Source organism: Miscanthus floridulus, chromosome 19 (genome assembly GCF_019320115.1).
Source record: "Miscanthus floridulus cultivar M001 chromosome 19, ASM1932011v1, whole genome shotgun sequence".
Taxonomy (NCBI): Eukaryota; Viridiplantae; Streptophyta; class Magnoliopsida; order Poales; family Poaceae; genus Miscanthus; species Miscanthus floridulus.
Window position 1 is genome coordinate 25590263 of NC_089598.1, and position 71674 is coordinate 25661936.

A 71674-nucleotide genomic window follows, 5' to 3' on the forward strand; every position below is an offset into this window, starting at 1 on the left:
TCCGTGTCCAACCAACGTCAGCATAACAGACTCCACAGTATATGATCTTCAGCGCAACATCGCTGTTTTGCACTGCTCTGGAAATTATTATACATATAGTAGCTCTCATAAGAAGACGTTATGAAAATGAAACCAATAAGCTAGCTGAACAGAAATACAAGCACTTAAATTTCCGCAATCGCATCAGACCTAAAATGCTCACCCAACGCCCCATAGTAAGCATCAATTTCATAATTTAGTTTGACAGACCACGAGCAGAAGTAGCTGCGCTACTTGCTCCACACTAGACATGCTCAGTTGAAAACAGCTATGAAACACACTGAAAACCAAACATAATAATGTACATAAAAAGGCATGGAAACAATACGGTCCATAAATATCCCAAAGAAATAGGTTAGGCGTCGTTAAAAAATGATGCAACTTTTCACCAAATCGGGAGGGGGAAGCCACCTGCGGTTAAACTTGTATGGTGAGAGAACTCCAGAAGGATCTCTCGCTGCCCAAGCATCGCAGTTGCCGTTCTCTGATTCAGCAGCCATCAGAACTGAACTGCAGAATGAATTCGTGCCAAGTCAGTAAATCGAAAGAATCGGCTCTAACAGAAGCAGGGGAATTTTTTTTTCGGCAACATGCTTAGCACGTGTTTCGTTAAGAGAAGCAGAGGAAAAATTCAGATAGCCTATGCTAAATAAACTTATCGCAGTGAAATCGTCGCGGGCAGTACAGGGGAGGGGAGGAAAAAAGACTCACCTCCTGTCGATTCCTTCCGCACCGGCCGGTCCCCGAACTCTCCTCGATGCAAGCGCGGCAAGCAGGCTGTCGGGTATCGCCGGGATGCAATGATTTATAATGGGTTAGCGACTTAGCGGCCGACGGAGAGGTTGGCGACAGCAGTGACGTCGTAGACCTGGCTAAAACTGAGTTAATTACGGGGCTTATCGTGAGCCATGAGTTCATCGCTGATTAAACGGGTTGGCCTGGCCGAGCGGCGCATCAGCGCATGCGTCAATTCCCTTTCGCTTTCTTTGACGCCTTCAGCTAACGGGAATGGGAATATGGGATCAGGATCATATGAGTACCGTCGGGATATTCAGAATTTTAAAGGTAACATAAAACTAGTAATTATACCGGTGCCTTGTAACAGGAGAGATAAAAATACTTGTACATAAACATGCCAAAAAAAAAACCTCAACTAAACGCTCATGAGCGCTTCTATCTTTTTCACAATATATAGATAGATCATTATACTCTTATATTAGATTTTATATCATTTGCTTTATTTACTAGTATGTCTTTATTCTTTTTCTAAAAAATCTCAGGAATGTTTGTATTTTATCATAGAGGAGTATCATATATTATTTGGATTTCCAACTGAAATTTAGTATGCGTCATGTTATTATTTCTTTTCTATTGGTTTTATTTTTTTTATTAATGATAATGATGGCACATTAGGTAATAGCAGAATAGGCAAGAGGGTATTTTGGACAAATTTTAGCTAATGATAGTAGTGGGCAATTTATTAGATGTCTATTGAAATTTTGATTTTATTTTCTTCAATTAATGTGGTAATTTCTAGACCTTGAGATTTAATATGGACCCTCTTTTTATTGACCAAATACTAAGATAATAGATTTTCCCTTTTTTACAACATAAAGCCTAGTGTTTCATATAGTACTCATTTTATCCGTATAATAAATAGAAAATTTAACATATAATTGAACATTATATCTAGATTTATAGATCAGATCATAACTCGAAAGTGTTCAACATATATAATATAATTACTAATTGTTTGATAAAAATAATGTAGTTATTTAATTGAATACCCTTGACTCAAAGCAGGCCTGCCATTGTAGCCTGGTAGTTAGGGATGAATTTGGATGTCTAAATATCTAAACGTGTGATATTAATATATGTATTTTGGTATTTGCATCCAATTTTAATAAGGACGCTAAATAGATATATTCGAATTTGTTTTCTATGTTTCTTTTCTTTCCGATTCTAGATTTGTATTTAAAAAATGTGGAATATTCGACATTCTGAACGGTCAACGGTGGGAAAGCATGTTGTTTGGGTACAGAAGTACGTACAATGGGACCATTCTTTGGGTAAGGTTTCTAACAGGGGTGAAGCCAAGTATTCCTTGCCAAGTGCACTGGCACCGGAGCGAACCGGTGTCTGGGTGGTTTTTTCTATGGGGCGTTATTTTAATTGATGTAATCCATACAAATGGTTCAAAAGTCTTTATCTGACATATTTCTCTCCTACATCGCTACCTATTTTCCTAACACGGCACTGGGGCAGGGCGTTTGTGGCGGGTGGCACCGTACTCGCCTTTCTCCTTCGCCACTGACCGCCTTCTATCACTACCTCTTCTTCCCTATGTGCCCCTGTCTGCCTGTGCCCGCCAGCAGCAGCAACGTAGGCGCGCAGGCTCCAGCTGCCGCGTGTGGCCAAGCGGCCAAGAGAGGTGGTCATCACTGGTCGGGCCCAGGGCAGCTGGGCGCTGCCAGGCCACGCCACCATCCTCGCCCGTCGACTTGCTGGAATCGACCATTCCCTCGCTCAGTGTTGTCGTACTCATACGGAAGAAGGGTGAAAACCGCATGTTGCAAGACTATGTTTCAAGTGTTTCAGATATTTCAGAGGTATGTTGCAAGTGTTGTATATCGATGTTGTAAAAGTAGATCGGGATATTGCATATGTTGTAAGGGCTATTTAAGTATGTTTCAAGTTTATATTCTAAATGTTTCATCGTTCCAGACGTATGTTGCCAAGTTTATATTCTAAATGTTTCATCGCTCCAGACGTATGTTGCAAGTGTTTTATCTGGATATTAAAAAAGTAGATCTAGATGTTGCATATACATACATATTGCAAACATACGTTTCAAGTGTTTTTCAGGTGTTTCATATGTATATTTTGCAAATATTTCATCTAGATGTTACATATGTTTGCAATGGTCTTCAAATATTTTTCGAGTGTTTCTGCAAATGTTTCAAACGCTTGTTTTAAGTGTTCCATTTGTCTTCTATGTATGTTACAACTGTTGCATCTGGATGCTTCAAAAGTAGATCGGATGTTGTACATGAGATGCACGTGGGAAGTGGCTGATGACACAGCCGACATCCAGAGTGGCGCGAGCGACGTATGAGGCGGCACAGTCCTACTGCTAGTGCGCTCGCTCACTCCCTGTGCGGGCACCACGGACGCTAGCACCTAGATTGGACGTACGCTAGCAAGTCCGGTTATTACAAAATAATCTTCCATAGTACTCCCTCCATCCCAAATTGTAAGTCATTCCAAGAATCTTGGAGAGTCAAAACATCTCAAGTTTGACTAAGTTTATATAATAAGATAATAACATTTATGATACCAACTAAGTACCAATAAATTCTTTGTTAATTATATTTTTATAGTATATCTATTTGATGTCATAAATCTTTGTAATTTTTTTTATAATTTTGATCAAACTTGAAAAGCTTTGACTCTCCAAGATTCTTGGAATGATTTACAATTTGGGATGGAGGGAGTAGATCCTTATTCCTATATACCAAAACTTAACCGCAGCTGCCCACGTCGTCCCTATTTCCTTGCCGTCGATTTGTTCCAGTCCGTTTCCCAGCCACCGTTCGCTCTCTGCATCCACCGAGCCCACCAGCACCAGCAGTTCCTCCAACCTTCGTTTTGCCTCCAGCGGATAAACGTCCCGGCTGGCCGCCCCAAAAAAAAAGGTGCTCGCCTCGGCCACGTTAGCCCTCCCAACGCTTCTACTCCGGCCCTCCCGCCTCCGCCGCTCCCACCCCGCCGAGCGCCGCCGACATCCAAGCCGCGCTGCCAGCCGCAGTCCCAGCTCCCCTCCCCCTCCCCAATCTCGCGACGCCACCTCTGGCCGTAGCGACACCGCCGCCACAACGATGCCGCGGGTTCGCCCTCTCCGCCTCGGCTTGCCTACGCGCTCTGCCTCTTCCAGCAACGGCGCTCCACCCCCTCCTCTTCCTGGCTCTGGCTGCCCGACGTTGCGCCGCGTCAGCACGGGAGCCCCCGCGCAGCCAAACCCTAGCGGCGCAGCCCGGCGCCATCACGGCCGTGCCGCTCTCCCCTGCCGCGTTCGGCCAACACAAGCTTCGCTGTGGCCTCGCTGGGCCACCACGCCGTTCTCGGATTCACGGCTGTCGCCGACGCCCACGCCCGACGCGCCAGTGTAAGGACGTCCTCGATGTCGGCATGCCCTGCCCCTGCTTACGTTCATTCTATTTCCGAAGTCTTTTGCAGACGAAACGTCGTGCTCCGGTCTTCTCGCTGCTGCAGAACAAGGCCGTTTGATTCCTTGACATATGGCGACGAGGTACTACAGATATTAGTTTCCTTCCTGAGAATGACAACAGCATAGTGCTGGTATGTTCACTCGGTTCCTGTATCACTATAGTATAATCATTTTCAGTCGGTTCCTGTATCACTATAGTATAATCATTCCCATGGTAATTATGAAGGAACCACTAATGACACCAGTTCATTCTATCGATTTAACATTCTCCAAGGAAGGTCTCATGTTTCACATGTATAGTTAGATTTTGTAACATAGATTCATGTCAGAAAATGATTCTCCTTTGTGTGCAATGCAGGAAGCTTTACAGAACAATTTCAAATCTGATTCAGCGCCAACCGTGGGCTTCATTGTCAGAGATTCAAAAGCTTTCATGTGCTCAGAGGGATCGATTCGCGCCATCGAGATAGTTAAGTCTCATTCTTCAGTTCTTTAAGTTTCAGATGTACTCGCCCAGTGGAATATAAACTGTTGTAATTTCCTCCCAGACCATGCCTCAGCCACTAATTGTTTCGATGGTGGTGCCGATCATCTATTCCTCTTCTAGGACAACAACTAATTGGTTTGGCTACGAACCTTTCTTTCCTTTCACGTTCATATGTGTAGATTCATAATTCACTTCCTGCAAAAAAAATTGTATGCCTGTGTAGTTAAGGTTCCCATTTGAATTCATTTGGTGCATTATTGCTCATGTGACCTAGCAATTGTCCATTCGGTTTATTTACGGACGTACTCAACTTCGACTGAAATTACAAAGCCCGGTTGTTTTTTTTCCCCATGCAGCCACGTCATCCCTGACCACGCCCTCAGTCAGGCATCCCCAACCAGGTACATAATGTCCCCTCCCTACAAATTTACGGACTATGGGTAAACCATCTCTGAATGACTTGCAGGAATTTATCTTATAGGGTCAATTCATGTCCTCTCTGATTATCAGAACTTGCATGCCTACAATATAAGTTGTCCTGTGGTTCATTGCACTACAATCCATGCTTCTCTAAACTCCTGTACTACATCCAAACAAATTGAGATACCAAAGCTGCATGTAATTTCAGGATTTGTCGCAAAATGCAATGCACTAGGCTATTCATGAATACTCGGTGCATATTTTGGGTTTGCATAGCACAATAATTTGACTCATTGCATCGGTGCTGCTTATACAGATTTAAGGATTACATGCTACTTAAACAAAAAATTCAAGCCTATGTTTCAAGCATTGCATTGAACCCAAACAAGCTACCCCTAGTTATTAGGACCGGACCGGACCGGCGGTTCGACCGCTAAAAGACCGAACCAGAGCCTAGACCGGTCCGGTTCACTTAAAAGACCGTCTGTGCAATCGAACCGCTAAAAACCGGTTGAACCGGCTGGTTTTTTACGGAACCGGTGAGTTTTTGCGTTTTTCCAAAATTACCCCTCTGTGCACTCAGGACGACCTTATCTAGTTAGGGGTATTATTGGAAATTGGCTCCAAATGCCTCTTTAGGGTAGTTTTGCCGCTGGGAGTGGCCGAGTGGGAGGGAAAAATTGCCTTTTCGTGTTCTGGGCGGCGGCACGACGCTTCTGCTCCGTGCGGCATCTAGCAGGCGACGGCAAGAGCATCAGCAAGCAGCTACGGGCGGGTCGGCGTGCGGCTGGCGGCAGGCAACAGCGCGGTCGCAGTGGCCGCGGCGGGCGGCTACGACGGGCAACGGGAGGCCGCGGCGGGTCGAGCTCGCGTCGTCCGCAACCGACAGCGGCGTGCGGCATGCGGCGTGTGGCTGCAGCCTTGCTGTCTGCTACTTTGCTCTAGGCTCCACCGCGCCAGGCCTCCCGACGCTTCCCAGCTGTTCTCCAGTTCTAGACGACCATGCCAGAACTTCGCGACATGGCTAATGGTGAGCCTGGGTTAAGATTAAATTAGGCATCTATGATCTGTCAATGTGAAGATTCATAAATATATGAAACTCGTGTTCTTGTTAGAGTATATTAGTTATTAGGCATCTCTTTTCTCCAGATTTGATTAATTTAGGATTGATTTCTAAGTTTTCCACGACATGGCTAAAGTAGTAACAGATGAGCTGCATTTCTTATCAGTTATCATGCACTTTTGTTTTGAATCTAAAAACTTGTGCAATTAAATTTGTGTTGTTTATTTATCATCTGTCAATAATTAATTATAGCACATATATATATATATATATATATATATATATATATATATATATATATATATATATATATATATATATATACCGGTTCAAAGTAACTGTGGCCGGTTCAATTTGTCCGGTCCAAAACAATTGAACCGGCGGTTCAACCGGTTGTAAACGGTTGGACCAGTGAACCGATGGCCTCGCCGGTTCAATCTCCGGTCCGGTCCTAATAACTTTGAAGCTACCTGACCTGACTATCTTCAATCTACATTTACTAGATATAATAACAATTGCTGCCTATTTAGGCAGCAAGACAAAGTACTCTCAACATTTCAATTAACATTGACAACGAACAGTAAGCTATTCATGAATACTCGGTGCATATTTTGGGTTTGCATAGCACAATAGTTTGAGTCATTTCATCGGTGCTACTTATACAGATTTAAGGATTACATGCTACTTAACCAAAAAATTCAAGCCTATATTTCAACCATTGCATTGCACCCAAACAAGCTAGCTGAGCTGACTATATTCAATCTACATTTACTAGATATTTGCTGCCTATTTAGGCAGCAAGACAAAGTACTCTCAACATTTCATTTAACATTTACAACGAACAGTAGGCAACGACCTGCACCTCAGCTGAGATCTCTATAAATAGTTCAATTTGATTTCTTATGTCAAACCTGAAAATTGTTTTTTCCTGTAACTGAAGTTATTTAGTTTTGTAGGCCGCAATTGTATGGCATTGCCAGTTGGTTCTGTCAATGATCTCCTACTTCTATACTCAATGGTGAGCCTCAACCTCTGGCCTTACCTAGAGTTTCTTTTCCTGATGGTGAATGGAAGACTAACCTCTGCATAAATAAGTTTATGCGCACACTTGTCAAAAAAGTAAAACATCTGCTCCTAGAGTGCTAACACTACTGCTATCCCTACTGTCTTTGTGTTTTTAACTACTACTAAGTATGGATGTCTTCAGCTCTATATTATTCTATTTCGGAGATCATTGCTCCTTTTAGTCCCATGACCATGCATATGCGTCTGCTTTCTTATCGACATCTTTGCGGTCTGTCATTCAGGTTTAGCCAGTTGATCTATCTTGCTGCTGGTCCTGCGACTCTGAGCATATGAAATGGCAATGTTACTACGATGCTTCAAAATCATTCCAACTGTTATGCTGATGTAGCCTGCCCTTCAATTGATCTTTGATTTTTGTGCACATATTTTATTACTACGGCATTTTGAATTGTTGCCTTCTTAGGTTTGAAGTTGCACGGTGCTACTCCCTACCTTCACCTCTAGGTTGTGTACTGAAAACTCTCTGCACATACTCTTGGTTCCTCTGTAAACTTTTTTACATGCGCTGATGCACAAACAAGTGAATGAAACACTGCCCCGCGGCAACGCGCGGGATAATCATTTGTGCACTCCGTTGGCCTAACTCTCTCTCTCTCTCTCTCTCTCTCTCTCTCTCTCTCTCTCTTTTTGAGGGAACTGGCCTAACTGCCTAAGTACATGCACCACCATGTCAGCGGCGGTCATCTGCACATGACACATACGGCCCACCCAAGAGGCAGGAGTCACGTGCTCACGTTTGACGGGCCCAAGCCCAACCAAACAGGCGGACGGCACGGGCAGGTAGCACCGTGGGTGCATCGTGCGTCTCTGGATCCGCGCTTGCCAGTTGCCAGTTGCGATTCTCCGGTTCTACCTCCTGCTCTTCTGCGAGCAAACGAAACACCGCCCAGGCGCCCCTGCCGCCCTCCTCTCGCGTTCAGAAAGCAAGAACGGAAAGGGAAAGTCCTTCGCGACGGTGCCGGCCATTGAAATGAAATCGCACGCCGCCTCGTCGGAATCGACATCGGAAGCCTGCGACAGTGCAACATTCTCATTCCTCACAGGCTCCTCTCTCGTACTCTAGCTGCACATCACAATGGTACACACATTTGATGTCTTCACAAAAACATTGTACAATTTGTCTCTTTGTACAATTTGCCTATGTGCGTGTGGTCTTTCCTACGTGCCGATTGTAATTTGTTTGTGACTAGCTAATAAAATTCCCTCTTTGCTCGTAAAAAAAAACATTGTACAATGAAAATAAATTAGAACAATGTCTCCTATTTAGAAATGAAATTCTAACATGTTCTGTTCTGCTGTGTTTTTTCCCGTAGAGCCATGTGTCTAAGTTTGCTAGCCCACGCAAGGCGTGAGGTTTCATGATGGCAGCTGCGGCAACCGTTTGGGTACTATAGGGTTCTTCAATATCCAACAAAACATTGTGCCCATGAGCCGTGTACACCAAAAATCCGCCTTGGCGTGTGGGCCAGAAATTTGGAGTTCCTGATACACGACCACTTTTTTGCACTCGAAAACAGATGGGTAATGGCTAATTTGGAGTTCCTGGTACACATCCACTTTTAGCCCATGCTCCATGCTCCTTTGTAAAACAATTATTATTGGTAATAAATGGGTAGAACTCGTAATATGTATTGAATAATAGGTATATATTGTTGTGCCATCCTAGACCATATGCATGCATCAAGAAACTGACTTCTCCAAAAAGAAATATTGATTGTTATTCATCCATTATGAAGAAATTTGATCGTTATTCATCTATTTCGATGGAATGCTTTTCCATAGGCGTGCTACGCGCACTTGCATGCCCACAAAAGCCTATTCACATTGCAGCGAAGGATGAACTAGACTAATAGCAAACCAAGCACATAGTACACACATATTGGCTACAAACTCGCAATGTTCAAAGCCATTTGAAGTTAAGGCAGGAAGATAAAAATTGCAGACACATAGTTGTTGTCACGGATACATAGTCAAACTAAAAATAAGGTACATGTCCAGCGCCAATGTGTACTTAAGAAACTGACTGAACATCTAAGCATATACTAATACCACAGCTACTGCACGCCTGCAGGCACGCCACACAGGCGTTTCTTCATCTCCAGAACATTATTCCTGAAACACAGGGAGAGAAGAAAGAATTAAAGGAATGGAAATTGCAAGTATCAGAAAGAGCCAATCTCTATTACTACACAAGCTTACCCTTTGTTCCTATGTACAAGCACCTGTCGCTGGGCCTCATACATCAGTAGAAACCAGCAGACATGGGCATGTCATCAAAGCTCCAAAGGTCCATGTTGCTAACCACATCCTGGGATCCATCACAGCTCAAAAGGGTGTTGATTGAGTCCTCTGAACCACTGTCCATCAGGAAATTCATATATGGGTCCAACTCTGTGAGATCAACACTAGCATTCCCCATCATAGGAGGCACCACAGCAGGATCGGCGTTCTGGACGAATGCAGACTCACCAACAACTACCGACGTTATGTCAGGGGTCCTGGTGTCATTCTCGAGGCTGAAGTCTGAGCAACTGAAGGAGTTGCTACCTTGGTCTGAGGACAGGTTCACGAAAGGTTCCTGAACGGGGGTGGCAGAATTCACCAAAGGAGCAAATGACATGTTTTGAGTATGCATAAATGGCTCAGGCATGTTGTGGCAGACAACAGGGTAGTGATATGCATTTGAGTTGCTCATGTTGTTGACTGCCGTCTTGATAATCGGCTTCTCTTCAACGTCCATCTCAGGCACTTTCAGAGAGGTAGGCCCAGCTCGGTGCTTCTGAGAAATCGTCGAAACATCATCTGGGAAGTTGACTTTAGCCTTATTGCCACGGATCCTGCGTGCCTCAGCATCATAAGCTCTAGCAGCTTCTTCGGGAGAGTTGAAAGTACCAAGCCAGACACGAATGCCTTTGCGAGGATCTCTAATCTCAGCAGCCCATTTACCCCATGGGCGCCGGCGGATACCCCTAAACTGGTTCTTCCTCTTCCTTTTAACTGAATTTGCAGCAGAGCCATCAACACCAGCTGCACTAGTGTTTAATAATCCATCTAAAGCAAGGAAGGAGATCAACATAAGACATCAGTTGTGCCCATGAAAGATTGAAAGTGTGCTACTATACCATAGTATAGACTTAGAATTGAAGTGTTAATGATGCACAAAAGCATACAAATTCTACTAGACTGGCCAACAAATGAATATTCAGAATTAAAAATTGATAGATATAGATAAATAAATAAACAGAACAATACTCCCAATCTTCATTCAGAAATATCAAGCTGCTGTATAGCCAGATTGGTACACACGATTATCCTTCTTTTTCCTCAGCCACAAGGTAAATTCGAACATAAAGGCCAAATTCAATGTCAACATGAAGAAAGAACCATAGATCCGAAGCAATCCGGACAGATTCCTTTTTTTTTAAGGAACATCTGGAAAGATTCGTTGAAGTACACCAACACATGCGTGACTAAGGGGAAAATATTGGGGGACTAAGCTAAAAATTCACGAGACCCATGATTAGCAACAGGTACGTTACAGGAAATGATTAGGTACGTTGTGCTAATCTAATGATCTAATAGCAGCAATCATTCATGGCAACAACGTCTCACTGCATTAATCAAGAACCGGATGTTTTTTTTTTTGCAGAAATGAAATTCCTATAGAAAAAATAGTAAAGTACAGCAGCTACTACAGCTTTTCGCAGAAATCGGAGTAAAGTACAGCAGCTACGACAGCTATGCGAATTTAGTCCTGGTTTAGTTTCTAAAATTTTTCGACCCAAACTATCACATCGAATCTTACGGCACATGCATTAAGTATTAAATATAGACAAAAAAAAAAAACTAATTGCATAGTTTAGTTAAAAATCGCGAGACGAATGTTTTAAGACTAATTAGTCCATAATTAGCCATAAATGCTACAGTAACTAACATGCGTCAATGGAGAATTAATTAGGCTTAATAAATTCGTTTCGCAGTTTCCGGGAGAGCTATGTACTTAGTTTTTTTATTAGTGTCAAAAACTCCTCGACGTTCCAAAACACCCGATGTAACGTCAAAAAATTTTATTTGGTGAACTAAACGCAGCCTTAGCTCCTCACCTCTCCCAGATCCAAGCAACAACCCACCTACGACTACGAACCCAAATCTACCTCCGAAATCACAACCAAACCCCCAAACCAGTGGCCCAAAATTCCCATCTACCTACCGATGTATACAGTGCATAGTTAAGAAATCGGCGACGAGCCCAGTCGTATACCTCTGGGGAGCCCGCTCCTGGGGGCGGCGAAGGGCTTGGCCTCATCCTCGGACTCGAGCTCCGACTCGCCGGACTCCACCTCGAACACCTCGAAGTCGGCCTCGAAGTCCTCCTCCTCCTCCACGGGGGCCCCGGCCCTCCTCCTGCCGGCTCCGGCGGCCCTCCTCGGCTTCTTGCTCTCCGGCCAGAGGTGGCCCGCCGTGACCCGCCGCGGCGGCGGGATGATGTCCGACAGGATGGCGCCGCCGCACATGGCTGGCTGCTGCTGGCAGGCACTCGCTGGGCTGTGGGGCCGAACGGGACGGTGCGCGAGGCGAGGGGAATCTGAGCTCGCGGGCGGTGGGTTGGTCGCTAGCTAGCTTTGCTTGTCTGCGTGATGCGGAAGCGGAATTGCGGAGTGCGTGGGAGGAGTGAGCCGCGGGGCTCGGCCGCGGGTTAAATAGACGCGTGACGAGATCGGCGCGGCGACAAGTGTGCGTGGATGAGTGGGTGGGGCGACGGAGCATGCCGGCGGCCGTCTGATGCAGGGCCAACGGCTGCGATCGATTGATCTTGGCACAAGCGCTGGCTGGATGACAGGTTTCTCAGCCGGGTTTATCAGTCCAGAAATCACCTAACGGACAAACAAACTGATTGCCGGCTCCTCGTTGGACCACGATTGCGATTTGCAACTGTGTTGCGTTGTGTTTCTGGTGACGAGTGTTCGTGAACGTTGTTTTTAAGGCGTGTTCAGTTTCTGAGCAAGCTTTGCCACATTTCGTTTGCGCGAGCGAGCCTTGCCTTGCTATTTCAGGCGACTCGAAGCTCATCTCCTGTGAAACCAAGCAAAATGCTCGCTAACTCATACCTCGAGGGGCACTCGCTGGAAATCAAATATGGATCTATTCGGATTTATTAGCACTAAAAATTAGCAGCTAATATTAGTACTAGGAGATCCAAACAAATATGCTAATAATATGCTAATTGTTAGTTAAAGGGCTAATAATAATTAGTTTCATTAGCATGTTTGGAATTACTAATATGTACTAATAGTTATATACACCTTCATCTTACTATTCAACCACCTATTAGCAGGTGGATTAAAAATACATCCTGCTATAAATTAGCAACTACTCCCTCCATCTCAAATTGTAAGTCATTCCAAGAATCTTGGAGAGTCAAAGCTTCTCAAGTTTGACCAAAATTATAAAAAAAATTACAAAGATTTATGACATCAAATATGTATACTATAAAAATATAATTAACAAAGAATATATTGGTACTTAGTTGGTATCATAAATGTTATTATCTTATTATATAAACTTGGTCAAACTTGAGATGCTTTGATTCTCCAAGATTCTTGTAATGACTTACAATTTGGGATGGAGGGAGTATTAGCTATTAGCTAGCTTTTGTTTTGAACCTAGGCCTGGTTTAGATTGCAAATTTTTGTAATCTGGACACTGTAGCACGTTTCGTTTGTATTTGACAAACTTTGTCTGATCATGGACTAACTAGGCTCAAAAGATTCGTCTCGTGATTTACAACCAAACTGTGCAATTAGTTATTTTTTTACCTACATTTAATGCTCTATACATACGTCCAAAAATTGATGTGACGAAGAGAGAGTGAAAAAACTTGGAATTTGGAGGTGATCTAAACAAGGCCCTAGCTAGCTAACTTTTTGTTCTCATGGATCTAAACAGGCCCATAGATGTCTTCATGTTTATTTCCTAGCTAACACAGCGTAGCCATCCGTATGTGTGGGCTTATGCTATTTTTTTTCTCCTTTTTTTAAAACGAGACTTAAGATACTTTGAAAGAATATAGAAAACATAAAGATAAGGAGAGAACTGTCCAAACTCGGGTGGTACATCAAGGAAAAAAATCCATGCGGTTATACCTTACACTACGCCTGCCCTGTGACACCGTTCGGTTTGGAGTTGTAATTTCCATGAGGTGCAACGAGTTTGTCCCCTTGATTTTGGATAATGGAATTGTCCCACATCTAGAGAGAACACAGCCCTCCTTAGGGTGACTTTGTCCAAAGTGTCTCTGAACCGTACAGAAAATATACCCATATGAGAATGTTTTCTAAGCAAATACTAAAATATTGTTCCACCCCAAAAGCAAATGCTACCTTTATTGAAAGAATGTGGTGCCACTTGCTGGTTGCATTCACTAGCGGAGGGACCAAGGGATACGCGTTAGGTATCTAGGTGGTGTCACACCACTGACATGGTGCGACACTGATGTCAGATTTTTTTGAAACACCTAGTTTTATGTATATATTATAGGAATACTATTGTTTTATATATTTGTGCCACGATTGATTCGCAGGAAGGTGACATTCTAGAAACCAGGACATGGAAGTTTTTTTTCGTTTAGGGTGAAGTAAGACCAAGCTCATGAGTTTGCTTATCAAGTAGTACCACCTGAGTAAGAAAGGAATAGATTTCCGCATATGTATATATTATAGGAATACTATTGTTTCATATATTTGTGTATTAATGTGTTTATTTTATTTTATTTTAGATTTCTTATTGTTGTCTTGTCCATCTAGTTTCCTGTAACAAGCTCGTTGCATGATGTTGCAATTGTCATCTTCCACGTGCCATTGCTTGGAAATTGTGCCTCCACACTGATAGTCATCTTTGAGTAGGTACATAAAGTGTTCCAAGACATGTAGGGGGCAGCATAAATCCAAGCATACTACTAAAACTATCAATTCGAGCATCCTCTCTATTAACTCCATGGAGCTTCGGTGAGTAGAGGGGGCTTGAGCCCCCACGCTGGATCTGCCTCTGCTCATGGAACCACACGGATGTAGTAGGTGGTACAATAAGACAACCGTGCTAGGCTTACTGACGTTGTTTGTCTTCAGCTACGCCATTGCATTGCTTCTCTTCTCTCCCGTCTTTTTGGCATGTGTCAATCTCATGGCCACGCCCAAGGCTAGATAGGTAAGTTAGAGGAAAATTTTCCTTTCATTCCAAATTTTATGCCATTATTTTTTTCTATATACATGATTTTTACTATATATTAGACACGGCGTATATCTAGGTATAGACTACCAAGGAATGAAAAAAATTATGTCAGCTTTATGTATTCTTGATGGTTATATGCATCGATCATGCATCCTTCTAGTAGTATGCTATTAAAAAAATCGACCATAGGAGGACCCCTAGGCATTGGAAGAAGAAGTTGTACCAGCAAGGGGCGATCCCTGAGCACACTGCTCTAAGCGGTATAACTCGTGAGAAGCTGGTTCTAGTAGTATGCTATTGTTTATTTGATTTAAAATAATGCACACGTGTCAATGTTTTTCTCTGTTGACTGCAATGCAACAAACTGTTGCGATGAGGCATACTACATTTCGAACATATCTAGATCATGTTTTGAAGCCTAGCTCCAAAGCTCTTGGTTCCAAGCCCTGAAACTCTCCAAAATCTTGCTCTTTTGGTGAAATTCTCGAGGGTCTTTGAGAGGTTTTTGGGTTGATTTCTTATGCTGAGGTTTTGGAAACATGCTTATGATTTGTCTCGACCAGATTTCCCATGAGCACCCCCCCCATCTCCTCCATTTCAAGGGCATTGCAAAAACCCCAACTTGAGAGCTTGTTTTTCAATCTGCCATTCAAGATTTGACCTTTTTGAAGCATAATTTTTGTGCACACCTTTAAAACATCCTAACGAAGCTGTGCGCAAAATTTTAGGTCATTTGGATTTCATTTGATTTGGTTTTGACTTTTTTCTTCTTTGATTTAGCCTGCTAGAATCTGCTTGCGCAGAAAAACGCAGAACTTCCACGGAGCAGAAGTTCCGCATAAAAACATAGACTAAATGGCAACCGTCGGTAAGCAAATCTACCATAAGGACAGGTAAATGTTGTCTTATCCTGGTCCGACGGGTGTATCGGAATCTGCAAGAAGCCTAAGTACCATGCTTAGGTCAGCATTTTCTACGTCATATCATCGTCATTGCTGCTAAGACTAAGAGTGTAGTGTAGTCACACATGCAGTAAGGTGATCTTAGTGTGTGCTTAGCGACATCCCTTGATAGTAAGGTGATCGTGGTGACTTTAAAGGATTTTCCGACTTTGTCGGTTAGTCTTAAAGATGCTGATAAGAGTGAGATGCACGTGTATATATTTGTAGTGGTGTGCGCACATATAAGTGTATTTAAGTCTCTGCCATGATGTGTATTGCCAAAAAAGTATTGAAATAAAAAAAAAATCTTGGTGCATGACCGATCGACGTGATCGCTGCTTAATTACGACATCATATCCGGCCATTAACTTTTGGGCTCAACGCTTCAGATTGCACTTAATTAAGATCCTATCTTGGAAAAGGTTAGTCAAAGATGTGACCACATTTTTCTTCAAACGCGATGGTCTCCGACGACCATCGATGGAAGGAGGGATCATGCTATGGTGCGGCATGTGTTCAACACAAGCAATGCATCTTTGCGTGGCAAGGGATCTCGCTCGGAAGTGGATTACATGCACTTCTCCAACCCCAAGGGTATCGTTGAAATTATAAAGACTTCCCGAATTTGTCCATTGATGACTAATAAAAAAAATAAATAGACATGTGTGAAGAAGAAACGTAGAGTCTGCACGGGCAAAAAAATAAAAATAAAAATAAAAATAAATGGAGCATCTTTCTGAGTTTTGACCAAATAAGGGTGTGTTTAGTTCGCGAAATGAAAATTTTTGGATGTCACATCGAATGTTTCGGGGATATCGGAAGGGGTTTTCGGATACTAATAAAAAAAACTAATTACATAGCTCGCCTGGAAACTACGAGACGAATTTATTAAGCCCAATTAATCCATCATTAGCGCATGTTAGTTACTGTAGCACTTATGGCTAATCATGGACTAATTAGTCTTAAAACATTCGTCTCGTGATTTCCAACCAAACTGTGCAATTAGTTTTTTTCGTCTATATTTAATACTCCATGTATGTGCCGTAAGATTCGATGTGATAGTTTTGGGTGAAAATTTTTAGGAACTAAACCAGGCCTAACTTGTGCAATGCAACTGGACAGGGGCCCGTCGTCCCTTGTACTCATAAAAAAAAACTAGTGCTAGGATACATTGATTCTGGACAAAATGCTTGGCAATGGTTCGACGGACTAAATTTTAGTTCCTGTCATATCGAATGTTTGACACTAAGTAGGAGTATTAAAAATAGATTAATTACAAAACTAATTGCATAGACAGAGACTAATTTACGAGATGAATATATTAAATCTAATTAGTTCATGATTTGATAATGTGATGCTACAGTAAAATATACTAATGATGGATTACTTAGACTTAATAAATTTGTCTTGCCAATTAATCTCTATGTAATTAGTTTTATAATTAGATCATGCTTAGTCTTTCTAATTAACATCCGATGTGACAGGGGATCCAAACACCCCCACCCGGTGAGCCAAATAGGCCTGCATTCAGCTTAATTTCTCCCTCGTCTTTCATCAATTCCTATCTAGACCCATGTTCAGAATGTTTGGCATAAAAAAGAGTCTCATTGCAAATTCTAGCTTCCAAAATCGTATCTTTGTGATGCATGAACCGTGGCCCTTTCCAAGCTACTCCTATAAGAGCAACTCCAGCAGGGCTCCAATTTCAACTCCCATAGCTAAATATAGGTGCTCAGGCAAAAAATGTAGCTTCAACAGGGCCCCTACTCGAGTCCCCAATTTGGGGTGAGCACCTATAATCATCCTCTAGACCCCATTCTTGTGGGAGAACGGGGGCTTAGCCCTTCGCCCCCATCCTGCCGTTGCTACGGTTTTTCTCCGCACGAGCGCAGCCGCCGACCTCCACCTCCACCTCCACCGCGCCGCCCCCCCCCCCTCCGGGCTCCGGCGAGCGCCAATCCTCCCCTCTCGGCGAGCACGCGGCCCCTCCCCTGCCCGGCGCGAGCGTTCCGACGCGGCCACCTGCTGGTGGGAGCTCCTCCCGGCACAGCCCCACGCCCCAACGGCGCGGCCTCCTCCCGGCGCGCCCCTCACCGGCGCTTCCCCGATGTTCCTGCTCCACCTCGTGCGCTTCCCGATAGCCTTCCTCCTCGATGCGGCGCGCCCCTCGTCGGTTTCCCCGACGTTCCTGCTCTGCCATCTCCTGCACTTCCTGATAGCCCGACGAGCGGAGCTCCACCTCCTGCGCTCCCCGACGCCTCCATGACCTCTGCCGTAATGTCGCGGATGTGGTGCTGCTTGCCATTTCCCTCTGTATCCGTGTGTATGTGTATAGCTCAGTAGATAGAGCGTGAGAATGACGAGCAGGTCCCTTTCGTCAGTGTCTACCTAAAGGGATTTGAGGGCCTAAATTTGGGTGCTGCTGCTGGAATGGAAGTAAAAAATTGGGCCAACAAAAATAGGAGAAATCATCCAAATTAAAAGTAAAAGTCCTGATTTGGGTGTCCCTAGTGGAGTTGCTCTGAGTAGCCAGCATTTTCCAAAAGATGTCAAACGGACCACGTGCGTGCTAGCAAAAGTAGCAAACAATCCAACATCCTCACCAGTTTTCTCTTGTGTTAGGCGAGGGTGGTTTATTAGGGTACCATAGGCTGTTGTGCCACCCGTACCCGTACCACCCAAAAATTCTCAGCCGTGCCTCAGCTCCGTGCACTCTACTAGAGACTAGAGAGGTGTAGGCTCTGAAAATTGCTTGACGAGTCCACTCCATCTTGCGAATCTGAAGACTCACCGGACCAGGTGCTGAGCCTGAGCATGGGCGACCGATCCGTCGGTTGAAATGTTGGCTACCCGATTGACACCCTGAGTCCATCGATGGAGTGGCATCGTACGCGGTGACGACATCGGAAGATAATAACCCAATGCTTGGAGTCTATCATGTATTAGTTGCAACAGTGGGTTGATTAGCGGAGGCGACCAACTTTACTGTAGAGGCTTGTTCAAAATATATCAAGGAAAGGGACTCGTGTGATCTCCGATCTGCCAAAAAGCAGGGATTGGCAAGCCGCGCCATCAACCATTGTAGCGGCCGACGTGACATTTCTGCTAGCAGACAGTTCGTAGTGCGAACCAGCACCCTTGAAAGTGCAACAGACAATTAAGGTAGCTCCAGCGCTATAACGTAGTACAGTGCTAACCATCATTTATAGCAACTTGATTGGTGCAATAAGCTAGTAGGAAGAGTATATATACTATCAACAGAGCGTAGTAGTTGCTTCTAGAGTTGTACTCCAGCGAGTCTTGGGCTGACTGCACGGCAAGCGCGAGAACATTACCTGCTGTATCCGACGGGCAACGCAAAGCAAATCATGCGATGCCGCGCGCAAGCGCAGCTCACCGCGGACCGGGCGGTGGTGGGTGTTGGAGCTCAATTTCCCTCCTCATCGGCAGCTGCGCTGGACGCCTGCCTGGACCTGGACGGAAGTGCGATGAACCTGGAGGATGCTTCTTGCCTTCTCGCCCCGGGTAGCGACTAGCGAGTGGCGAGGCGACAAAACATGAGGTTACACAATGAGACACCCTTTTTCAGCTTTTTTTTCCGGGGGGACAAACTCGCGCTAGGACGCATCGGTATCTATCCATCCATCGGACTTGCATTGTACTCCTATCTGAAAAACTCTGGCCTCTGACGACGCTGTGACCAAGGGGACAAACGGCAGGTTCCGCAGGCGGCAGGCACGCGTGAGAGCTCCGGTCGGTCAGAAGAGGGCGAAGGAGAGGAGACATGCGGTGCATGCACCGGGGGGACGGGGGTCCGCCTCATCACGTACCGGTGCGCCCGAAGAGCGACGAGGTCGGCAAAGGCAAGGTGACGCCACGCCAGGCGGCGCGTAGCAGTACGAATTAACCAGCAGTGCGTCAAAAAGCTACTAGCCCGTCCCCGTCCGTGCACTGAAAACGACACAAGACTAAGAGCGCGGCTGCAGGTGTCGCAACTCGTCGACTTCTCATTGGGCAGGCGCGTGCAATCCTCTTTGCCGGCATGTTTGTTTGGTTGCGGCGACGACGCGGATGCAGATCGTGGTGTTGTGGTGCCGTGCTAGCAATTTTCGTGGACGGTCACACTACGGGTATGTATAGCATTTTCTAGGAGTAATACCCTCCGCACGGCCTGTCCTATGAAAATGGCAGAGGCCAGAGGACACAGTAATAGCTTTGGCGAAAAAGCTGATGGATACACTGAATGGGGGACGACCTTGAGCTGGGGCCAGTTTGGTTGCCAAATTTTTTGGCAAAACGTTTCGTTGTTATTTGATAATTAGTGTCAAATCATAGTCTAATTAGGTTTAAAAGATTCGTCTCGTGGATTTCGTCTAAACTGTGTAATTAGTTTTATTTTTTATTTATATTTAATACTTCATGCATGCGTCCAAAGATTTGATGTGACGGAGAATCTTGAAAAATTTGGCATTTTAGGAGGGAACTAAACAGAACCCTGATGACGGCCGGGAATATAATGCCCACATCTCAAGGCACAAGATAGGAAACATTATCCATGTAACTACAATGCAGATGTGCATGACTTGATTCAGTTCATTGCAGGTCCGTGTGTGCTCCATCGTTTACGTGTAGGCATTGTTTAAATGCACGGATTAAAGTTTAGGATGTCATATTAGATATCTCTATTGAGATGTTACGTGGGAGTGTTCAGATATAAATAATAAAATAAATTATAGAAGTCCTCATTATTCCGGAAGACGAATTTAATAAGCCTAATTAATGCGTCAGCAATACATGTTTACTGTAGCATCATATTGTCAAATCATGTACTAGTTAGGCTTAAAAAATTCGTCTTACAAAGTAGTCGCAACCTGAGCAATTAGTTATTTTTTAGTCTATCTTTAATACTCTGTGCATGTGTCCAAACATCCGATGGGATAGAGACTAAACTTTAGAGGGAGGAACTAAACATGACCTTAGTTAATTAATTCAGGAATCCTGAAAAAGCATGCATGTATTAGAATGGTTATACTTGAGTCACATGAATTGGTCGGCGTCACACCCTATTCGTTTATGCTGAAATTTGGTTTATATTGATGTTTATGCTAAAATATTGTGAGAAAAAAAACACCGCTATATGACTGAAAAGTAGTGCCGGATAAGTGCCGGCGAACAGGTCGCCCATCCGGCTCAGAGTGCATGCATGTATTGGCTTCACCTTTTCCACCACCCGCAAGGCCGCAACGGACGTGTACGAGCTCGTCGGTACTCGGTAGATGCTCGCGCTCGGACTCAGCAACGTACGAAAGCTGTCGCGTGGCGAACAGCACGGGCCACGGGATTCCTTCTGCCGGAGGTACGAAAGCGACCGCGGACCGAGGTGACCGGGCCGGCAGAGCCTCGCGCTCGCGACGTGGTCGGCGCGGTGGCGCGTCGCGTGGCCACCAGCATACCCACAGATTCCGTCCATGGAGGCCCGGGCAGTGGTTGGAAGAACGTCGTCGCTCGAACCGCCGTCCCGGGCCTCCGTGAACAACTGTTGCGCGTGAACTATACAGTGCATAGTACAGCGCGAGAGCAAACTCGCCCGTGCAACGAGAAACGGCGCCGTGACACCCGGCACGCGCCCAGACCCCAGATCGATTCGATGGCCGAGCCACCTGTCGACTGCGTCGCTGGGCCGGCCTTGGAGGCTTTGGTCGCTTTCGCCCGTGGACGCCGCCAGGGCTGGGAGACGGCGACTGGCGATCGGTACGCCCCGGCACAGGTTTTTACTAGCGACAGTGTGCGTCGTGACGTGTACACGTCTGGTTAGTAATACTGTACGCTGTACCGTTCCGGATGAAAAGTACGGTTCGCTAATTTATGGTGAGTGAAAAACACTATACCATAACCGATAAGGCATGCCGATAAGTTCAAGCGAACAGAGTGTTTATTACTGTCATTATGACGGACAGGCCGGCCGGGGGACCTGTCAGGCTGTCACGTGGATATGCTTTATTTGTTGGCTGATAAGTCATAGCTAAAAGTATTGTTGATCAATTTATTATAAGAGAAAAATATTATTCATTAACTTAAAAAAAATATAACTTATAAGCCCAGTGAACCGTGCGATACTCCTAGTGGCTCTGCCGAAAGCATATCCACTCATTGATTTGCAGGGACAGGTGCGTTGGGACGTCGTCAGACAATGATGGGCTGGGCCAGGTACAGGTGCATCGATGTCGACATCGCAGGAGCTAGCGCTAGCGGACACAGACACGTCAGCTTCGGCCAGATACTACCGATACATCATCATCACCTCGGTTCATTGGATTGCTTCTGCTCCGTCCTTGGATCGATTGATTCAAAGACTGAGTGAGTGATTAGTCCAGCAGCGCAGGGAAGGAGGAGTTAGCAAGCAAAGACATACTTATGCATCAATAATGGACACAAGTTGGTTGTTATAGTTGAGTGTGTGTTATGCAACTATGCCTATGCACGCATCACACGATCGATGCAAAAAAATCTGTACTGCCCAACTAATGATGTTCAAATGCAGCCGATTTTCGGTACACCCAACCCAACCCAACAGCACGAGATGGACACACGAATAGGGTATCGCAGTACTACTTAGCATAGTGTGTGTATATATATATATCAGCATGTTCGCTTGTTGGTTTCAGTCAACCTAAACCAGCCAGCCAACAGTGTTTTCCTCTCACAACAAATCAGCACCAGCCAGTTCAAACCAGCCCAAAAACCAACCAGCGAACAGGCCGCGTATATATATATATATATATATATATATATATATATATATATATATATATATATATATATATATATATATGCAGTGGCACATGTGCAATACTACGTACGGCGGCATTGACCCAAGGTCCACACGTACGACGTTACCTTCCAACGGCTGAATAATACTCTGCATCATGGTACGGAACGGAGGTCACTGTCGTCGTCGCAGCTGGTAGTAGTTTCACCACCGTCACGTCGGGCGGTATGCCAACAATTGCCCGCTTCCATCTAGACTCCCATTGCCGTGACGCAGCTGCGTGCGTGCAATTTGGGTCCGGCAGTGGTAGCTCTTACCAACACGCTAGCCTAAATGGCGGCTAATCGAAACGCCTAAACCTGCCGTGTCGTGCAGAACCGCACACGACCCCGACTTGTTGTCTAGTATACAGAGACTCTCAAGGTAGCTCGACATTATCGAACGGAGCACCGCCGGTTACGTTTTGCTCACACCGCTTGACACTCGTTTTCTGTACTTCAACCATTTCTGTAACTGACGAGGCATCTTCTCATCATCACGATTATTATCATACTGTTATTATTGTAAACCATAGGCTCAGCCAAATCGATGGCCACTTGACCTAGTAGTACACACACACAAAAAAAAAAAACTAATGCGTCATCCACGAAACTGGTTTGGAGAAGAAATATGCATTCTGGACTCGTCAATGGGCCACGCCCACTCTAGTTACAATGGGCAGGCTGATTTGATGACGGATTTAAAAGAGGAGTCCTATCGGAACCGTGGATTGCAAAACTTATTGTTAGGTCAGCTCGGAGCTTTTATCTAAGGGGCCGTTTAGCCGGGCTCTTGCTTGCTTCGGCTCTCAAAATGTAGGAGCACTGTAGCGTGTAGAGGAGCCGGAGCCGGGAAGCCAAAAATACTGACTCCGGCAGCTCCTTCGTTGTCAGTGAGAGAGAAGAGGATGAGAGAGAAAAACAGCTTCTATACACAGTGCGATGAGCAGTGCTGCTACAGTAAATGTCAGATGGAGCCGGAGCTGTTAGGAGCCCGGCCAAAGAGGCCCTAAGTTTTATTTACATTTAATATCATAACACATTAACAGATTTGATGCGATAGAGAGAGTTTTCATCCGGATGAAACCCGTTATCATAGTTACCAACACAAAATCTGACATGACAGCCTTGGTAACAACTGTGCCACCAAATTTTTTTTACTGAGACTGGACTTATAAGCTATAGAGTAGGTTGTGAAGAGATGGGGTTGAGTTGTCACACACACATGTGACGGTTGAACTCTACAGGCTGTTAGAGCAAGTAATCCATCCATCCTGAAAATAAATTAACTTTTAAAATTGTCATAAGTTAAAATTTTTAGATCTGACCAAATTTATTAAAAAAAACAACACCGATGCTTATGACACAAGATTTGTTATTGGATACACAATAAAAATATTTTTTCATAATATACTTGTTTTGATGTCACATATGTTAGTGTGACTTAGGACAATTGTAGAAATTGATTATTTTGAAATAAAGGGAGTATAATAAGATAATGTAAGTAGATTGTAGAAACTGCCACATTAGATTTGTGTTACGACTTAGGAGAGAAGAAGAAGGAAGAGAAGAAAGTGGGTTGTAAAATTATAGCCAGCTTATGCACGGCTTCAAAGAACTATGTAAACAATAATATACACTCAACAGTTACTTGTGCTATTAGCTACTCCCTTCCTAAAAAAATACAATTCCCATTTTCTAAAGAATCAAGCAATTTTTAATTCTAAAAAAAGAATCAAGCAATTTTAAATGTGACTAAATTTATATAAAAATTACTAATATCTATGATACCGGATAAGTATGATTGCATTGATTATGGAATATATTTTTATCATAAAATTAATAGGAGATATAAATGTTGATATTTTTCCTATTAATTTGGTCAAACTTAGAAAAGCTTGACTTATCTAAAACCTAGCATTGCATTGTTTTAGGGATGAAGGGAGTACGTGAGGTGAGGCGGTTCGTGGGGTTTGACAATTCTAGATTGGCGTACTATTAAAACGTGAACTAACCAAAATCTAAGGTGTCTCTGTAGAGATTGCAGCAACTAATCGTTTTGCTAATGCTACTATAAAATTTTTACTATATACTGCTATCAAAAGTTATAGCAGCATTTAATGGTTGCACTTTAGAAATAGAAGAATTAAAAAAATACTAGTGCTAGCCTGCTAGTGGTCCATGATCTAAAATTAATAATTTTAAATGCTAGAAGTGTATTTACTCCTATTTTGGAATGGAATATGTCAAAAACAAAAAAGCTCCCAAACACGCGGAAACCGTCTGCCGACCAGTCGGACCCAATCCTCGCGCCGACCCTGTGCTCCCTCCGCATCTTAATTTATTTCGGCCCAGTCGACTGAATGTGCAGCGGCCCAGGCTATCCCGAGCGACGCGCGAGCCACCTCGCTTCCGCGCCGCTTTTTGTTTCCGTCGACGCCCGAGCGAGTACGGTTTCGTAGGTGAGTTTTTCTTTTTCTTTTCTTTTCTATTTATTTTTCTATTTCCTTTTTATATTTATTTTTTCTTTTCTTTTCTATTTATTTTTCCTCTTTCTTTTTATTTCCTTTCTACTATTTCTTTTCCTTTTTATTTTTCTCTTTTATTTTTTGTTGTGTTCTATTATTCTTGTCATCTTTTATTCCTTTTTATTTTTCTTTCTTTTCATCTTTTATTCTTTTTCTTTTTTATTTTCTTTTATTCTATTTATTTTTTAGTTCCTTTCATTTTTTCATTTTTGGTTGTCTTTATATTATTCTTTTTGTTTCCTTTTTCTATTTTCATTTTTATTTTATGTTTCCCTTTTCTTTTTTGCTTTCCTTTCATTCATTTATTTTCCTTTTCTTTTTTTATTTTCCTTTCTTTTTCTTCTATATTTACAATTTTATGTTTCGCTTTTTTTATTTATAGTTACATGTAATGTTCACGTAGTATACATGTGATACTCTATGGTGTATTTTTGTGATGTCCGTAAGGAGAAATGTGACGTTCTACGATGTATTTTGTGATGTTCATTATGCATACGTCGATGTTCTAGATATATTTTGTGATGTTCGGTAGATTTTTTCTTCTTTTATTTGACTCTAATTAATTACTTCACTAATTTTATTATTTTATTTTACATTTTATGATATTTTTGTGATGTTCACGTAGTATATATATAATGTTCTATGTCATATTTAGTGATGTTCGTGTAGTGTTAATGTGATGTTCTAGGATTTTTTTGTGATGTTCGGCAGCATTTTTTTTCTTTTTATTTGACTCTAATTAATTTTACTCCACTAATTTTATTATTTTATTTTATATTTTCACGATATTTGTGATGTTCACGTAGTATGCATATGCTGTTTTAGCTCTATTTAGCGATGTTTGTGTAGTCTTAATGTGATGTTCTTCGATGTATTTGTGATGTTCGCGTAGTATACGTATGATGTTCTATGCTATTTTCTACAATGTTTTGTGTAGTGTTAATGTGATGTTCGATGATTATCTTTAAATACGGGTTTATTGTGAGATAAAATGTTTGTTAAAATTTTTTATCGAAATATATCCATGTGGAATCTTGTTTTGAAGAGTTTATTGCAAAGAATACGATGGTGCAATCGGATTTTAATCAAGATACTTGGTTTTGGAGATGTATCTTTTTTTTTACCTCAAAAAGTATAAGGTACGTGCTGATGTCAGCAATTTCGGCTTTACTTGCATGCTGCTACTTGCTTGGCTGCGGGATGCTGAAAACAAGGCCCAAAACAATTAAATTCGGCCCATCTTTTTACAGCGAATTATTTTACCGGGGTCGGCGGGACGCCGCAAACACCCATGGTCGGCAGCGGAAGGAGGATGTGTTTGGGCTTAACATGCGGTGGTCGCCTAAGACCGACGGGGGTCCAAATGTCCACCAACCCAATGGTTTTCTGTGAAAAGTGGATGGAAATACGGGCCCGTCAAAAAATGCAACGGAACGTGGAAGATCCAAACGAGCGTTTGAAAAGGGAAGAGGAGGCCTTTACGGCAGGTTAGACTAAGATTAGGAAAGACCCAGTAGGCCCATATAGCAAAGCTAGGAAAATTGGGGCCCAAGTCTGCCTGTCTAACGTGGCAGCAGGTCAGGTGGGCTCTCCGTCCACATCAACAGAGAAGCGCAGGGCAGGGGCAACTGTAAACTGCTCTCGACTCAGGCTGGCTGCAGGCGGCCAAAGCCAAACCCCACCGGCACCCCGTGCTGATTTGATTTGCTTGGGGGCAGCGACGCAATGTGCCAGGCCATCAATCATGCAAATCATGCCCCCCGTGTACCTGTGTGTTTCTGAACGATCGCGAGTGGATCAGCCAACCAAACACACTCATCAGTCATCACTGCCCAATGCAAAATCTGGTGTGTTGGTTGGGTGGATGCTAGGCTAGGTGATGCTTTGCTTGCAAGCGCTGCATGCGATCGCAATTCCCGCGTGATTAGCTGACCCGGAACCACCTGGATAATCAATCGCCCAACGAACCATCCGCTCCTGCCGCCACTTGCCGCATGACCCGCCCTCGTCGCTAAGCTAATCCGCCCGCCGAGCCAAGTCAAAAGAGCGACTCCGCCGCCTCGCCCATGCACGGCCGGTCCGGACGACTCGCGCCCGCCCGCCGAAACCGGGCACCGGCACCGCACCGGCACCAGGTAAAACTGGATTCGCCGCGAGTTTTTCTCCACGCTCCGATCCTGCGCAGGCGGCCGTTGCAGCCAAACTAGAAACTACCGCTTCAAAGCCGCGTGGATTACGCACAGGTAACCGGCGCGGGTCAGTCAAACCAACGCTCGCACGTCGCCGTTTTTGCCGCCCCTACACGTGCGGGGACGACGAGGGCCACGGCAGGCCTAATCAACCCACCGACTCGTGCTAACTCTCCCGGGTCCAGCGGATTATATGTATATATATATCAATTAATTAACGGAAAAAAGACTGCGTACCAGGAGGAGGAGGAGGGGATTAGGGACTGATGGCGACGGCGGCGACGATGATGGGACGTCCGGCGCGAGGCTTTTGTCTGCTGTTTTCTGGTAGGGGGACTAGTAGGTAGGTTAGTCGCGAGCAACCGGAGCAGGCGAGCAGCACACACGCGCCCAGGCCCGTAGGTGCTGCCAAATGCGGGCCCGCCCGCGTGGGCCGGAGCCCGGAGGGGGTGGGATGCTGGCGCACGAGGGGCCCACCCGCACAGCGACGGGGTGACGGACGGGGGAACCTGGTCAGAGCAGCCGAGGCGGGCGAGCGCGGCTCAACTCGCGCCGTGACAGGGGAGGAGGATTAGCATATGGTCCGGGCGGCCGGCTGTGTGGCCTCTCTCGGTTTCGGACCGGGAGTACAAATCAATCTCTCCGTGGAATCGAATTGAAAGGACGTTAGTGTTTGCACAGAGATGGTAAAAGCATACGGTCGCAAACGATGAGAAAATGCATGATGTGAAAGACAAAACAGAAGAGATGTGCGTGGACCATTTCAGGTCCCGTTCGGCTTACCCCATATTCGGCTTATTTTTTCAGCCGAAACAGTATTTTTCTCTCACAACAATTCAGTCAGAATAGTATTTTTCAATCAGTTTTGGTCAAGATTCAGACCAGCGAACGGGGCCTATTCCAATCAACCTTAATTTCTTTTCATTCTGAAACTATTTATGGTAATATTACTGAAACTGGATTTTCTATATATGTTTGCTAGTTTTACCTAAAACAAATATTTGTGCTTACTAGATTGATAAGCCGAAGAGGTAGTACTAGTCGAGAAATTTGTAGTAAGAGTAAAAAAAAAGGTCATATGCTCTTGTAAAAGGTTATGACAAAGACAAGAAGCAAAACCCTTATTCATTAGGTTTTGGAATAAAAGGTGACGAATTTGAGGAATAGGAGTAGAGCCCAACCTATGTTCTTGTGGTGAGATAAAATCCTTCAAAGGTGTCTAGTAAAATAAATAGCTATATGCCCCGTTTGGCTTACCCCATATCTGGTTTGTTCGGCTTTTTTTTTCAGCCGAAATAGTATTTTTCTCTCACAATATTTCAGTCGGAACAGTATTTTTCAGTCAATTTCAGTTAACATTCAGCCACCAAACGGAGCCTATAGTTCATAGCTATCTACCCACCGTCTCGTATACGTACGTCCTACTAACCATCCTCTATAATATAACCACACAATAAAGCGGCCTATAACTTATAATTGACTTCAATAGGACACGGACCGGTACGTGTACAACATGTTCATATCGATACGAGTTGCTAGCTTGTACATAACGTGACATAACTTTCGACAAATATTGTTATACAAAATACACACGTCTCGCTGTACATGAAAAAACAAAATCAGCGGTGACATACAGCCTGTTCGTTTGGCTGTGGCTTGTCGTAAACGATCGTAAATTTTCAGCCGGAATAGTATTTTTCTCTCATACAAACCAGTCAGCAGTACTTCTTTACGAACCAGCAACGATACGAACCAGCCAACTGAACAGGCTGATAGTCCAAAATATTATGAGCTGTCCTCCACAAAAACCCTGGCCATCTCAGCAAAAACAACATAATACTACTTATACATAAAGGTATATACTCAAACCATCTTTGTAAACACATGCTTCAATTAACCATCCCAAACAAATTTACCATAATTGCATGATAGATACCACAGGAACACAATATTCGTCCACAAGGAATCGGCGTCGACACGACGACATAACGGAAAAGGTTGCATCGATCCCAAATCTTTTTGTTTGCCATCCATTTCCAGCCCAAAAGGCATAAAAAGGATAAAGGATGCGTGCAGAAATAAACAAAAAAGAGGGGGTGCTACTGAACAAAAAGAGAGGGCGCAGCGCCAGCGGCACCAATTCACCAACTGCTGTCTCTCTTTCCTGGTAGCGCTGAGCGAGCATCAGAAATTCAGCAGTCCAACGCGTCTTTCCGGTCTTCGGCCCCGGCAAGCAAGACCGCAAAGGCCACTCCTTTTCCTTCTCCGCCCAAACCGCCGCCTCCTCTCCTCTCCTCTCCACTTCTCAGGGTCTCACCTCAGTCACCTCCACAGACACACACGCGCGCGCGCGCTCTCTCCTCCTCCTTCTCTTCCAGTCCCGGCAACGGAAGCTTCACTGCTGCGCTCGTCTCACTGGTAAGTGTCCAGTCTGGTTCTCCCCCCTTCAACGGGGTCAGCTTTTAGTACAACCGTGATCTTTCGAGAGCGATTCACTGCATGTGTATCACCCTGCTACGTGCTTTGTGTACTTGTTGCCTTGGGCCTTGACTTTGTTCTTGATGTGGTTTTGGTCGCCCGTGCCTCGTGATTGGCGTTTCTTGGTGGGGTTTGTTTGTCGTGTTGCGATTCGCAAAGGGGGCAAGAACAATGCCAGGGATGGTCCAAATGGAGATGGACGATCGCGTGGGATTGATTGATTGATGCAGGCGTAATGTTTCGATTGTGGTTTCTTTTATTTGTTCCGACAATTTGGTAGACGGATACGGTTAGTGAAATTTTTATCTTATTGATCACAGCTGTTCTTGTCTGTCTGAATTTCTATCAGCTCAATCCTCGAGGGAGAAATGAAAAAAGGGGAAAGAAGGGTGTTGTGATGGATTTTGGTGTAGAGAAATGAGAGGAATGGCAATTTAGTTGTAGAGCGAGTGGCCGCTTTTGTTTGTATGTCTCTGTTTTTTTTTGGCTGACAATATCTCTGTTTCGCACTAGCCAGAAGGCATAAATGCAGTCGGTTGTTGATGACCTCTAGTTATGAGTCGTATGGTGGACATTCAGGGGCTTTTAAGTGCCCCTGTAGTGTCCGAGATAAATGATAGCTGGCGTTTTTACAATTATTATATCAGTTCAGCGTTTCTGATTTCTGATTAGGCGAGAACTGAACTAGTATGACGTATGAGTACGGGAGCAATTGATGGTAGCATTGTTGAGAGGAAAAATATTCAGTGGGTTTAACTATAGGGTCGTATATATTCTGCCGTCAAAATGGATGATAGTGTTCATTTACCGTTTCTTAACTGGAATATCTGAATCAGTTGCTGTTTTGTTCTAAGAAAATTAGGTCGAATGGCTGTAGAGTAAAGAAGGGAAGTTGTGTTCACCTGGCAATGTGATAAAAAAAATTATTTAACATGACTGCCGAAACTTCAATTACACTTTTTTTAGAAAGACCTTCAATTACGCTTTTACTTGTCGTGTATTTGTTTATAAAAATACAAAATGCGGATGGAAGCCTGTGTTGTGTCTAAAGCTGTTATATTTGGTTGCTATCAGTAGTTGTACACCTCTTTTCTAATAGTTCTGCCACCGGTGAGTAATGGAGTATGTGCTTGATTCTATTGCCCATCCCAACTTTCATTTTCTCAGGAAAAATCCAGACTATTGAAAAATTCAATCCCCCATGACCCCATCAGTAGAAGATTTCTATGCTTAACTGCCATGAACATGACAGTGATGTGTGCCGAGGGCCTGAGGGTCACCTGTCAACCGTATGCAGTAAACATGGGAGTGTTCAAATTAGTTGGGCATATTTTAATGTTGCTTATTCAAGTGATTAACGTGTGTTCCAAAAATATATTTCTTCAAGATCTTTATGCTCGCAAGGATCATTTGATTATATACTTTTGCATTATTGGCCCATACATGCAATCTATGAAGAATTGACAGCTGTTCTTTTGTTAGATAATCTACTGCTTCCTTGTGTGAACACATAGCAAGGGAATGCGGTGCCGAAAAGACTCCCTGCTGTGGTATTGTAGCCGCTATAGAGGCAGGCGCCGAACGGCTCGCCTGCCGCACTGTAGCCACATGCAGGGACAGCCGCAGAAGTCAGTCCTGCTGTGTTATCTAGTTACTGTTGCAACATGTGCGCTGTACTAGGACTAGATGGATAGAGTTGTATATATAGTTTGCCACTGCAACTCAGCAAAGAGAGTTTAGTTTTGCCATCTCCTATACAGGGCTCCAGCCAACACTGGTGCCTGTACTGTGTGTGTATACTCTGTTCTCCCTCTTCCACCTCTAGGCATAGTGTGTGTGGTCGGACAGCCTCGGTCGTGCTCGGCCGTGGTCGGCAAGACTGGTGAGTGGTCGACTCACTTGAGCCGGTGATTCTGTGGGCTAACAAGTGGTATCAGAGCCGTACGAACGCCGTTGCCGGACTAACCGCTGGCAATGATGAACGGTTTGGAGATGGGCGACAACAGTGGCACTGCTGTGGCTGCCCAGCCACGACTGGAGGTCGTTGTTCGCACGGTGCGGGAGGTCAGCGGCACCAGTTGGCCGACGCTGACTCGCACCAACTATGGAGAGTGGTCGGTGACCATGAAAGTCAAGCTCAGAGCCCGACGGCTCTAGAATGCTGTTGACAAGGGCATCGACAATGAGAAGGATGACATGTCAGCGTTGGAGGCTATCCTCGCTGCTGTACCGGCGGAGTACAGGGAGCCGTTGGGGGCAAAGAGCTCGGCTAAGGAGGCGTGGGAGGCTATTGCGGCGGTTCCGACCGCGCAAAGAAGGCGACGACCCAACTTCTGAAGCAGGAGTACGCCAACCTCAAGTTCAAGAATGGTGAAACAGTGGAGGACTTCTCCCTCCACCTGCAGACGCTCATCAACAAGCTGAAGAGCCATGACATCACCATCGACAAAGAGGAGGCGGTCTTCAAGTATTTCCACTCCGTGCCGGCAAAGTACATCCAGATCGCTCTCTCTATAGAGACGATGCTGGACTTGTCCACCCTCACCATTGAGTATGTGACAGGCCGTCTACGGGCGGTGGATGACTATCTGGAGCAGGCGACAGCAACGAAGGATAACGGCAAACTGCTGCTGACAGAGGAGGAGTGGGCTGCTCGGAGGAACTCTGGGAAGGCAGCTTCCTCCAGTCGCGGTGGCGATGGCAAACGCCGCGGCAAGGCTTCTTCGGAGATGAAGAAGCAGGTCGACCCCAACGCCTGCCGGCGCTGTGGAAAGATGGGCCATTGGGCACGGAAGTGCCCAAATCGCAAGCAGGAGAAGAAGGCTGAGGCTCATCTGGCGCAAGCTGATGATGATGATGAGGCCACTATCCTGATGGCGACGTTCTGTGCATTGCACGACGTCGAGGCCGAGGAGAAAGAAGAGGCGACGACTGTAGAAGGACTTGGGAAAGCCTTGAAGGCTGTCAACCTCGACGAACCACGCGTCCAAGTCCGCCTCGGACGTGTGGGCGCCGACCAGGAGCAGCGGTGGTATCTAGACTCTGGTGCCAGCAACCATATGACCGGCTCCAAGGCATCCTTCTTCGAGCTCGACGATGATGTTACCGGTACGGTGAAGTTTGGTGACGGCTCAAGGGTGGCTATCCAAGGGCGCGGCACCATCATCTCCAGGTGCCAGAACGGGGAGCACCATGCGCTAACGGATGTATATTACATCCCGCAGCTGCGTTCCAGCATCATCAGCATTGGTCAGCTGGATGAGGGCGGTTGCGAGGTACTGATCAAGGACGGAGTCCTTAGGATTAGGGACCGGGAGCAGCGACTTCTCACCAAGGTGAAGAGGTCCCAGAACCGGTTGTACCTGCTCGACCTGAAGGTAGAGCAGCCGGTGTGCCTGGCGGCAAGGCACATCGAGGAACCGTGGATGTGGCATGCCTGGTTCGGACATCTCAGCTTCGACGCGCTTGGTCGGCTGGAGAAGATGGTCCGATGGCTGCCCCACATCAAGCACGGAGGCGAGCTGTGTGACAGCCGCCTGACCAGGAAGCAGAGGAGGCTACCATTCCCAAAGGCGGCTAAGTATCGCGCGAAGGACGCTCTCCAGCTCATCCACGGCGACCTCTGCGGGCCAATCACGCCAGCTACAAACGGTGGTCGGCGGTACTTCCTCCTGCTCGTGGATGATTGCAGTCGCTACATGTGGCTGCAACTCCTGACGAGCAAGGACGAAGCGGCGGCGGCGATCAAGAAGTTCAAGATGCACGCGAAGGCCGAGAGCGGCAAGAAGCTCCGTGTGCTGAGGACTGATCGCTGCGGCGAATTCACTTCGGTGGAGTTCGTTGCGTACTGCGCGAATCAGGGTGTGGTGCGACACCACACCGCGCCGTACTCGCCACAACAGAATGGCGTGGTGGAGAGGCGGAACCAGACGGTGGTCGGCATGGCTTGATCCATGATGAAGGCCAAAGGCATGCCGGCAAGGTTCTGGGGTGAGGCAGTGACCACGGCGGTGTTCATCCTCAACCGCGCTCCGACCAAAGTCCTGATGGGCAAGACGCCGTTCGAAGCTTGGTATGGGCACAAGCCGAGCGTGTCCTTCCTCCGGACATTCGGTTGCATCAGCCACGTCAGGAAGACGAAGCCGATCCTCACCATGCTGGAGGACAGGAGCACACCGATGGTGTTCTTGGGCTATGCGGAAGGTACCAAGGCGTATTGGCTCTACGACCCACGCGGAGACAAGGTGCTTGTCTCGCGCGACGTTGTGTTCGACGAGAAGGCGGCTTGGGACTGGAGCAGTCCGAGCACTGGGGAAGCTGGCGGCTTCACCAGCACCTTCGTCGTCGAGCACCTGGTCATCCACGGTGGTGGAGACGCTGGGGAAGAGGTGCCGAGCACTCCAGAAGGGGTGCCGATCACTCCAGCGGCAGAGACGAGCACTCCTGGGGCGGTGCCGAGCACTTCGGGAGGGATGCCGAGCACTCAGGGAGGAGTGCCGAGCACTCCTGGAGGGATGCCGAGCACGCCAGGAGTGGCGCCGGGAGGTTCTGCAGTGGTGGCGACCACTCCAGAACGGGTGCCGAGCACTCCCATAGCGGGGCCAAGATGTCTTACAGTGGTGCCGATCACTCCAAGACTGAGGCTGAGCACTCCTATAGTGGTGCCGAGCACTGCAGTAGTAGTGCCGAGCACCCCAAGTGCTGTACCGAGCACTCCGGTGGAACAGGGAACTCCATCAACACTGATTGAGTTCGCCTCACCTCCAAGTGACATCACTAAGTTCGTGGATGCCTTCCACGAAGGTGAGGAGGTGCGGTTCCGTAGGCTGGACGACATCGTCGGCGGCACAAGGCCCTCAGGACTGGCTGGTTAGCTGCTCAATGACTAAGAGCTGCTGCTCGTCAGTGCAGAGGAACCACCCACGTTCGCGCTGGCAGAGCGCGATGGAAACTGGCGACGGGCGATGCTGGAGGAGATGAAGGCGATCGAGGAAAACGAGACATGGCAGCTCGTCGATCCACCTTCAGGATGCCGTCCGATCAGCCTGAAGTGGGTGTACAAGGTCAAGCGAGACGAGCTCCACACCATCGTCAAGCACAAGGCGCGCCTCTTCGCCCGAGGCTTTGTTCAGCGCGAGGGCATCGACTTTGAGGAAGTCTTTGCGCCAGTAGCGCGCATGGAGTCGGTCCGTTTGCTACTAGCCTTGGCAGCAGCAAAGAACTGGTGCGTCCATCACTTAGACGTTAAATCGGCCTTCCTCAACGGCGAGCTGGTCGAGACGGTCTTCGTTAGGCAACCTCTAGGTTTCACCGTCAAGGGAGAGGAGCACAGGGTGCTCCGACTGCGCAATGTGCTCTACGGGCTGCGGCAGGCCCCACAAGCATGGAACGCCAAGCTTGACGCCACGTTGGGCGAGCTTGGGTTTCAGCGGTGCGCAATCGAGTACGAGCTCTACACGTGGCGACGGGGGAAGGAGGAGCTCTTCGTCGGCTTGTATGTGGACGACTTGATCGTCACCGGCGCGCGCACGGAGGACATCAACGACTTCAAGCGCGAGATGGCGGCTCGTTTTCGAATGAGCGATCTCAGCGCACTCTCCTACTACCTCGACATCGAGGTGAGACATGGGAAGGAGGAACTCACGCTCGGTCAGAGCGCGTATGCCTCCAAGCTGTTGGAGCGGAACGGCATGGCTGAGTGCAAGCCATGCGTAACTCCGATGGAGGAGCGGCTGAAGCTGATGAAGGCCAGCACCGCGGCGAAGGTAGATGCAACACTCTACCGGAGCATCGTCGGCGGTCTACGCTACTTAGTCCACACGAGGCCGGACATTGCGTTCGCCATGGGCTACGTTAGTCGCTTCATGGAGGATCCCAGAGAGGATCACTGGGCTGCGGTGAAGCGGCTACTGCGCTACATCAAGAGGGCGGTGGATCAAGGGATCATCTTTCCCAAGACCGGCGGGAGTAGGCTGCAACTCACTGTGTTTAGCGATGCAGACATGGCGGGGGACATCGACGGACAACGGAGCACCTCTGACGTGCTCGTCTTCCTCGGGCCGGCCCCAATTTCATGGCTGTCGCTGAAACAGAAGGTGGTGGCGCTATCTACGTGGGAGGCAGAGTACGTAGCGGCGGCCACAGCTGCCTGCCAAGTTGTGTGGCTACGCCTGCTGCTGGCCGAGCTGACCGGTGCGGAAGGTCACCCACCAGCACTGACCGGAGCAAACACATCGACGTAAAGTTCCACTTCCTCAGAGACTGTGTCGATGGAGGGCAGATCGTCATCGAGTTCGTCGAAACTGGTCGGCAACTCGCAGACGTCTTCACCAAGCCGCTCGGACGTCTTCGACTCACGGAGCTGAAAGAGATGATCGGCAGTAGGATTAGGGGAAGAATTGTTAGATAATCCACTGCTTCATTGTGTGAACACACAACAAGGAAAGGCGGCGCCGAAAAGGCCCCCTGCTGTGGTACTGTAGCCTCTGTAGAGGCAGGCGCTGAACGGCTCACCTGCCGCACTGTAGCCACATGCAGGGACATGCGCAAAAGTCAGTCCTGCTGTGTTATCTAGTTACTGTTGCAGCATGTGCGTTGTACTAGGACTAGATGGATAGAGTTGTATATATAGTTTGCCACTGCAATTCAACAAAGAGAGTTCAGTTTTGCCATCTCCTATACAAGGCTCCAGCCAACGCTGGTGCTTGTACTGTGCGCGTATACTCTGTTCTCCCTCTTCTTCTACCTCTAGCCATAGTGTGTGTGGTCGGACAGCCTTGGTCGTGCTCGGCCGTGGTCGGCAAGACTGGTGAGTGGTCGACTCACCTGAGCCGTTGATCCTGTAGGCTAACATCTTTTAGCATCATTATGTCCTGCTTTTGTATAAAAGGAAGCATTCTGGACATCTACCATTCTCTTTAATGACTAACTGATTTTCTCTTTTGAATGCAGGCATCACCGTATTGTCAACCGGGCATATTTTCAATCTGTAGAAGCCATCTTTTAAAGAACATTTTGGGCAGAGATTGCCAGTACCATTTCTTGTGGTTAACATGGACTTCTCAGCTGGTTCCTACTTCTCATCATGGCCTGTCAATTCTGCTTCTGAGAGCTACAGTTTGGCTGATGATTCAGTGGAATCATACGGAGGAGAAGGAAGCATGCCACCTTCAAGCTATTTCATGACAGCTAGATCTGATCACAATATAAAATTCAGTGTGCATGAACAGGATTCCACTATGCTTCCAAATGAACAGTTGACCTATGCTGGTGCTGGCCAGACTGATCTGTTACCTGGTGATACTCTATCTAGGCATAAGCTTTGTGAAAATCTTCTGGAGCTTCAACGACTGCAGAATAACAGCAATCTGCAGAGTAATTTAGTGGCCCCAGGAGTGCTTCGGCACAATTCAACACCTGGGGTCTTTCATCCGCAGTTGAATACTACTGGACTTTCAGAACTGCCTCATGCCTTATCTAGTTCAATTGATAGTAATGGAAGTGAAGTTTCTGCTTTTCTTGCTGATGTAAATGCTGTTTCTTCAGCCCCAACTTTGTGTTCCGCATTTCAAAATGCTTCTTCATTCATGGAACCAGTGAATCTAGAAGCTTTCAGTTTTCAAGGGGCACAAAGTGATTCTGTTTTGAACAAAACAAGCCATCCAAATGGGAATATCTCAGTGTTTGACAGTGCTACCTTGGCATCACTTCATGTAACTCTCACTACAGAGATAGCTGCTTCTTCTTCCAAAAAGAAAAAAACTACATAGACAGCTGCTATGCATTTATCTCATTCAGTTAAATTAATTTTGGGTTCCTTTTGTAATACAGGATAGCAAAGAATTTATCAGTGGTAGGCTCCCCTCGTTTGCTAGTGTCCAGGAAGCAAACCTAGCTTCTAGTGGTTTCAAGACTCAGAAGCAGGTTATTTATATAAACAATGCTATTGAAGAGAATATCTGAACTGCATCTTACTGTTAATTTGAACTGTACCAGTAACTCAACTTCCATACTGCAGGAGCAAAATGCAATGTGCAACGTTCCTATCCCTGCTTTCACTGCACGTAATCAAATGTCAGTTGCTGCAACGCAAGGAGCACTGATCCCTCAAAAGGTTTTTATGTTTTCTCTTAAAAGAATACATTTCTGCTCAGTCACTGTGTTCCTTTTATGCTGTCTTTCAAGATTGTACCTGACATGGGGTTGTTATTTCAAATGTTTAGATTCCTTCATGGATCAATGAAAACAAAAGTGAGGGTCCTGTTAGCCATCCTTCTGATGTACAAACCCAACCAAATTCAGCTGGAAATGGTGTTGGCGTGAAGCCACGAGTAAGGGCTCGTCGTGGACAGGCAACTGATCCTCATAGTATTGCTGAACGGGTGAGTTTCTATTTATGTGATCAGTCCACTTCAGTGCAAACTGATGAGTTACATATAATATTTTTGAATTATTTGTTTTGCTGCTTTGTGTAGCATAAGTTTAACTACAATTTCCTATATGTTGCAGCTTCGCAGAGAAAAAATTTCAGATAGGATGAAAAGTCTGCAAGATCTTGTCCCGAATTCCAATAAGGTACATTTCTTTGGGTGTTTAACTTGTCTGGTGCATTTTCATAAACTGCAACTGCAGTTACTAAAATTGGTCATCGAGCTAATTATCAAAACTTTGCTACTTATATATGTAATGGGAACATGTGTTTCTTAGTTGTGGCTTGAAATCTGCAAGTGACACAATAGAATGGATCACTTATTAAATTTAAGGTACTTCTTTGGGGTTCACAATTTCAAGTCTTCAACTCTACAAATACATTGGAGTGAATGTTGAATTTGTTTGGGCCAATAATAGTCGTTACCTTTTTAGCCATTGGTCCAGTTCTACTGTGATGAAGCTATAAAGACAGGTTTAATGTTTGTTTGGATTGGATGTATTTCACTGGAAAGTTTTGGATCTAGTTGAAAATTGAACTAAATGCTACATTCCAACGAAATAGCACCCATCCAGTTATCCAAACTCCCTGTTCCTGTTGATGCAGAGCTTGTTTAGTGTAGCTAAAATTTTGAAAATAGTTTAGTGTAGCTAAAATACCATGCCAAGGAAGACAGCAGTTTTACCTTTCTTTAAAGTTTTTCATTTTGTTTAATTCTCTTGAATAAGATGGAGTGACAAATCTTTTGATGCAAGCAGGCAGACAAGGCATCCATGCTGGATGAAATCATTGACTATGTGAAATTTCTTCAGCTTCAGGTCAAGGTATGGCTGTGAACAGTTTTTGAAACAAGCACAAGTAATTTTTCTGGTTACGTGAAAGGTGATTAACACTCTTCCCTTTTACCTGGTTTCATTCAGGTCTTGAGCATGAGTAGGCTAGGTGCTCCAGGAGCAGTCCTTCCCCTTCTCACAGAATCTCAGACTGAGGTGCCAAACCTTCTAATTTTCAACTTCCAGGAATCCTTGAAAAAAGTATTGTTGTTTTAGAATTGGTGATATACACTTCAGTCCTTTTGAGCTATGACATGACATAATAGCTTATAACAGCAGTCCTTTTCTTTTTTGCTAATAGCAGTCCTTTAATTTCACATGCACTGTAGTTGCATTTGATACAGATTTGCTCCTGCTTTAACATCGATATACTTCAATCTACTTATCCATGCACTGTCATGATTCATGTAGGGTTACCACGGTCAACCTCTGTCGGCTACAACCAACGCACAAGGATTACTGGATGCACTAGACCCGGAAGACAGCTTCGTCTTTGAGGAAGAGGTTGTGAAGCTAATGGAAACCAGCATCACCAGTGCAATGCAGTACCTTCAGAACAAGGGGCTCTGCTTGATGCCAGTTGCCCTTGCTTCCGCCATATCCATCGCTGCACCCATGAGCATGAGGAAAACAACTGCAGAAGACAGTACTCAGACGGCTGAAGAATGCAGCAAAACCCGTAGAAGTACAGGATAGGAAGTTAGTCTGACCAGAGTTCATGGCCTCGTCTACTAATTTGCCTCCCAGAATCAGTTTTTTTTTTTACCTATTGCGCATCAGTTGATTTTGCCTTTTTCTTTTTGCCTTCTCTTTTCTTTTTTGCCGTATTGCATCAGGTTGGTTGCTCAGCGATAGTTGCGTTTCAGTAACTTGAACTGTATCTGGATGATCTATCTGATTTCCCTTTTGTGCATAGAAAAAAAGAGTAAAATCTACTGGTTCTGGCGTTCTGCTATATGGGATCTATGATCAGACATATCCAAAGTGATCCTGTGATGGTACCTGGTAGGGTGTTTCTTGTCGATGATAGCTCTTGCCCGGCTGTCAGTTTGTTAGCTGTAGCCATCTGCCGTCAGTTTCAAAGGATGTGCTGTAAAGCGTTGACAGGGGACGTCTGCTTTTGTTTTACAGAAATCTCTCATCGGAAAATGATGGCGTTTCGGTTTGGTGCAGTGTTGAAGAACCTGCAATGACAACAAACCTCACAATCTACAACTGAGGACTGCAGTGAATCTGAATGGTGGTTAAGGCAGAGACTGAACTGATGAAACAAGTAGTCTTCTACCGGGTTCTGTGGCTATTCCGTCAGATGGTTAAGACGCCAAACTAAATCTGACATGACACGTCAACCAACATGTCCTGTCAAGAGCCTGAAAGAATGATATTGTTTCCTGTGGCGATGTCACGGCTACTTTTATCCTCTAGCATCCAATAACTGAAGATGAGTAGCCACCATGATAAAGGGTGTGTTTGGTTGAGCTGTGGCCGTGGGAAAAAGCTGCTGTGGACTATGAGCTGTGGGCTGTGAGTTGTAGAAAAGCTAAAAGCTGTTTGATTAAACAAGTATAAAATATACCTTCTATCTTTATCTCTCTTGAAACAACTATGGAAGAGCTTTTTATTCCACTAATTTTGAAAAGCAAAAAGCCAAAAGCCAAAAACAAGGTCAAACCAGCTTTCAAAAATGTACTACGGAAAAACAGCTGTTTCTGAAAAAGCAACCTTCAAAAACAACCCCTTTGGTTGGGCTTTTGGCTTTTGAAGCCAAAAGCCAAAGCCAAAAGCCCAACCAAACGGACCCAAAGGCCTGCCCCAAATCTTCAGGAGTGGTTGCATATTTTCTCTCGTTACTAGTCCATCAGTGCTGTTGCTGGAGTTGTCAGTATTGTTGGTTGTGAACAAAGCTATAGAGAAAGCTAGAACCTGAGCTGTTACTGGAGCACGCTTCTTGGAGGCTTTAATTCCTGCACCTTGATGTTTTACTTATATCTATACAGGTTTTCCCACTTGGTTTTCGCAGTTTTGCTCCTCCATGTTGTCTCGAGGGCAACTATCTGTAATCTCTTCTTCTCTATGCAATGAAAATGGGCGTGAACTTCTGCCAGTTTTGTTAAAAAGGGCCCATCAACTAATTACAATCCTTTGTACAACATCTCTATTAGTGTTTGTGCCCCAGAAACCTTAGCTTAAGCTATGTATTTGACATTTTGACATGCTAATCGCTTCTTGCATGTATACATATGTGGCATGCAGGTGACACGCATGATGCATGTATACAAGATGTTAGTTTTTTTCGATATACATCAACAACACTAGAAGTGGTAATTTGAGATTATTTTTCTACCGACAAAGTTGGCTAATTTAGATGCAGTTTTAGGGAGCCATTTTTAATAATGGTAGAGGTGGCTAATTTAAAAACAAATTTAGGAGGCTACACTAGATTACTTTCTTTCCTAATCACAACATACTTGCATAATTTAGATGAAGATTTATAGGGTTATTTTTCATAATGGCAAGGAAGGGTACTTTGAATGTAATTTTTAGGGTTACTGACTATTTTTCAAAATGGTACATAAACGTATTTTTTAGAAAACACATAGATGAAATAGCTATTATTGTTAATGATGATTATAGTCTATTGAGTTGATGGTTAAATGTTTTTGTTGCGAGAATTTATAGGATTTACTCTTTTTTCAATAGGTTAAAAAAAGTAATAATAGTAAGATAAGCAACCAAGTTCCTTGCTGAACTATGTAAAATATGGTTCTTCAAGATTGACTATCAATTTGTGTCTTATAGGGCATCATCTGCCTCTAGGTTTGGCAACCATTTAGGTAGGGGTGTGTCTAGCACAAAGTCGGTTGAAGCTCAAGCCCCTCTACCATCGCTAAAAGTATGGAGCCCCTTCTAAACCGTGGTACAAATTTGTAGTCACTAAAACTTAGGAGGGACTAAATGTAGATAATGAGGATGAGCCTCTCAGAGCATACGTTTCTAGATTGACTACTGATTTAGGGTCCTTGAAAGCCAGTGATTGGTGTTGTTTCCATCACCACCATGAAGCTTATCCCCAATCGCCCGTGCTTGTACATTATGTTGGAGAATCAATTTTTTGTGGACAACATTGAGGAAGAAGAGTAAGAGAAGCAAAATGGTCACATTCAAAGTGTCATTTATTTCTATCCTAATTGTTAGAAGTATTTGCTATTAAAATGAAGTGCCTCTGAACCAACAGGAAGCTACTCTGTCTATTCTAAAGTGTAGATCGATTTATGAGTTTTATGTCGTACGTCAAACCTTTTTTTTAACTTTGACTGTAAAACAATATATTAGCATCTATAATAAATAAATACATACAAAAACTTCGAGCTAATGAAACTAATTTAGGTTGTGTTTGGTTCAACTTGTGGAAAGTGTTTTTGCTGTGAAAAAGCAGATAGCCAACCAAATGGATGGATCTTGAAGCTGCTTTTCAGAAGCAACTGCCTCTGTCTAGTATAATTTTTGCAGCACCTTGACCCTGCTTTTGGCTTTTAGCTTTTAGCTTTTGCAAATGGGTAGAAATAGAGAGACGTTTTGTAGCTGTTTCATGTGAGACAAAGAGGGAGAGGGTAGGTTTTAGTTGCTTCAACCAAACAGCTTATAACTTTTTCACACAACTTTTTCACGGCCCACAACTGAACCAAAACAGATTCTTAAAGTTATAGATGTGTAATTTTTCTATAAATTTGAACAAAGTTTTAAATTTAACTTATGACAAAAAAGCCTATATTTTGAATCAGGGAGAGTATAGTATCATATACAAAGTCGAAAGTAAACTACTTTTTTGTATCAATGTATTAATGGAGAAAACCCAGAACTTTATGGCCTCATAGCTAATTTCGTTAAATAACACTTCATGCCTGACATATCTCAACATCTGTTTGTAGCCATTGGTGCTCATTTATCGACGGGCAATGATCTAGATCAGCCTGTTCGTTTCGTCGTAAACGATCGTGGATTATTTACTACTGACTGGTTTGGTGTGAGACAAAAATACTGTTCCAGCTTATAATCCACGATCGTATACGATCGTATAAGCCCAGCCAAACAGGCTGGCAAAGAGGGTGCAATTGTTTATAGACCATAAGCAATTGTTTGCTGAGGCCTCCACATCACCAGATAAGGTAGCCAAGTGGTCATTGGTATCTGGTCAATTAAGAAATATCATCAACAAACTATATATGGTGACAATGTTTGTGAGGTTATGATTAGGGCCCACCAATCGTATCAAGGCAAGGTGGCGTGCCGCCTTAAATACTAACCACCATCTATTTATGCTCGGAATAAAAGAACAGATGAACTCTTCTCTTCTGAGAAAACAAAGTTGCGGCAAAACATAAATAGATTTATATTGCGGCCCTCACGGTTTTCTTTCTTATAGATGCATTCTTTTCCTAGTGGAGGTCCCTTTGTTGAACGCCTTTCTTCTCACCAGAGCCCAAATCAATGGCAGGAGCTCTTTGTACCACCACCATTCTTCCACCATGGCAATGATCAGCCCAAAGCTTGGCACAAGGAAGGCGGCACCCTTCAGGTTCAGCACCTCTGCTCATGGCAGCTGCTCTTCATCACACCTCTCCTTTGCTGCTGCAGTAGACAAGAAGAGTTCTAATTCTAGATAGAAAAATAAATAGAAAAAAATCTAAAAAGGCAGATCCTCTCTCTCCATCAAGAGTAATGAACTGGTCCTGGTATAGTACAAAAAAAACTAAATTAACCAAACTTGCCTGATGTTGAAGCAATCAAGAAAGCTGCATAAGTGACTATATAACCCACGGAAAAAGTGGGCTAATCCGACCAATCTTGCTTGCACAATGGAAAGAGCCACGGACTTATCTCTCCAACTAATTAAATTAGCCAAATGTGTGTGTTCATGAGCCCATGCTAAAGTCTCAATTAATTCCTGCCAATATCCACACCATGAAATTAAGAATGCAATTTCATTCTCTGGTCCAATCGCCGTTTTTGTTTCCGTATTCCTTATTTATCCACTAGGACAATCTGATTGGTTGTTTGTGCCGAGTTCTGGCATAGCAGCTATATTTCGGTTCATCATTTTCTTCCAAGGATTTCATAATTGGACGTTGAACCCGTTTCATATGATGGGAGTTGCCAGAGTATTAGGCGTAGCTCTGCTATGCGCTATCCACGGGGCTATCATAGAAAACACTCTATTCTAAGATGGCGATGGTGAAAATATTCCGTGCTAAGATAGACACATACATGTAATAGCAGTTAGTACATGATCAAGGAGCCATGTATGTGCGAACTGATCATAGATCAGTTGGTTAGGTTCCTTGTGGTGGAACCTACCCATTCGAGTTTAAGTCATCGACTTGGCACGTGTGCTCGTATTTTCTTGGATTTATTTTAGGATTTAATGGCGCTATGCTTTCAGTGGTAGGCGACGTCCCAATCGACAGCGAGGCGTTCCTAGATTTATTTCAGGATTTAACGGCGCTATGCTTTCAGTGGTAGGCGACATCCCCGTCGACAGCGAGGTGCCTGCGGTAACTTCATAAATCTCGAGATCTGCCGGCTCAGTCCTTCGGAGGTGCTCATAGAGGTATGGTTTGCGTACCTGTATTCACATGGGTGAGTGTGCAGAGATAAGAAGGGGGAGATGATCTATGAAGGGTATGTCGAAGGCCCCATGCTTGGAATGCTGCTGCTGGAGAAGGGCTGCTTCCCACGGTAATCAGCATCTGAGTTCTGAATACTCTGCAATCGTGATTCAGATTGAATAAAAGGGTGTTGTGTGATGAAACTGAATTCTGTTGTCTGATTGCCCTACTTGTGAAAAACTAAAGGCCTGTAGGAGTTCAGGTCACTGATTTCATCCAGCTGGCCACGCTCCAGGCTTTCGAGGATGTGTTATCGCTATAGGATCACTAGGATCATAGATCTAGCCGGTAGAGTGATTCTATATGGGATAAAGGACGTAGTTCATCCTAATACATGTAGAACAAGAGAGACAGAGAGGGAAGGGAGAAGGTGTTGAACCTGACACTGCAGAGGGGGGTTCAGTGGACGCCATCACGTTCGTTGATGTAGTCTGTGCATGGGCAGCGATGGTTGGTGAAGAGGGCGATAAAGACGTCGACGTCGATGGAGCGGGCGGTGCGGCTGGTGGCTTCCCGTCACTGGCTACTCCCCTCTCTGATCGGATTAGGGTTTTGGCGTCGGTGGGGAGCTCGGCTCAGGTCAACCTAGTGATAAGAGCCGCCGACCCCCACCTCCTTTTATAGCGTAGTGTGACAGGGGCCCTCCAGCCATGGTGGGCTGGGCGCCCCCGATCAGGGCGCGAATCAAAGGCCCAACTGGGCCATTGGGTCCAGTTAGGATTAGAGATCAATCTAACAATCTCCCCCTTGATCTCTTTTCATCTTTTACTTTCATATCATTTACTTTTGTTCATTCCATTACAGATTAGCGCATAGAGCATGTCTCATCGTCACGGTCCATTGCCGGTAGATTTAACAGCTACAACACACCACTCTATTCTGAAATAGATACTTATCTTTGAGTCTTTTTTTATCCAGGAATTATAGGCTTTCCCTTAAACCCATGCCGGCTACATGTTCTCTGAACACGTTGGGTGGTAAGCCTTTTGTAAGCGGATCCACGAGCATCTTTTCGGTACTTATATGCTCAAGACTTATGACTTGATCCCGGACTTTATCTTTCACAACATAATACTTTATGTCAATGTGTTTGGCAACACCACTTGACTTATTGTTGTGAGCATACTGTACTGTCGGATTATTATCGCAGTATAACCTAAGTGGTCTATAGATGTCGTCAACCACCTTCAAACCGGGTATGAACTTCTTTAGCCAGTTCACCTGCCCCGTTGCCTCATAACACGCTACAAACTCAGCATACATTGTGGATGATGTAGTGATGGTTTGCTTTGAGCTTTTCCATGAAATAGCTCCCTCTGCGAGAGTGAATACATATCCAGACGTGGATTTTCTATCATCTTCCGCATAATCAGAATCTGAATATCCCACTATATGGAGTGAATCAGATCTTCTATACGTCATCATGAGGCCTTTCGTTCCTTGCAAATAACGCAAGACTTTCTTTACTAATTTCCAGTGTTCTGTTCCAGGATTGCTCTGGAATCTGCCAAGTAACCCGGTAACAAATGCCAAGTCAGGGCACGTGCATACTTGAGCATATTACAAGCTTTCGACAGCTGAAGCATATGGAACCACTTTCATTTGATCGATCTCATATTGGTTCCTAGGGCATTGAAAATCTCCATATCTGTTGCCCTTGACTATAGGAGCAGGTGAGGGACTATATTTGTGCATACTGAATTTCTTTAAGATCTTTTCTATGTATGCCTTTTGTGACAGTCCTAATACCCCTTTACTTCTATCTCGGTGAATCTTGATCCCTAGAACGAACGAAGCTTCACCAAGATCTTTCATATCAAATTTTGAGGACAAAAACTTCTTTGTCTCCAGTAGTAGACTGACATCACTACTAGCAAGTAAGATATCATCCACATACAGGACAAGGAAGATAAACTTCACATTCTTAAACTTTGTATAGACACAATTGTCCTCTACATTCTCTTTAAACCCAAAATTCTTTATTGTCTGATCAAACTTCAAGTACCACTGTCTTGAAGCTTGTTTTAATCCATAAATGGATTTCTTTAGGCGGCATCCCATTCGTTCTTTTCCTTCCATGACAAAACCTTTCGGTTGTGCCATGTAAACATTTTCCTCCAAGTCCCCATTGAGAAATGCCGTCTTTACATCCATCTAATGTAATTCTAAATCGTAATGTGCCACTAATGCCATTATGATTCTGAAGGAATCCTTACATGAGACTGGAGAAAAGTCTCATTGTAATCAATCCCTTCTCTTTGCGTAAAGCCTTTTGCCACAAGTCGTGCTTTATATATCTCTATATTCCCTTGAGAGTCAAGTTTTATTTTGTAGACCCATTTACAACCTACTGTTTTGGCTCCTTTAGGAATTATCTCCAAATCCCAAACTTTATTGGTATTCATAGATTTCATTTCATCTTCCATGGCCTCAAGCCACTTTGATGAATGATCACTTCTCATGGCTTCTTCAAATGAGATGGGATCATCCTCCATTTGAAATTCCTCAGTGTTGTACACTTCACAATCAGCAGGAATAGCTGATTTTCTAACTCTTTGAGACCTTCTAGGGGCCTCCACATTTGGCACATCTTCTGTTTGAGGCTGTTGTTGCTGAAAGCTCTAGTTTGGTTTTGGTTAATTGATGAAACCCTAAGTGCTAACTTAGTTTATCAAAGTGATTATGAGATAGGTAGCACTACTCTAAGTGATGAAGCAATGGCAAAGATCATGACAATGGTGATGGCATGGTGATGGTCAAATGCTTAAACTTGGAAAAGAAGAAAGAGAAAAACAAAAGGCTCAAGGCAAAGGTATAAAATGTAGGAGCCATTTTGTTTTAGTGATCCAGACACTTGGTGAGTGTGATCACATTTAGGATAGATAGCCGTACTATTAAGAGGAGTGAAACTCGTATCGAAATGCGGTTATCAAAGTGCCACTAGATGCTCTAATTCATTGCATATGCATTTAGGATATAGAGAAGTGCTAGCACCCTTGAAAGTATTTGTGAAAATATGCTAACACATGTGCATAAGGTGATACACTTGGTGGTTGGCACATTTGATCAAGGGTGAAGAAGTTAAAGGTGAAATGGAGTTGGTAGCAATGATGCTAGCGTCGGTCTACTGACCGGACGCTGGGTCACTCAGCGACCAGATGCTGAAAGGCTACGTTCGGTCGAGCTATCAGACGACACAGTGGTTAGGGTTAAGCACCGGACACTGGGCTATGTCCGATCAAGCATGACCGGACGCGTCCAGTCGGTAGAAATAGGATTTGGACCCTTACTGGAAACGACCGAACGCTGAGGGACCAGCGTCCGATCAGCTCTATCGGAGCGTCCGGTCAACATTTCGACCGTTGAGATCAAACGTTCACTGTTGAACGCAGGTGACACATGGCTACCATCGGGCGACCGGACGCTAAGGACCAGCGTCCGGTCAGTTCGGTCGGAGCGTCCGGTCAGCCCGATCAGTGCCCAGTGAAGGGGTACAACGGCTCTATTTCGTAGGGGCTTCTATTTAAGCCCCATGGCCAACTCAAGCTCACTCTCTTGCACATTTTCATTGACATAGCAACCTTGTGAGCTTAACCAAACACCTCCCACTCATCTCCATCATTGATTCATCATCATTGTGAGATTGGGAGAGAATCCAAGTGCATTGCTTGAGTGATTGCATCTAGAGGCACTTGGCATTCGTGTTGCGCTATGGATTTCGCTTGTTTCTCTTGGTGGTTGCCACCACCTAGATGACTTGGTGTAGCGGTGGAGGATCGGCATGAGTTGGTGATTGTTTGTGGCCATCTCCGGTGATTGTAAGGGGAGTTGTACCTTCCCCGACAGAGTGCCGAAAGGTAACTCTAGTAAATTGCTCGTGTCATTGAGTTACCTCACTTGTGGGTCAGTTCTTGCGGTGTCCTATCGTGTGGACGAGGTTTGTGAAACACCTCTTAGCCGCCGAACCACCAAGTGTTGGTCGACACAACGGGGACATAGCGTGTTGGAAAGCACGTGAACCTCGGGAGAAAATCGATTGTCTCTTGTCTTTGGCATTCTCCCGGTGATTGGCTATATATTCATCTTGTGATTGGTTCATCCCCTATACGGCGGTATAATCATCCTACTCACTTATTTATATTCATCTATTTGAGCTCTTTAGAGTAGCAAGATTGAGAGCTCTTAGTGAGTAGTTACTTAGCAAGCTTGTGTGCCTAAGTAATCATTGCAACTAGAATTGTTGGATAGGTGGCTTGCAACCCTTGTAGAGCTAGAGCAAGTTTGCATTACGCTATTTGTCATACTAATCAAATTGCTCTAGTTGATTTATAGATTTTTTAATAGGCTATTCACCCCCCTCTAGCCATATTAGGACCTTTCAGTTGCTCCCCCTCATTTGTGGCAATAGGTTCTACAGAATCATGAAGAAAAGGTTCCTCATCATCATTCATTGTTGCCACAGATAGAATAACAATAGGTGCTGGCACCATAGTATCTTGCACTATCGGTGCAGCGACAGCAGGTAGTGAGAAAAATGGCTCATGAATCATCGGAGTGGGCGCATACACACGCTTCTCTTCAAGGTCAATTTCTCGAGCTACCATGCTCCTTCTCATCATTTCATCCTCTAGGAAGACTGCGTGTCTCGTTTCCACAAACTTTGTATGTCTGCCTGGACAGTAGAAATGAAAACCTTTTGACTTTTCTAGGTAACCAATGAAATGGCAACTCACTATTTTGGGATCTAGCTTCCCAATATTTGGGTTAAATACTTTAGCCTAAGCAGGACTCCCCCACACACGTAAGTGGTTTAGTGAGGGTACTCTTCCTGTCCACAACTCATACGGTGTTTTTGGCACCGACTTACTTGGTACTCTATTGAGAATTTGAATGGCGGTTTTTAACGCCTCCATCTACAGGCTCATCGGTAAGGTGGAGTAACTTATCATACTGTGCACCATATCCATCAGGGTACGATTGCGCCTTTCAGCTACTCCATTCTGCTAAGGTTCGCTCGGTGTAGAATACTGGGCTACTATGCCATTCTCCTGTAAGAACCTTACAAAAGGTCTAGGAACTTGGCCATATGGGGTATGCCGACCATAGTACTCCCCCCCCACGATCGGACCTGACTATCTTAATCTTTAAATTGTGTTGGTTTTCAACTTCTGCCTTAAATATCTTAAATTTATCCAATGCTTCTGTTCTTTCTTTGATTGGATAAATGTAGCCATAATGGGAGTAATCATCTATGAATGTTATGAATGAATCATAACCATCCACACTCTTTACAGGAAATGGACCACAGATGTCTGTGTGAATAATCTATAGAATTCCTGCGCTTCGTTTGGCATCTTTCTTAATTTTCTTTACATACTTTCCTTTAATGCATTCTCTACATTGTTCTAAATCTGAGAGCTCTAATGGAGGAAGAATATCACTCTTAGCTAGTCTTTCTATTCCCCCCTCGAAATATGGCCTAAACGACAGTGCCATAATTTCGACAATGCATCATGAGTTCTCTTTTGTTTTCTGTTTACATCCACAGACGAGGATACATTCACATTGTCGTACGCAATGTTCCCATCATCGCATACAACATTCACATCATCACGTAGTGATAACAAATAAAGCTCATTTTATAAGATAGCAAGACCAACACATGCCTTATTAAATGTTATCTTACATTTGCCATTTCCAAAATAGCAATTATATCCATCATTATCCAAACATGAAACACTAATCAAGTTCCTTTGTAATGAGGGAACATAAAGAACATCTCTAAGTATAAGTTTGAAACCATCAGCAAGCTCTAGAGAAAGATCGCCAATGGCTTCAACTTCTGCTCGGACTCCATTTGCAACTTTAACGTGTCTTTCGCTTCTTTGCGTAGTCCTCGTCGAACGGAATCCCTATAAAGAATTAGCAATATGAACAGTTGCACCTGAGTCAATCCACCAAGTAGATTTTGAATATTGTACATACAGGGATTCATTTATGAATGTAATAATGTTCTCACCTTTCTTTGCCATGATCATCTTTAAGTAATCAGGACAATCTTTCTTATAATGTCCTGTCATCTTGCAATAGAGACATTGATCTTTCTCTACTATGAACTTATTTTGCTGAGGCTGCTGCAGCATGTGACCCTTTCCCTTTGACTTTGAGAAGTTAGCATTAGTATTCTTTTTCTTGTTATCTTTCAGATAATTGATAGAGCCACCATTGATAGCTTTCATTCTCTCCTCCTCTTGCACACACATAGCCATGAGCCTCTCCATGTCCTATTTCTCGGGTTGTATGTTGTAGTTGACAACAAAAATGTCAAACTCTTTTGGCAAGAAAGCAAAAATCAGATGGATAAGGAACTCTTCCTTGAGAGCCAGATCCATTGGTTTTAGCTTGGATGCCAAATTGCTCATCCTTAGTATGTGCTCTCTTATGCCACCATTACCTGAGTACATCTCTATCACCAGCTGCTTTATCAGCTGGGTACCATATGTCTTTGAAGAGCCAATAAACTAAGGCCCCGTTCGGCTGGCAGAATCTTGGCTGAAACTGGCTGATTTTGTGAGAGAAAACACTGTTTGACTGGTTTGATGAATAGTGACATGAGTGGGGAACCAGCCGGCTGGTCTGAACATTTCAGACCAGCGAACTGGCTCTAACTCTTTATTTTTTGAGGTACTCGGTGACGATGTCACACTCTGGGATTGAGCCCACAATTGCAGGCTCAATCGTGTTCTTTATCATAGCCAAACATTTCTTGTTGGCAGTGACCCACTTCCTATGCTCAAGGTCATAGGACATTCTTTGGGATGCAAAATCCCTCTCTTTGGTTGCCCAAGCGGCATCAGCCTCGTTTGTCTCCCTCACCGGTGCCACAGGCTCTGTGGGACACGGTGTGGTGACTACCCAGTCCACCTCAGCCAAGATGAAGGCCAGGTCAATCTTTTTCTTTCACTCCATGTAGTTATCACCTTTGAGAGTGGGGATCTCTTTGATACAACCCATCAAGTTGTATCCGCCTGAAAACACAATTCATATAGAGTGGGAACATAAATATTAACAATAACAATTACATGCCTTAGTTCCAACATTGGTCAAAATTAAAATATACAATTGTCCTCTACATTAATTCTACATCACCATTGGGCAGAAATAGAATTAATGCATGACAAAACATCATAATATTGCCATTAATCAACGTTGGTCAAAATAATAATAATATTATAATCAATTAAAACATATTCATTTTTAAAATTAAATTCTCCCGTTGGTTCGAATTTAATAATGAAAATAACATATTTAAATACATAGCGGAAAACGTAAATATTCTCATTATTATTTTTCTAGAAACTTTATAGAACTTTACTTTTCTCTGAACAAAATTGTCATTGGAACCAAAATTATGCAGAGTTGGACATCAAAATTCAATTGAAATTCATCAAATATGTATCAAAAAGTTTCTGGAAAAAATAAAACAAAAAATATTCGGTTTCACTGTGTTTGGCCATTTCAGCCCATAGCAGCACAAGCGACCCACGGCCCACGGCCTCCCGCGCGCTTCCCGCGCTCTCCCCCGCGCCCAGGCCGTAACCTGGGCCTAGGTCGGGAAGTCAGCCTCGCGCCCTCGCCCGCCTAGGCCGAAAGGCAGCCCAATCAACCGACGCCGTCCATTCTGATCCGATAGTCGAGCGTCGATGGCGTAGGATCAACCCCCCCCCCCGGCCGCGGCTGGCCCTAAAATCCTAGACCATTTGGTTCTTTGCTCTCTCTCTCTTCGCCGCTCTCGTTTCTCTCCTCAGCGCAGCAACAGCAGCAACCGAGCGAGTCGAGCGGGTGAAACGATGGTGCGATGGCGCCATCGCCGCCCCCCTCACCGGCGTGCATGCTCCCTAGCGGGTGAGCGCGCCACCATCGAGTGGCCTGGCTATGGCGCCCCTTTTGCCAGAGCCCGGCGAGCAGCGCCTTCGGCTCGGCCTTCTTTTCCCTCGCACCGGCGAGGCAGTAGCGCTGCTCAGCGGCGAGGTAGGCCTCCCCTTCCCTAACATCCCCCTCTGATTTGCTTCTCTTTTCTGTTCTCGGATTCAACTGATTGGGGATAGTTAGGGTTAGGGTTTCTTTTCTTTTTAGGGTTTCACTGTTTATCTTCCCCATGATGTTTTCACGGGTTTAGGGTTCGACTCTTACGTTCTTAAGGCCGAAACCCTCTTCTCCTTTCCTTAACCCAGTTAGGGTTAGGGTTCAATTGAACCCTCTGTTCTTGTTAGACCCACACTAGATCTAACCTTCTACTTCCTTTTCTAATCGGTTTACCCATTCTAGATCTAAAAACCCTAGAAACCGATGGCTCTGGTACCATTGTTATCGCTGTAGGATCACTAGGATCATAGATCTAGCTGGTAGAGTGATTCTATACGGGATAAAGGATGCAGTTCTTCCTAATACATGTAGAACAAGAGAGACAGAGGGAAGGGAGAAGGTGTTGAACCTGACACTGCAGAGGGGGTGGGTTTAGTGGACGCCATCATGTTCGTTGATGTAGTCTACGCATGGGCAACGATGGTCGGTGAAGAGGGCAATAAAGACGTCGACGTCGATGGAGCGGGCGGCACGGCTGGTGGCTTCCTATCACTGGCTGCGCCCCTCTCTGATCGGATTAGGGTTTTGGTGTCGGTGGGGAGCTCGGCTCAGGTCAACCTAGTGATAAGAGCCGTCGGCCCTCACCTCCTTTTATAGCGCAGTGTGACAGGGGCCCTCTAGCCATGGTGGGCTAGGTGCCCCCGATCAGGGCGTGAATTAAAGGCCCAACTAGGCCATTGGGTCCAGTTAGGATTAGATATCAATCTAACAGGATGCTGATGTTCTTTAGCTCAAGGGTGATCAGAAGAGCCTGCTCTGAACTTCGAACAGATCATGTAAGCATGATCAAATGAAATGGTTTACTTATGTATAAACAGAACCACCTTATTTTTTTGGCTCGCACATGCACATGTACATGCATGCAGAATCGGAGTTGTGGATCCTCATGTTGCCCATCCCCTCATTTGACTTGACCATGAATAACACTGCCCACCGATCTGTCGGAAATAACATCGCTGAACCATGGAAATGCCCACATCATTGAAGACGCTTGCAATGAACCATCTCAATCCTTTCATACCTTGTTGGCACCACCAATTATATCATCATAATAAAGAAGATAGTCTTTCAGTCATTAGCAAAGACTAGGCAGACTTTATAGACACCGCACAGCAAACACCATAGTTAAACCACTCCAATTCTTTATTTGGAAGGAGGATTTCTTTTTTTTAGGAGGAAGGTTTCCCCTGTGTCACACCCGATTTTAAGAATAAAATGGGATGCATGATCTTATATGCGCCCAGAGATCAGTCACACACATAAGCCGATAAATTATAAATAGTACCATCATAAGTGCTTATTACATCATGAATAATAAGACATAGTCTTTACATAAATATAGCGGAAGTATAAAGAAAAGTCTCTCGCGGAAGCTCCATATCATAGGGACGTCAACTGGTTGACCACAAGTCTAGTAATCCTCAGGAAAGTCATCATTACCATAGCCATCTGTTACCCATCTAAAATTTTTATCCAAACAATGAAAATAAACAAGCGTAAGTATGTGTTGTACTCAACAAGTGTAACATGGGGTTCATGAGGCTCAAAAGGCTTGACATGGGTTCAACAACATTCAACTTTTAATTGCCACCAGACACGTCCGGTCGCAAGTTCGTCGCTCTGGAACCTCTCTGTACTCGACCGGACTCTGTTGTCCTGCTTCCAGTCGATTTTGCCACCAGCGTCTGGTCCAGCGTCCGATCGCTGTTGCTGACGCCTGTTTGCTAAGCCTCTTGATCGGAGCGTCCGGTCACTTTTCTCCAGCGTCTGGTCCAGCGTCTGGTCACTTCTGTGAGCTCGTTTCTTCGCGATCTTGCATACGGCTTGGTTCCTATCTTCATGCTTGGACTTTACTTGATATCTTGGGTCTTCTCTTGTGCTTCTAAGGTCTTACTTATGGTGTTGATCATCGGATCGTCATGTTGCCTTTGTCCAAGTCATATCTTGCACCCTATTGAACTACAAAACAGTCACTTGCAAATTCATTAGTCCAATTTGGTTGTGTTGGTCATCAAACACCAAAATCCAAAGTAAATGGGCCTAGGGTCCATTTTCCTTACAATGTCCTCTAATATCTGATTAATCCGCTCAGTTTGTCCATCTGTCTGAGGATGATATGTTGTACTGAAATTCAACTTTGTTCCCAATGAGGTATGTACTGTTTGCCAAAAGTGTGACGTGAATTGAGTACCTATGTTAGACACAATCTTCTTTAGAACACCATGCAAACATACTATTCTTTCCATATATAATGCAACCAATTGGGGTCCAGTATAGGTGGTCTTGACCGGTAAGAAGTGAGCCACTTTAGTTAACCGATCCACTATCACCTAAATTGAGTCATAACCTCTCTGGGTGCGTGGTAACCCCACAATAAAATCCATACCAACCTCCTCTCACTTCCACTTAGGTATCTTCATTGGTTGTAATAATCCTATAGGTCTTTGGTGTTTAGCTTTGACTCTTTGATAGGTATCACATATAGCAACATACTCAACAACATCTCTCTTCAGTCCGTACCACCAATACTTCTCTTTCAAATCCAAGTGCATCTTGGTACTTTCGGGATGAATAGAGTAAGTAGACTCATGTGCCTCATGAAAAATCACATCTCGTATAGCCTTATTCTCAGGTACACATAGTCTTTTCCCAAACCACAGAGTTTCGTTATCATCCATACAAAAACCTGGTGCCTTGCCAATCACTATGTTTCCCGCTATCTCTTTCAACTTCGCATCTAGTAACTGGCCCTTACGTATTTCTTGCTCTAATGTAGGCTCTATCACCAACTCTACTGTATTAGTGACAAAGCCCAAATTTAGTTGCTCAAATTCAGCACACAACTCACTTGACATAGCTGCCACTTACACCTCCTTGGCATAACTCTTCCTGCTAAGAGCATCGGTAACAACATTTGCCTTTCTAGGATGATAGTGTACCTCCAGATCATAATCTTTAATCAACTCTAACCGTCGATGTTGTCTCATATTTAGATCCGTCTGAGTGAAAATGTACTTTAGACTCTTGTGATCAGTATAGATGTCACTCTTATGCCCAATAAGATAGTGTCTCCATATTTTCATAGCATGAACCACTATTGCTAATTCCAAATCATGAGTAGGATAGTTTAGCTCATGCTTTCTCAACTGTCGGGATGCATAGGCCACTACTCTTCCTTCTTGCATAAGAACATATCCGAGACCTTGACAAGATGCATCACAATAGATAGAAAAGTTCTTGCTCAAATCTGGCAAAACCAATATTGGGGCGGTAGTCAACCTCTTCTTCAATTCCTCAAAGTTAGCCTGGCACTTCTCGGACCACACAAACTTAACATTTTTCTCCAACAAAGCTGTCATAGGCTTGGCAAGTTTGGAAAACCCTTCTATGAATCTTCTGTAGTATTCAGCCAATCCCAAGAAACTATGAATCTCCCCCACATCGGTTGGTGGTTTCCAATTCAATACATCTCTCACCTTGCTTGGATCTACTGCTATTCCACCATCAGAGATGACATGGCCTAGGAAAGAAACTTCCTTCAACCAAAACTCACACTTGCTTTGCTTAGCATGCAACTTGTGTTCCCTAAGCTTCTGCAAGACAAACCTTAGATGTTCAGCATGCTCTTCTTTTGTTTTGGAGAATACCAATATATCATCGATAAATACCACCACAAACTTATCCAAAAACTCCATGAACACCTTATTCATCAAGTACATAAAATATGCAAGTGCATTGGTCAAACCAAAGGACATAACGATGTACTCATACAAATCATACCTTGTAGTAAAAGCTATCTTGGGTATGTCAGTTGCATGAATCTTCAACTGATGATAACCAGAATGGAGATCAATCTTAGAGAAAACACAAGCACCTCTCAACTGATCAAATAAGTCATCAATTCTAGGTAGCGGGTACTTGTTCTTGATAGTAACCTCATTGAGTGACCGATAATCAACACACATCCTCTGGGTACCATCCTTCTTGTTAACAAATATAACCGATGCTCCCCAAGGTGACAAATTAGGATGAATAAAACCTTTCTCCTATAACTCCTTTATTTGCTTATTAAGTTCCTCTAGTTCATTAACCCCCATTCTATATGGACGCTTAGCTATAGGTGTAGTTCTAGGTAATAATTCAATAATAAACTCAATATCATGGTCAGGTGGCATACCTGGCAAGTTATCAGGAAACACATCTGGAAACTCATCCACTACTGGGTCCTCTTTGTTGGCGCAATCATCAAGCTGGTTCACTATGGCTGTCTATTGTGCTCGCACTACAACCTCAACACTAATTCCGTCTCCCTTTGGTGTTGTCAAAGCTACTGCCTTTTCTTTACACTGAATCACTACTTGTTGTTGCATCATCCAATCCATACCCAAAATAAGATCAATTCCCGCTGTTCTCAACACAAAGGGGTCACTTTAAACTCTACCCTCCTTAAGGATAGACTAGTCGAGAGACAACGATAAGAAGCTTGCATACTACCTCCTAGTGAGTTTACTAGTATAGGATCTTTCATGGCACATAAGGGTATGCTATGCGTTCTAACAAATGCTTGTGATATGAAAGAATGCAAAGCTCCAAAATAAAAAAGAACAGTGGCAGGGGTGGAATTAACATCAAACGTACCGAGCATGACTTCTGGTTCCACAAGCGCTGTCTCTACAGACACATGATTCACCTTCCCATAATGCGGTGGCTTCTGGTTACTATTCTGCCTCTGAGGGGTTTGCTGCTTGGACTTCTCCGGGGTAGTTATACAACAGATGACCCTCTTTTCCACAGCAGAAACACTTGTTGGGAGTGCTAGGGGCACTAGTCTTCATGAGAGTGTTGTTAGGCGCTCCCTGTCGTGGTGTCTACTGACCACACTACTACTGGGGACGTTGATTGCCATTCTACTGCGGGTATGATGGACGTTGCTGGTTCGGGTTGCGCTGAGGGTACTAACCATGATTCCCCTGATTGGGTGGTCCTTGGTATCTCTGCTAGAAGCCTTACTGAGGATTGGTGCGCGGACGGGTATTGCTTCCAGAGGCCTGCCCCTGAAGCCTCCTCTTCTTGGCCTCCATCTCTTTGCGCTTATTATCAATAACACTAGCGTGATTCACCAGCGTCTAAAAATTAGGGTATGTATTGGACATAAGCTAGAGTTGCAGACCGTCATACAGACCCTTGAGAAAGCAGCGTTGCTTATCAGCATCAACAACCACCTCATTCGAAGCGTAACATGACAACTGAGCAAATTTGTCATGATACTCAGCTACAGGCATAGATTCTTGTTTCAGAACTCTGAATTCCTCTTGCTTGAGCTCTATCAATCCTTCCAGTATGTGGTAGGATCTAAAGTTCTCTCTAAACTCCTGCCCGGTGACAAGAGGACCATTAGTGGGACGTCCATACTCGAATACCTCCCACCAATCTCGAGCTTCTCCCTAGAGTTGTCCCGACGCGTACACCTTATGTTGGTCATCGCACTGCACTATATTGAGTTGCTTTTCCACTGCACGAAGCCATTCATCTGCTTCCAATAGATCAGTGGCATGAGAAAACACCGGGGGCGACCCTTCAAGAATTCACCACGCTTGTCACGCGGTGCTCCACTAATTGGTTGATTCTGCTGATTCTGCACCAGAGCTTACATAATCTGTGTCTATACCGTCAAAAGCTGATCAATAGTAGGTGGCGGTGGTGGTGGTGGTGGTGGATGTGGGGTAACACATCAACGACCTCGGCCTCTTCCTCTACCAGACATCTGACATCCAACACAAATATTCAAAATTTAGAGATTTCCAAATTATAGACACTTATAGAGATATAGAATACATTCTGAAAATTTTCTAGACGAGTTCCAACATCAGCAGCTCAATAAAACGGTCATATCTCGAGTTCCAGATGTCCAAAGGAGGCATGCTTTACATGGTTGGAAAGATTAAGAAATTATCTGCAACTTTTATCCAGAACACATGCCTAGATTCTGTCGTTAGGTTACTCAAAAACAGAATACAACCGAAACTGTCCTAGATTTCAGACTACGCAGAAACTTCAAATTGAAACAGTCATATCCCACAAACCAGATCAGGTATAGGGGTGATTCCAGAGGCATTAGAAAGATACTTAACTCTAGTTGTTTCCATAAAAGTTTCATAATTTTTGGTCAAGTATATTTAGATTGGCATTGAGATAAGGGCAGACTGTTCTGATAAATAGATCCAAGAGAACAAGATGTACCAAACCCAACTATTTATTTATTGACTCAAACTTTAATATTCTTAACTATGGAACTTGCGGACATGCCTACAAAGTTCCAGAACTCATTATAAAAATCCAACTCACACATAAACATAATAATAAATCAACTAGGCACACCAAAGTTCACACCACACTATTTGACTCGACTTGACTCAACTTGACCCGTGCTACTAACGTCTTTATTACATAAGGGACTCTAAACTCCTATGGTGACGAACTCTGGGTAGCTTCTCATAGATCTGGGGCATCTTGAGCTGGGTCCTATACTCATCAAGCTGCCTTGCAACTCGTTTGCGAGCCTTCTTTTCCTTTTCCAATTCTTCCTTAAGGACATCATTCTTCTGGAGTATCTCCCTAGCAAAACGGACCATTGCCTTTGTAGTCGTATCAAGACCTTGAGGCTCCATCATCTCCCATCCTTCTTTTTTACGGTCACAATGAGGAAGAAACATGAATGGATCTTCCTTCATTTTCTCAAATCATCGGGCACGATATATCATACAAGCTTCATAGGCTGCATCCTCCATACTTTCCTCCATAGTGGCATGACTCACCAGGTGAGTGTGACTGGTTTCCACCCTATGAGCCTTCCTAGCTTCATCCCAACTAGTGACAAACAAGTCTGTCTTCCAGTATGTAGCTTCATGGGGGTGCCGGTACTCGGTGCAACAATATTGCACAGCGGGACACAAGTCGGAGTAGTAGCATACAAGCACTGTCATGAGTAGGGAATGGAAGTAGGTCGTGTCATCCCCATGCTTGAAGTAGAACTCCATGGACCACCCCACACCTAGGGGATGATTTCCTTCAGTGAAGCATGGTCCTCTATAGCTAATGTGGGCGGTCTTGTTGGAACGAGGCATCTACAGAATTAGATTTAGTTAGAATAGAAGCAAAAATTTTCATAACATAGTGAGGCAAAAGAAGCATAAAACTTTAGCAAATAACAAGGGTGAGATGGAAACATGAAATGAGTGAAGCAAAAGAAGCAAAAACGACCATTGCTAACTAGACTTGCGTGCTACAGTCAACACGGCTCTGATACCAATCTGTCACACCCGATTTTAAGGATAAAATGGGATGCATGATCTTATGTGCGTCCAGAGATCAGTCACACACATAAGCCGACAAATTATAAATAGTGCCATCACAAGTGTTTATTACATCACGAATAATAAGACATAGTCTTTACATAAATATAGCGGAAGTATAAAGAAAAGTCTCTCGCGGAAGCTCCATATCACAGGGACGTCAACTGGTTGACCACAAGTCTAGTAATCCTCAGGAAAGTCGTCATTACCATAGCCATCTGTTACCCATCTGGAATTTTTTTCAAATAATGAAAATAAACAAGCGTAAGTACGTGTCATACTCAACAAGTGTAACATGGGATTCATGAGGCTCAAAAGGCTTGACACGGGTTCAACAACATTTAGCTTTTAATTGTCACAATTTTAGTATAAGAGTAGCAATAAGTTGTTTCAATCCCAAAGAAAACACATGATCAATGTAAACATGAATAATGAATAGCATAAATAGATAATTCTTAGTGATCATCTATTTCATAAATGTTCCAAGGCCGCTCGTGATTGTGAGCATGGCTGATATACCAGTTTTACACTGCAGAGGTTGTACACTTTCACTATGAGTAGTGATACCCATATGCCCAGGTTTATAACTCCCAAAACACTTCCAAGGTGAGCAGGCAGGGTTCACTATGAAGCCTTTCAAATGTTCGTCTAATAAATTATGGCCGCTAGGTTTCTGTGCCCTGCGAATGTAGGGCTCCCCTTCCGACAGGCACAATGACGCGTAACCTATACACTGATGGACAGAGGCCGCACTATATCCAACTCAAAACACACCCTCTTGCGCCATAAAGGTAACCTTTAACAAGCTAGAAAAGGTCCTTGTACTGAGCTAAAGCCAGAGCCATGTAGCCCTCACAGCTGTATTGTAAGTCCCGGATGATCACTTACAGATAAGTCCTTAGGGAGAGGAATCTGAAGCATTTAGAAAGTAGTTAAATACTCCAGCCCCCTATTTCCATGTTGCTAAAAAGTCATGTTTTAATGTTTATTGCATATACCATTAGTCAAGTTACAAGATCATGGTTTAATTGAGCACTAACAAAGCTACCCAATGCATATCTTATAGGAGACAAGGTATATGTATAATTCTAGGGAATCCCTATCAAGGTGACACATGCAACATGAATTAAATATATTAAAGCTGATAGGAAACAAAGATAATCCCATGCTATACTTGCCTTAACAAAATGCTCCTACTGATCCTTCTCGTCAAAGTAGTACTTTTGTTCACCCATGAATTTCTCACCGTCTATACTCGATAATCACAGCAACATACAAGCATCGAGAAGCAATCATGCATAGCAAACAAAAGCTATAGATTAGAATAGTACACCAATCAGCATAAAGTCAAGATGAAAAGTTGGTAAAATGAATCTACGTCTTGCTATGAACACACAGATGCGAAGATCACGAAAATCGGAGCTAAAGCGAAGAAGTTAAGAATTAAACAAGATTTCCTTTAGTAAAATAATATATTAAATCTAACCTAGAATTTTAAAAGTTGAAAACATACTTAACAGTAGTATGAACATGTAGATTACTCAATTACGAACCTAACACAACTTGAACGGATCGAATCGAAGTTAAAACGGAGATTTTATGGCCTACAGAAGGTAGTGGCAATTTTGTAAATAGATGAAATGTTATTTTTGAATTTAAATAAATAAAATCAGATTTTTAAACCGAGCCAGGGACTGCGGCCATGAAAATGAAGAAATACAGGGGCTCTTTAACAAAGTTGCAGGGACGGCGGGTTAAGATCCAAATAATTATAAGGACCTTTTTTGCAAAACGACAGGCGAAGGGGTATATTCTAATCTCGGCCGTCGGATTAGATCTATATGGCCGAGATTAGAAGTAGGGAGAGAGAGAGAGGATGCCTGCCGGAATAGTGGCCAGGGCAGGGGTCACGGTGGCGCCATGGCCGAAAAGCTCGCCGGCGTAGGGTGATCGAGTGCTACGGGCCTCGGATGCGCAAAATAAAGGCATGGGGAGAAATAGCGGGGAACGACGACCTCACCTAGGGTTTCCTCGGTGGCGGAGAGGAAATAGGGCTGGCATGGGGCTCGACGAGGCGGGCGGCTGTTTCCTGTGAAGTCCGGCGAGGGTCAGCGGGGCTTAAAGAGCGACCGAGAGCAAAGGGATGGGCTAGAAAGGTTATTCACCCTGTAATGAAGGGCGGCAAAGGCACGGATACGACGCGGGGGCTTCCAATGGCGGACGCGACGATGGCGACTTCGACCTCGAGTCGGCGAGTTCCAAAACCGAGACTACGACGCGAGGCTAGGGCTAGGGCAGCTGCGCTAGGGTTAGCTGGGGGCGGCGAGAACTCGAGCTCAGGTTTTATAGGGTCGATTGCGTGGGGAACACGCCAAATTCCAGGATACGCGGGATCGGCGGCGGCCGGTAGGAGCAGAGTCCCTGTTGGGGACAAGAGGTAGGAGATGGCGCTGACCAGTGGGTCCCACCGGTCAGTGGAAGAAAGGCATAGGGCCGGCTAGTCAGTGAAACAGAGAGGGAGGCGGCGCTGCGCCAATCGGCAGGCTGGGCCGGCCCGCTACGAGGAGAGAAGGGAAAGAGAAACAGACCGGGCTAGGCTGAGCGGGGAAAGGAAGGGAGTGGAAGAGAAACCGAGCTGGGCTGAGAGAAAGAAGAGCAGGCCGGGCTGAGCAACCACCGGGCCAAAAGAGAGAGGAGGGAGGATTTCCATTTTCTTTTTCTTTTTCCTTTCTTTTCAAACCATTTTCAAATGAGTTTTGAATTTCTGTTTTGAATTTTGAATCATACCACTCAATACAAAAATAATATGGCACATGTATGCACACCCATGTTGCTACCTTATGATGAATTTTAATTTAATAAAAAATATTATTTTTTTATATTTCATGAGCACAAAAATTCATAATTAAAGCATTTTAATTCTATTTTTAAAACTACAAATTTTAGGTGTTACACCCTGCTTTTGTATTTCAAAAAGCACAACGTTGGAAGAAGGATTTCAAAAGCAAGCAATTCAATTTTTGCAGAAACAAGAAACTCGGAACAAGAGGAGCAGACTCCTCTAGTCAGCTGGGCATGATTACTTTTCTTGCAATTCCGAACAAAGCAGTCATTCACTCATTCTTAGGTTCTAACTTTTCTTGAACTAGTATTATTCTAGGAATCTAGGTTCTAACTCAACAATAGATTCACTCAAATAACACAATGCTAAAAGATAAGAACCTGCTGACTGACGGGCTTGTACAGTGAAATTGGTGCACGCTACGCTAAAATCCAACTTTCAAAGAAAGTGACTGCTCGTTACTTAGGTGTGCTGCACAGGCATTCGTCCCCGTGTAGGCCCGTAGCTGTGAGCTGCAGGTTTTGCTAGTGCGACGTTCCAAAGCAGCTCTCATGGGTACATCTGACTTCCCAACGCCGCACATTCCAAAGCATCTCTCGTAGGTTCATCAGTCATCACACGGTCTAGATCCACCGGTAGAAAGCTCCGGAACTGGGAGGTCGATGTGCGAAAAACATGCATTCCCATCATGAATGGCACGACGGAAGCCTTTGGAAAATCTCAAAACAACAAGAGATTGAGCAGAGAAGCTTGTGGAGACAAATAAAGAGCTACTAGGTGCATGTATAAATAGGGTGGAAGTGTGCAATATTAAGCACTTACAACTGTTAGGGTTAGAGCTATGGCTATGGATTCATGATGCAGCACATGCAAAAAATAAGAAAAAGCTTTTATTAGCAGCAGGTCTAGCTGGCCACTGGTGTGGCGGTACTCGATACATTTTGGTTGATGAAATACATGGGCCCATCTAAACCAGCCTCCCTTGCAGAAACCCAGGGTTGAGTTATTTCATCGTACCTGTACATCATGCCTCAGTTTATTTGCATATATATACACGAAAGAGAGAAGACGAGATATCATTCTACTTATTAGTTGCTTGTTCGAGTTGAGTAGCCATGAAGATAGGGCAACGAAAACTGTTTTCACCCGGTGCGAAACCGGTAGAGAAATGCTGATAACCGACAGGAAAATTAGGAAATCAATTAAAACACCGACAACAATAGAGCGACATTTTTCTGTCGGTGCAAAAAATATTGGACCGGTGGTGACCACCAAGTTCTCGATCTTGGAGCTGGCCTGACTCGTTACGCTACCACAGGTCCCAGGTCAACCGGAGCTGACAACATATAAGGCCTTTCGGCCTTCCCAACCCAGAAGATTAGCCTTATAGGTGGGGATTCTCCCGCCTTATATATTGTGCTTCTCCACCATCGCTACACGATGTGGGACTAAACCTCAATAATCTCCCCCGCCATATGTGACGCTCGAGATTTTTTTATCAGGTTTAGCATTTTCGACCATGGGCTCACGATACCAATTGTTGAAACCGGTGGTGACCACTGAGTTCTCGATCTTGAGCTGACTGGCAGCCGGCTCGGCTCGTTACGAGCCTACGCTCCCACATCGTGTAGCGATGGTGGGGGAGCACAACATATGAGGCAGGAGAACTCTACCTAAAAGGCTAGTCTTTTGGGTTGAGTAAGACCCAAAGGCCTTATATGTTGTCAGCTCCGGCGGACCTAGGGCCTGTGGGAGCACAAGCTCGTAACAAGCCGGGCCGGCTGCAAACCAGCTCTGAGATTGAGAACTCGGTGGTCACCACTGGTTCCAACAATTGGTATTGTGAGCCCATGGTAAAAAAAGTTAAACCCGATAAAAAATCTCGAGCGTCACATATGGTGAGGGCACCCCGATGTGTGACTAAGGGAAGATTGTTGGGGTTCAGTCTCACATCGTGTAGCAATGGCGTGGGAGCACAACATATAAGGCGGGAGAACCCCACAAGGCTAGTCTTTTGGGTTGAGAAGGCCCAAAAACCTTATACGTTATCAGTTCTGGTGGATCCGGGGATCCGGGACCTGTAGAAGCGCAAGCTTGTAGCGAGTCGGAGAAGGGGGAAGTCATTATCTTTTAGGATTTTTTTTATTTTTTTTCTTTGCGGAGTGTTTTATTATTTTTTATTACTCTTTCTCTGGCTGGCGGGGCCTTCTCGACACAGCACGTCCGCGACTTATGGTGACCGGAAACTTTGCGCGCGAGTGGATTTGAGTTTTCTTTTTCGCACACAACCTGGGTCCAATTGGCAGGAGAACGTGGCGGCAATCTTGGTGCCACAGGCGGGAGAATTTGGTGGACTAATTTTGCACGTAATTTTTCTGTGTGTATACAAAACAACCGACAAAGAAACATCCGTACCGATAGAAAATTTAACAAATTTCCTGTGTACACGTTATATTTATGTCGGTTTCATGTACCGACAGGATAAATGTATATTTTTCTGTCTGTCGGTTGCCTATTATTTTTGCCGGTGGCGGAAAATCAGGAGACTAGTGATATCGGCCAGCATGAGAATGGACCGCATTCTGCATGCAAAATGTACAATTGAGGTACAATGTCAAATGCACGTGGAGGTACAATGCAAAGTATAAAACTACGAATAATGATGATAAATTATATAGAGTACTGGGCAACTGAAGTCCATTACAACTGAACAGCGATTTGGAAAAAAGAAAGTATCCAAATGAGTACTAGCGGTAGAGTACGAATATATTGGAGTGCAAATTATATAAGTAATTTTGGTTAGCATCATATCCTAAATGTATCCATGAATGTCCAACACTTATTTTTCTTAAGATTAATTACTAGCTTGTGCAGAAGCAATGGTTGATGACTAGTTTTTGTTAATTTCAGCAAAGTGGTATCTGTTTTCCAGTGAAGTGGTTTGGTGAAAATATGCTGCAGTAGTCTTGCTTTTGGCCAATTTTATATTACTTTATTCTGTACTTTTGGTCAGTGTTATGAACATTTACAAATAGCTGATCGAATACCAATTTTGATTTTAAATTTGATGGCTAATGCATTGCTCTGAAATCCAACAACGCAGTCTGTTTTTTTCCACTTGAGTTCCTTTGTTTTATGCTCAAAATTGAGGGACATGTTTCGCGACAGTGTGCTACTGTTGTGAAATCGTTCTCAAGAACTTAATCTTCAAGATGATGAATAGACACAAGAGATAGAGTGGCATAGTTGTATACAAACCCTCATCTTCTGTACTTTGGCATATATATTATAGGTACTTTCTAAGCTCTGCAGCAACTCAACATCTAGTCATCCAAAGTTTTGTTTTTCTCTGGAGGAGAAAAAATACATTCTTTCCGGGAATGTGGAATTATTGCACAGTTAAAGGTTCATCTTCGGTGGGGAAAACCACTTTTGCGTTCCAACTATGGGGTCATTGTAGTTCCATCAAATTCAAGCACAAAACAAAAGAGGGGAGTCACAGCAGCTGAACAAGATAACTATAATGTTCCAATCAAGCATATGAAGTTACAGCAGTATATTCTTCTTCAAATCATACGTACCGGCTACCAATCAAGGACATTTCACGTGGAGTACGTCGCCGAGCTACCGCGGTCATTGCTGCTAACTCACTGTAGAAAACGTGCCCGTGGGCAACGAAGAAACGAGAAAGCCAGGCCTGCCCGAGACCATGCCCAGTCGTCTACCATTCCCGGATCCATTGAGGACATGGCAAGCACCCCACGATTGATGGGATAAGACATAGAATCAGTCATATATGGTTCCTGAGTGCCACTCATTCCAAGCAGTTTGTTGCTTGATCACACACAACATGATGCTTAGTCTTATATTGATCCGCCGATGGAACTGAAGTCCTTCTACATATCAAATAATATTGGCAACAAGAATAGAGAATTAGAGATGGGGAGGGGACATGTGAAGCAAAGGTCCATAAATAGGGTGGGAATATGACATGCATTTATATTTATAGCATACATATTTTGGTAGTCTACGGAGTCATGGTGTAACACATGGCGAGAAGTTCTGGAGCAGACCTGAGTCATGCCAGTAATTCACAACTGACTTGGACACATAGCTGACTGCACTCACATCATTCAACCGCCATCATATTAGGCGCCACATTCACCGAATCACCAGTAACTTATTAGACTATTATTCTAGTACTGACACTTATCTTTTTTTTTTGACATTTTTATGTGTTTAATTAATTATACTTAACCTCTCATATTGAACAATATTTATTTTTTATTATATTTGGAATAAAAAAAAACTTGGCATTGTGACTTTGAACTCTTAATTCTTAGGGGTGCCACAAAGTAGTTCCTTCATTTTTTCCTTTAATAATGGTATATGTAGATAATATAAATTATATAAGGAACATTTTTATAATTTTGTTTAGTGGCAGTTGTAGCATAATTCATTAACGTATAGATAGCACTTTTGAGGGCTTGAAAATTAATGTAGAAACTTCTCTTTTTCTAAATATATTTTTGCGAAACAAATTCTTTTACTGGATATTAAGGTAACAGAGAGATTCAGAATAAGACGAGAGGACCATGAGGTGCAAACATGGCATGATGACTTTTCTGCAATTTCAAACAGATTGTCATTCTAAGTTCTATCTACATTATACATTGAAGTATGTAAAAAAGAGCTTCTGACTTTATCTAACGTCTATAGACAAATGATGGAAGCTATCAAGTACTTTCTCTTTTCCAAATTATATAGTTTATTTTGACTTTCTAAGCCATTTTTTTAGCTTTAACCAAATTTATAGGAAAATGAATTAAAGCACCAAATTACTTTTTATTATTTTCATGAATATGTTTTGATTGAGCTTTTATTTGAATGTGTAAATGTTAATTTTTTTTAAAAAAAAAATTGTTCAAAGTCATAGAAGTTTGCCTAGGAATAGTAAAGGTGAACTATAATTTGTAACTACAATGACCCAAAAATCCGTCCTTGTTAAACCTTTCTCATACTTTCTTGTTAGCCCTAACCTTGCTCTCAAATCGAGCCTGCCCACTCTTGTATCCCTGAACAATTTCAAATGAAAAAATTTAAACTGCAAAGTTTTAGATCTAGTCAAGCACTAAAACTTTGTTTATAGTGTCCCTTCCATCCGAAGTCATTTGATAAATAAAAAAATTAAATTCAAAATTTGAGAACTCAAATCAAACTTTTGTGACCCTAAGTGATTTCAAATGAAAAATGTTTGAATCGTAAAGTTTTACTTCTACTCTAGCACTACAACTTTGGGCTCAGGATGTCTCTCCATCCAAGGTCATTTGAAAATTTCAAAAATTGAATTTCAAAATTTAAGAACATAGATCAAACTTTTGAGACCTTAAATGGTTTCAAATGAAAAGGTTTGCAACTGCAAAGTTTTATATTTTGTTGATGCACTAGAACTTTAGTTCAGAGTGTTCTCCATCCAAGGTCGTCTGAATGTTAAAAAAAGAAGAATTTCAACATTTTTCTAGAGACGGTTGGGAACCTAGCTGTCCTTTATAAATCGGCTTTCTAGAGTTGGCTCATGTTCCCAACTGTATCTAAAGTAGAGGGCATTTTTAGGTGTGGCCGAAAACACCAACCGCCTCTAAAGGTGGATTTCTAGAGGGGGCACATCTTGAAACCACTGGAAACGTTTATTGAAAATTATTTATGTAAAAAGAAGGCTTATGTAGTAGTGGTAATAAAGTGGCGTCCTTAAAAATGGTTTATGTAGTAGTGGTAAAAGCATGAACCCTTTGCAAAAATGTCAAAGGTGCTCTAGCAGTTTAGCCTTCAGATAGAGTAATTTTGTCTGATCTGTACATCACTTTATCTGCTTGGCTTCGCATACCAAATAGAAAAGAGACTCCAGTTTTCACGTTTGCTCATGAAACTAGTGACATGATCCATAATGAGAATGGATCGTATCCTGCACAAGCACCCTTGGACGAAGCCTTTGGAGACGTAATTGCGGGAAACAGATAACAAGGTGCATGTATAAATAGGGTGGAAGTATACCCGTCGAGGAGGGTAGGTTAGGTCCACATCCTCCACGTCGAAATTCATATCATCGTTATCAATTTCTCATCCTCCAAATCTTATCCATGTCTAGTGAAAGTTAATGAAGGAGATGTGTTTTGAGTTAAACTACTAGCTTGAGTGTTATTACAAATCAGTAAAGGTATAGTAATTGCTCATTTCCTTGGATGTTATTTAAAACTGCCAAGGTAATTCATATTTCCTTGGGTGTAATTTGAAACCCCAAATAAGTTCTCAGAGCTTTAAATTCAAAAAAAAAAATTTCTAAATGACCTCGGATGTGGCTATAAACCAAAGTTATAGTATTCGATGAGATCTAAAACTTTTTAGTTCAAACTTTTTACATTTGAAATTCGGGATTGTGGGGTTTGTTGTCATGCCACTTTTCAAGGACACCATAGAATTGAATCCAGGTCTTGTAGAAAAAGCTATAATATGACTGACAACACAAGTATACAGCTAATCTTGCTAGTCATCTCTCAATCTAAAGCTCTGGTTGCTGTCTTCGTCTTGTGGTGACGTCAGCGCCGCCCTGCTCCTGTGTGGCCAAGCCAACATCTGCGTGGCGTGCCTTGCCACCCGTGGTTGCAGGCTCGCAGAGTTGCCAGTTGCGCATGCCTCGCACACGGCCTCAGCGTTGCTCAGCGAGTCAGTGTAGAGACACTCGTGGCAGGCTGGTAGGGGCAAGCAAAGAGAGGGAGGCCACGACAAAGGAGGTGCACAGTCTGAGCCTGACAAACAGGTTTGGCAAGGGAAGGCTCCAGATCTGTTATATTTGATTCCCGAATGCCACCCATTCCAAGCAGTTTGTGGCTTGAAACTTGATCAAACATAGCACCATGATGCTTCATCTTGTATATAGATCCGCCAGTCGACTCGAAGTTCGATATATTCATATATGTAATCTTGGCAACAAGATCAATAGATATGAATAATTGGACATGAGGGAGAAGCTCTTGGGAAGCAATTCCATAAATAGGGTGGAAACGTGATATGCATTTATCATAAATATTTTGGTAGGCTATGGGAGTCATGGTGCAACACATGGCATGAAGTTCTGTAGCAGACCTGACTCGTCAGTAGTAATTCACAACAGGCTTGCAATACTCACATCATTCATTAGTCATAACATCACATTATTAGGTGCCACATTCACCGGCATCACATTAAATCTATTATTCTTGTATTGACTCTTATCTCTTTTGACTTTTTTTTTCTGTATTGAACAATTAGGTGCCACATTCACGGGCATGCGGCATCACACTAGATGTCACATTCACCGGCATCACATTAGATCGATTATTCTTGTATTGACTTTTATCTCTAAACACTAAATTTAGTTATTTTTAATGATAGTGGTAGGTAATTTATCAAAATATAGCTAGTACTTCAATATTATTTTTCTTTAATTAACGTGACCTTGAAATTAATATAGAAGCTTCTATTTTTCTTTTTTTTAGGGGATATTTTTCTATTTTTTTGTGAAACGTTTTTTTACTAAGTATTAAGGTAATAGATAGATTCAATAGGACGAGAGGACTATGAGGTGCAAACATGACAGGGTAACTTTTCTGCAATTTCAAACAGTATGTCATTCTACAGCCTGTTCGGTTGGTTGGTTCATATCGTTGCTGGTTCGTGAAAAAGTACTGCTGGCTAGTTTGTGTGAGAAAAATACTGTTCCGGCTAAAAATTTACGATCATTTACGACAGACCACAGCCAAACGAACAGGCTAAGTTCTATCTATGTTATACACTGAATTACAAAAAAAAATGCCACGCAACTTCTGACTCCATCGATTGTTCACACAAATGGTGCGCGCTATGTAGTACTACCTCCATTCTAAAATAGATAGTTCCCTTTGACTTTCTGAGCCATTTTTTTAAATTTTAATCAAGTTTATAGGAACAATACATCAATGTCTAAAACATGAAACTAATTTTATTCAATCTCCATAAAATGTGTTTTGATGCCGTTTTTGTTTGATCTTGTAAATATGAATAATTTTTTCTAAAGATTTCATTATATTAAAGTTAGAGAAATTTAACTTAGAAATAACCCAAAGTAAACTATATATAATTTGAAACAGAGAGAGATTACTACTAGGGGGATGACTCCTTCCTATGGCTCTGCAGCAACAACACAAATCTAAATAGTAAACACACACACAGTAGGATTAAAAAGTAAACACTTGTTCCGGCTAGTCTGAAACTTGGCTGAAACTGACTGAAAAATACTGTTTCGACTGAATTATTGTGAGAGAAAAATACTGTTTCAGCTGAAAAAAAAAACCAAACAAGACGAATATAGGGTAAAGCCGATCAGGCGCCGACATAGTCAACATCATGCATCTATCCAGCACATGCGCCCTCTCGTAGTCCGATGTCCTCACGCAGTCATCAGTCATCATTCAGTGATGGCACAGATGCACAGTGGCCCAACGGCCGGCCTTCGCACTGACTGTCCCACGGCCATGTCCAGTTGGGAAAGATTTGGAAATGTTGACGGTCCAATTCCCGAGTGCCACATGTTCCAACCAGTCCGTACGCTCACACAACAACACCATGATTCTTCGTCGTGTATGAATGCATTTGTCAAACCAACAAAGCCCTCCAAAATTTTCGTTCTATCCGTGAGGTCCCATAAAATTGAATATCAACCAAATTTTTGGGTTTTTCCTTCTCCCACGCATACGCCCCAAATTCACTCGAGTGACGGCCCAATAGCGCATATAGCTCCTCCCAGCCTATCAAAATCCTAGAAATCCAACTCTTATCCCAATCGTTGTCCGTCGCCCCGGCCACATCCACGCTCATGGCACCGTCACCATAGCCACAATCCC

At 43.9% G+C, this 71674-nt stretch overlaps 4 protein-coding genes across 14 annotated transcripts in view; 2 read left to right on the forward strand and 2 right to left on the reverse strand.

Moving 5' to 3' along the window:
- LOC136527553 (probable cinnamyl alcohol dehydrogenase 1) overlaps positions 1–910 on the reverse strand; it is a 3057-nt gene extending 2147 nt beyond the window's left edge. Inside the window, exons 1-3 of the mRNA XM_066520324.1 lie at positions 751–910; positions 451–549; positions 1–77 (exon numbers count right to left, since the gene is read on the reverse strand). The exon at positions 1–77 is cut by the window's left edge and continues 37 nt beyond it. Of these exons, the coding sequence (XP_066376421.1) occupies positions 1–77; positions 451–539 (166 nt within the window). The 5' untranslated portion in view covers positions 540–549; positions 751–910. The remainder of the gene's footprint in view (positions 78–450; positions 550–750) is intronic.
- Positions 911–3537: 2627 nt separating this feature from the next.
- On the forward strand, positions 3538–7850 carry LOC136527555 (uncharacterized). 11 transcript variants are annotated; one of them, XR_010776839.1, is made up of 8 exons: positions 3538–4204; positions 4276–4348; positions 4626–4736; positions 4816–4889; positions 5111–5155; positions 7186–7255; positions 7545–7647; positions 7727–7836. XR_010776839.1 is itself a non-coding variant. In XM_066520329.1 (7 exons), the coding sequence occupies exons 1-6, from the start codon at positions 3918–3920 to the stop codon at positions 7231–7233; spliced, it is 630 nt and encodes a 209-aa protein (XP_066376426.1). In that variant the 5' UTR covers positions 3538–3917; the 3' UTR covers positions 7234–7255; positions 7545–7850. The 11 variants fall into 11 exon arrangements, 3 of the variants coding, with proteins under 3 accessions (XP_066376426.1, XP_066376425.1, XP_066376424.1); XR_010776841.1 differs by having other exon boundaries at positions 5111–6204; positions 7545–7845; XR_010776840.1 differs by having other exon boundaries at positions 5111–6204; positions 7194–7255; positions 7545–7845.
- A 97-nt stretch (positions 7851–7947) lies between these two features.
- LOC136527554 (ethylene-responsive transcription factor 1-like) lies at positions 7948–11999 on the reverse strand. Its single transcript, XM_066520325.1, has 3 exons — positions 11585–11999; positions 9523–10374; positions 7948–9435 (listed from the first exon to the last, which is right to left on the reverse strand). Exons 1-2 carry the CDS (start codon positions 11835–11837, stop codon positions 9566–9568), a joined length of 1062 nt encoding a protein of 353 aa, XP_066376422.1. The 5' UTR covers positions 11838–11999; the 3' UTR covers positions 7948–9435; positions 9523–9565.
- A 17181-nt stretch (positions 12000–29180) lies between these two features.
- LOC136527800 (transcription factor LRL1-like) lies at positions 29181–39690 on the forward strand. The gene is made up of 9 exons (XM_066520646.1): positions 29181–29433; positions 36445–37205; positions 37324–37416; positions 37511–37606; positions 37716–37874; positions 38002–38067; positions 38680–38745; positions 38842–38910; positions 39166–39690. The coding sequence occupies exons 2-9, from the start codon at positions 36546–36548 to the stop codon at positions 39448–39450; spliced, it is 1494 nt and encodes a 497-aa protein (XP_066376743.1). The 5' UTR covers positions 29181–29433; positions 36445–36545; the 3' UTR covers positions 39451–39690.
- The last annotated feature ends 31984 nt before the right edge of the window (positions 39691–71674 follow it).

Bases quoted from the DNA above. Each gene is read 5' to 3' on its own strand.
- LOC136527555 (XM_066520327.1), top strand. From the start codon at position 3,918: ATGCCGCGGGTTCGCCCTCTCCGCCTCGGCTTGCCTACGCGCTCTGCC. The intron at 4,349-4,625 runs GTACTACAGATA...TGTGCAATGCAG, and splicing joins CCTTGACATATGGCGACGAG to GAAGCTTTACAGAACAATTT. The intron at 4,737-4,815 runs GTTAAGTCTCAT...ATTTCCTCCCAG, and splicing joins CGATTCGCGCCATCGAGATA to ACCATGCCTCAGCCACTAAT.
- LOC136527554 (XM_066520325.1), bottom strand. From the start codon at position 11,837: ATGTGCGGCGGCGCCATCCTGTCGGACATCATCCCGCCGCCGCGGCGG. The intron at 10,375-11,584 runs GTATACGACTGG...TCCTTGCTTTAG, and splicing joins CAGGAGCGGGCTCCCCAGAG to ATGGATTATTAAACACTAGT.
- LOC136527800 (XM_066520646.1), top strand. From the start codon at position 36,546: ATGGACTTCTCAGCTGGTTCCTACTTCTCATCATGGCCTGTCAATTCT. The intron at 37,875-38,001 runs GTGAGTTTCTAT...TATATGTTGCAG, and splicing joins CTCATAGTATTGCTGAACGG to CTTCGCAGAGAAAAAATTTC. The intron at 38,746-38,841 runs GTATGGCTGTGA...GGTTTCATTCAG, and splicing joins TTCTTCAGCTTCAGGTCAAG to GTCTTGAGCATGAGTAGGCT.